The 72,089-nt window shown below is 42.6% G+C and overlaps 1 protein-coding gene across 3 annotated transcripts; it reads left to right on the forward strand.

The window, feature by feature from the left end:
- Window positions 1–31,003: 31,003 nt before the first annotated feature.
- Window positions 31,004–34,820, forward strand: LOC147882599 (pentatricopeptide repeat-containing protein At2g33680-like). Of its 3 annotated transcripts, XM_087400196.1 has the most exons (3): window positions 31,004–31,176; window positions 31,292–32,088; window positions 32,224–34,820. In XM_087400196.1, exons 1-3 carry the CDS (start codon window positions 31,073–31,075, stop codon window positions 33,534–33,536), a joined length of 2,214 nt encoding a protein of 737 aa, XP_087256322.1. In that variant the 5' UTR covers window positions 31,004–31,072; the 3' UTR covers window positions 33,537–34,820. The 3 variants fall into 3 exon arrangements, with proteins under 3 accessions (XP_087256322.1, XP_087256321.1, XP_087256323.1); XM_087400195.1 differs by having other exon boundaries at window positions 31,292–34,820; XM_087400197.1 differs by having other exon boundaries at window positions 31,618–34,820.
- Window positions 34,821–72,089: the final 37,269 nt, after the last annotated feature.

Here is a 72,089-nt window from a genome sequence, read left to right on the forward strand (position 1 = left end):
GGGGGCAGATATGAGTGGCAGTAGGAGGCAAAAAATTATGGAAGATATGTCCATATTCAAAGTAGAAGGGAGGAACTATGGGAGATATGTTCATTTTAAAAGTGTAAAATTTGAAACTTTTGACCTCATAATTGGATTTCTCGTCGAATTCCGGTCATTTTGAGTACCAACATGACCATATTCCGATAAAAATTAGAAAAATGGTGTTTTTGTCATTTTGGCCTGTTTTGGGCCTATTTTGAGTCTGCGCTAGCGTAGACTCAAAATAGGCCCAAAACAGGCCAAAATGAATTCATGACAAAAACACCATTTTTTCAATTTTTATCGGAATATGGTCATGTTGGTACTCAAAATGACCGGAATTCGAGGAGGAATCCAAATATGAGGTCAAATCTATCAAATTATACACTTTGAAAATCAACAAATTTCCCATATGCTCTCCCTTCCCCTTTACATTTAGTAGATGAACATAAATTTCACATTCGTCATCCTCTCTCTCCTCCTTGCACTTCTCTTTGCATACCTTATAAGTTCCCCCTCTAACTATGATAACGAATATATGTTCCAACTCCCCTCCCCTCCCTTCTCCATGCCACTTTACCCATGCGCCCATCCCTCCCCTTTTCCTTTATCTCCCCTCCCCCCCCTCTCTCCTCTTAACTGCAACCACAACCCAAACCTTCCACCCACCCCACTCCATGAACCCCCCCCCCCTCTCTCTCTCAGGTGAATGAAAAGCTCACAATATTCATGAAAATTGAAAAAAAGCTCATGACAAAAAGCTCACCAAAAAATCACACCCCTCTCTAACTAAGAATATATTTATTAGATAAAATGGAATCATTGCACAATGTAATATATTGTCTAACATACCTTTTAACTAGTTTTTAATACTCCCAAATTGATTTCTAAACAATCTAGAGGAATCTCTCTTTGACCTACAAGGAAAAGATGATTGCCTAGTGGAATTTAATGCAAGAGAACACGTTTTTAACTTTGGAGAAAATTTGGTCCTTTGGACAAACTCTGGAGGCCCAAGTTCATGCAATGGTGGGAAAGGATGTTTTCTTGTATTGCCTTGTATGTTGAAGTGAGATTGTTTCATCTTTGCTAGGATTGTTTTATTTGAAAGTGCAACATGAAGTTGGATCAACATAGATAAACATTAAAATAAATTGAGAGGTCATAAAAATTTTGTTGTACTCCATGACATTTTTAATATCAAAATATAGGCTTGAAATTTTAACCTACACTATGATTTCTACATCCACTGAGAGGGGCATATTTGATGGCACCATGCTAGTGTTATGTTCAGATCCATTACAATGAATCAACTTTTGTCAATCGTACACAAATTTGAATCCTTATAAAAAGCAATTAGCTTCTATTTTGCTAGCTCTTTTACTACCCCCAAAGCACTTTACTGAATGTTGATGGGAAAAAGTGCAACTTCCTTCATTGAAGGTTCTCGATGAACCTAGCCTTGCATGCAACCAAGAACTACAAACTACTACTCATAGGGATGGTCAATATTACAAACTATTTCTTGTAGGAATGGCCACTCAATGAAGGCAATCGCCATGCATGAACATCGAAGTTGTGTGTATTGCAACATGATGTAGATGTATATGATGACTCTTAAATAAAGAGAAATTTTGGGAGCTACAAAAATGGACAGACATGGAATGGAAACTTCACAGACAAAATGCCGAGTTGTACTAGAAAGGTATCATTAGCCCATAATTGTTATAAGCAGCTATGCTACATGATTAGCTATGCATAACCTCTTAAGAGGGTAGGAAACTCTCAACAATGTGCAATAATTTATAGTATAAGAAGATCTAAGGACCAAAAATCTTTAAGCATCCAAAAATATGAGCGTCTATATTCATCATATATTATTGAGTTGCAATCCCTCCTTTTATTGTCCCATTCCACACATTCAAGAATCTTTTTTCCTAGAAAAATAGGGTAGATTGGGGGGTAGGAAAGGGGTAGGACCCTCTCAAAAATGTGCAATAATGGATCTTTTAATCTAAGAGACGAGGACCAAAAATCTTAAAGTATCAGGGGGTAGGAAAGGGGTAGGACCCTCTCAAAAATGTGAAATAACGGATGTTTTAATCTAAGAGATAAGGACCAAAAATCTTAAAGTATCCAAAAAAATGAGCATCTATATTCATCATGAGTCATGCTACCTCCTTTTATTGTCCCATTCCATACATTCAAGAATCTTTTTCCCAAGAAAAATAGGGTAGATTTAAGAATCTACTCTAGTTTGCACATGTTGAAAACACTTTCCTAGCATCTCAGCCACATTTCGGCCTCTCATGGTGCTTGCATGTGAGTTCCTTGCATGTATGTGCTAAGGATTAACATTCACCTAGACTTAGACTAGATAGAGTCCTTATGGTCACAAGTGAAAAGGGAACTCAAGGTTGGTGTGGAACGAGCTGGTGGAGGAAAGAGTGGGAGGATTCCTTAACTTTAAGAAAAATAGGGAAGCTTGGTAGGTTAATAGAGAGGCTCAAGTTGAGGTTGCCATCAGGGGTGCTCTCAAGTGATAATCTTGGTAGCTAGGCTATGGGTTTTGAACCTTACATTGGTACTTGGTAGTGTGAATTGTGTGTGCTATCTAGCTACATTAGTTTGTCTCAGTTGGTTAGGATGAGATGGAAATGATGTACTCACTTTGGAGGTAAAGTAGGGCTATTAGATCAGCCTCCACCAAAGTCACCTTGGGTGGCCAGGGATAGAGCACATTGATCTCTATTGGAGCATCAAGTTATAGTCAAGACTCCTTCCTTCCACTAGTCATTAATGTCATGGACACCATCTAGGTGATGGTAACATTAGCACCATTTGAATGAGCAAACTTTAATTACATTATCCACTTTTTCTTAGCATCACTCTTGGGCTATTTCCCTTGAGGTTTTTGGCCTTGATTTCATCACTATGATGGCTACAAGTTTTCAAGCTATTAAGTAGTTTTGTAAAGTAGTTTGGTAGTGTCTACTTGTTTGGTTTTGATGATATTTGGAATCTACTTGTCATTCCACCTTCTATTTGGCCTACTCCCTCTATAAGGCCACTACCTTTTATTATCATTATTATAAATCTATGCATCTTGTCATACAATTGGCCTGTGAAGAAAGGTGATAATGCCAATTGTATGAAGGCCCTCTATTTTAGTGGCTATAGGGCAAAGGACCATATGTAAACTCTCATGATAGTGGAGATGGCTCGGTGGAAAAGATTAGACATGGAAAAGCTCTAATGGTGGGGGAAAGGGTTTTGTTCTAGTTTTGTTTCATAGAATTGGCTGGTGTGGATAGTTGGTTAGCTTTGTGTTGATTGCATGGCTTGATCATTAAACAATGACTCGATTAAAGCTAGAAGTTTTAGAGTAGACAATGACTTGGTTTCTGAGACAATGATGTGCTTGGTTGATTTATAGACCACCGAAATCTATTAAGGTAGATGGGATTTTTTAACTTGGATCTTGTTGAAGCTTGACTATGCTCCTAAGTGGTTGCCTGGAGAGATTAAGTGTTATGTGCCAAATTAATGGCCCTAGGACCCTATGGCATCCTCTAGGTCATATGGATCTTTGCAAGCAAGGGATTTTGGAGGGTTTTTCTCAAGTTTTCTAGGATTTGGCAAGCATCCTGGGCTATGCAATACCATTTTCTTATATCTTTCTCCTCTACGCTCAACATGCATCTCTATTGTTGTGCAGTTTGCGGGTGACATTCATGCCACTTCTTTAGCCTTGAGGTGATAGATCTTGTTTTTTTCACTTTGCATTTGTTGCAATAGTGGCATCACCTTGGCTTCTAGTGCCTACTTTTGAGTTTTTGGTGCTACCTCTATTGCTTTCCTTTGTGTTGTCGATGCTACTTTAAGTGCTTGCCTTTGGGTTTATAGTCTATGTTTTGCACCTAAAACTCAATCTATTAGGCTTTGTATGTATGAAACTCATCATGTAAATTAAGTAATTCTTCAGCCATCTTGGTAACTCAAACCTCGAGTCTGGCTTCCCTTTGCCCTACCCTCATCTTTCTATAGTGGGCTATCCAGGCACGTACTCGAGAAATGACTATCTTTACTACTCTGTTGGTATCTTGAGCAAGCTAGTCCCAATTGTCCTTGGATGTGGCTTTGAATTAAACCTTCTAAAGGGAAATAGAACACTTTGACCACATATGAAGATTCTTGAATGTGTCTGTCGAATGGTATCTCGATGGATATGAGGATAGGTTTGCTCAAAACTTTAGGGGTAGTTTCTTGGTGGGGGGTTGTTCATCACCAAGTTCAAGCTCTACTCTATTAAAGATTGTGAAAGGAAAAGTTGGTCATAAATTTGAAAAGTTGGTAGTTTCTTGGTGGGGGGTTGTTCATCACCAAGTTCAGGCTCTACTCTATTTAAGATTGTGAAAGAAAAAGTTGGTCATAAATTTGAAGAGTCTAATTCTACAAAAAAAACCATGAGAACCATCTAGTCAGGGGGTATAATGCCTTTACTAAAGTGCCAATGTCTCCTGACATGATGTGTACATGGCTCAAACTGTTCTTGGGCTATACTTTGAGAACTGGTTGGTGAGTCTTTAACCAATTCTAGGTTCAATTCTCTCCATGGGAACAACCATATTTCCTAGGCAACATGAGTTAGATGGTTTGCTTGATAAAGATGGATGCAGCAACAGTGGCCAACTAATTTATTGGTTCATACCCTTGAGTTATAGAGTACATATGTAGTATAAGCCCTCATTATGTATCCCCTTGGCACACCCTCAAGGCTACATCCCAAAGTTTGTGAAAAATTAGGTCACTTCTCTCAAAGCCATCAACACTACTCTCCTTACCAGTATGTCCTCCCTATTAATAGGGCTACTAGCCTTGCTAGCAAGCCATATCAAAAACCTACTATAACTAGGAATGTCAGACAAACTAACATGTTAGTTCATGTCAATGATTTACTAAGGATAGGAGTATTGGCCTTGTTAGCATATTGCACATGCATTGGGGAGACCACCTCCATATACCTACAACCATAACATGTTTCTTTCGAGTAACTTCCGCTTGTCCTAATCCTCCTCTCTCATGTAGGATGTCATCATGGACTAGTCACTTATGTCCACGAGGAGGTCTAGAATGATTGGTAGAAGGGAATAATGTCCTTGTCTCCTTGAATGTAGCCCTAGTTATAGCATGATGAGTAGGCAACAACCGATTTATGAAAGCAATAACCTACTCTCAACTCATCTTAGATGTCTATGAGAAGCTTGAGCGATTGACTAGACAATGATCCACATGGCTAAACAAATAAGGAAAATAAAGAAATTTGTAAACACAATGAATGATAGGTGGAGGGAAAAAACACAACACAAAGAAAACCTTGCTAAAAAAATTTTATTGCCTTTGGGGGAGAACTCGCATAACTAGTGAGGATGGAGGAGCTGCTCAGTGAGCTCCCCCCCCTCTGCCTGTGGCAGCCTATAGGCTGCTGCCCACGGCTTGTTTGCTCTCCTGCTACCCACCCTCCCTCCTTGCCTCGGCCTTGCCCTCGCTCCGCCTCGCCCCTCCTCCCTCTCCACTCTGCCCTGCCTCTGCCGCTCCACCTCTGCCTTGAGCCTTGCCTTCTCCCCCACCTCCCCTTGCTGTTATCTCCCACGCTCCACCTCTACCCCCTGCCTTGCTTTTTCCCCCACTCCACCTCTGTCGCCCTGCCCACTGCCTTCCGTGCTCCACCCCCCCTTGCTGCTCCCTCGCCCCCCTCCCCCCTCCTTTCACCTCCCTGCCTCCCTTGCTTGCCGCCTCGCACGTCTTCCTGCCCTTCAGCCCTCCCGTTAGCTGCCCCCGTGCCGTTCCGCCTTCTCCCACCTTCTTCTCCTCTTCTCCCACCTCGTTCCATTTCTTCATTCCTTCCTCCTTCTTCTCCCCTTGCTCCCTCCTTCCTCCTCTGCCCTCTCCTTCTCTCTCCTCCACCTCTCCGCTTCGTCCCCTTTTTCATTTGCCTCCTTGCAACAGGGGCATTCATGTTTGTGACAGTGAAAGAAAATCTTGGTGGTGACCTTTGGTCTGGCCAGAGGGGGTCTATGGCAGCACCCTCGACTGCCACAACCATTAAGGTTCTTCTTTTGCCAGCTGATAAGCAACAGGTACAGCCGGCATTCCAGTCTCTCTAGGACAAGGCGCTTGTGGGTAGAATTATGGGCCTCACGCCTACACAAAGACAAGTGCGAGAGTGGATCCAGGCAAGCTTGACATTAGAGGGCGAGCACATCAAAGAGGTCACCATCTATCAACGAGGTGTTTTCCTCATTCAATTGAGCTCCCTTAACACGACACTTGTGGAGCAGAGTCCCATTCTGCTCGGCCCGCACCTTGTCTACCTCTTTCCTTGGTATCATGGGTTCATAGTGGAGGACATGGATATGACACACCATGTTCCACGATTTTTGGTTACACTCCACTTCCCGAGGCTAAGGAGTATCGAGCCATCCTCCCTTCCATTGGCCAAGCATTTGGCATAGTGCTCGAGTCCGTCGACCGCCTCCATCCTAGCAGATGATGGAGTCCTCAGGATCAGACTGGTGGTGACACCCCTGCCATCAGGCAAGGGAATGATGATACCCCCTTCTGCTTCCTCATCATAGTAGCAGGTCCGCTCAAAGAGGGATCTTGAGGAATGAGGCTCATCTTCTCGGCCATTAGCTCCCAACTTCTAGCCTAGGCATCCCTTACTACAGAACTTCTAGAGGTTAGGACCCTAGAATTATCTAGAGATTTCGGACTCATACCCTCTACCATTGGAGGTCACGCTCAAGATCCTTCAGCCCTGAAAGCGGGGTTTGATCAGTGTAGTGGGATTTCAGACACACCCCATTTGGAGATTTTGGTTTACCTCCACAAGGTTGGAGAAGTGGTCCCCGGAGGTGTTTGATGCTATTTTGGGTAATCAGATTATGCTCATGATGGATGAGTGGATGGGATCATAGGGACTAGATCTTTGGTACACCCATGGCATGGAGGTGAACTTTCAGCTGAGCTTCACAAGCGAGGAGCCAGTGTGTTGTTTGGCGATATGAGTTATCAGATTGCCGATGGAGGAAAAGGTGGAGTAGGCACACTTATGGCCCCTTCAAATGTGCATCGAGCTGTTCGAGGTGGAAGCCTCCTTCATGATGAAGTGGGCACGGAAGATCAGTATTCAACTGGTATCCACCCTAGTATGACGCTGCATAGACATTGACCACTCGCCCTCCAAACCCCTGGCAAAATCAGACAAGGCAGTCTTTCTAGGACAGGCACCCACTCACAGGAGAGCCTTGTTCCCGACTCCCCCATCCTCATGAGCTGGACCATAGTGAGTTGGAACGTACATGGGCTCAACGATCATGTTCATAGTCGGCCACAGTACCTGATGCTCCAACAAGAGTTGGAGAGGGCAGTGGTAGGGTGGGCAGTGCACACCCTTATAATTCAAGAGCACATGTTTTTAGTAGCATGCATCAGACGATGCCATCACCTTCTCCCAGGGAGAGGTCTAGAGGATTGGTCTCCCGCAGTAGGACGTAGCGAAGGGGTCTGCATCTGAGTCTCACAGACTTTGGCTTCAAAGGTCTACGATCAAGGCGAGCTCATTCCAAGATGGGTAGTTTGGATGGGAGAGTCCAAGATTGGAATCCTAAATGTGTATGCCCCAGCGCGTAGACAGCATCGCCCGGCCTTTTGGAGGAGGCTGTCAAAGTGTCTTTCGGATGTTGACTCCTAGATTGTTGGAGGGGACTTCAACAACCTGGAGTTTGGGAAAGACAAGCAGAGCGGCACCTCGTTCTCAGAGATGCCGGTAGTAGAGCATAGCACCTGGGAGTAGTTCATTTTCATGATCAATGGCAGAAACCCATGGAGAGAGCCAGAGTTCAGCAGGACTCCTGGCAGCCTTCTCTTCTCCTTTGGTTAGAGGAGACATGATGGATTGCTCGAGAGATTAAACCGCTTCTATGTTGGGGACTGGGCATTACATAGAGGCAGTTCCACCGAGATTCTGGTAGGTACCACGATGTCCAACCACTCTCCAGTGGTACTTCACTTGGATCAGCCCCGCCAAGATCTCCCCCAAAAGGGGGTCCGCATTCCAGAGGACCTCTTGTAGGACGAGGAAGATTCAACAAGTTATGGTAGAGATCTGGTAGCACTCAGAGATGGCACTAAGTGAGGGCTGGGCTGCGTGGGTGGCCGATGCGATTCAGAGCAGCAGTGTGGAGCTGTAGGCTCACACCCTTAGGTGGAGGACGACCCTTCAAGAGCGAGAGCAGGCTTTGAGGAGAGACCTCACCTCCATCGAGAGGCTCAAGGTGCAGGACTCAGTTTCTCAATGGCTTAGTGACAGATTGGAGAGCGCTTGTCTTGAGCTTTAGGACACAGAGCTACAACGGGCTCAGTTCTCCTACCATTCTTCGATGGGTACAGCAGGGGGACAGGATGACAAAGTAGTTCTTTCAGACCATTGGGCCCCAATCGACTGGCACATAGCTACAGCGTCTTCGAGACTCATAGGGCATCATGCACACTAAGCTGCAAGAGATTCTTGACATGACCACCGAATTTTATAGCTAGCTCTTTCAGACAGAGAGGATGACTCTAGCTGGTCTTGTGGCCCGAGAGCAAGTTTGGGATCATGTTCCGATAGTAGTCTCGTAGGACTTATGCAGCGGACTTGAGGAGCCTTTCACAGATGAGGAGCTCTAGGAAGCCCTCAATGCTCTCTCGAACCAAAGGTACCTGGGGGAGGATGGCTTGACTCCGCCTTCTTCCGGAACTTCTGGAGATTATCTTTACCCCTTTTCATTTATCTTGCTAGGAGATTTTCGACACAAGCCTTCTCCCTCAGTCCTTGTGCAAGGGGTGGATCTGTTTGACCTCGAAAGGGGAAGATAGGTCAGATATTCAACAGTGGAGGCCGATCACTCTACTTGATACTACATACAAGATCCTCGCCAAGGTCTTGAGTTTACGGTTATGGCCTCATCTTACCCACATCATCCATGACACATAGACTGAGTTTTTCCAGGAGCGTAGCATCCTGGACATCCTCACGTTCTAGGAGGCAATGGATTGGCCCAGGGAGGAGTCACAGCTAGCCATCCTTCTCTTGGACTTTGAGAAGGCCTATGATAGGGTAGAGTGGTCTTTCCTGGAGGGCACTATGAGGAGATTGGGTTTCTCAAATAGATGGGTCAGAGGAGTTTCCGTGCTATATGTAGGGAGCTCTAGTCAGATGATTATCGCAGGACACATAGGCGAGGCCTTTCCTCTCTCTCACTCGGTTTGCTAGCAAGCTCCCTTCCTCTTCTTGTTTGTAGTGGAGGCTCTAGGCTACTGTTTGAGATCACAGGTGGCGGGTCTCACAGGATTCAGGCTCCCAATCAGGCAAGAGGAGGAGCTCCTTGACTCGAAGTTTTTAGATGACTTGGCCTTGTATGTTAAGGGCAGCACAATGAGTCTAGAGAGAGTCAGAGACACCTTGGCTATCTATTGTGAGGCCCTAGAGGCACAGATCAATTGGACGAAATCCATAGGCTTCTTCACGGGCTTTGAGGAGACACAGGAGATCCGTAAGTGGGGGAGTGACTTTGGTTTCAGATGGATACTGCGGGGCTAGACAGCGAGATACCTTGGATGCCAGGTGGATATTGACATTACAACAGAGCAGCAGATTGCCTTGGTCCTTGAGAGTGTTCAGTGCAAGTTCTCTATTGGAGCTCGGCCAAACTCTCCCTCACATGTCACACCTTAGTGGCAAACCGGGTACTTCTTGCCACTGCCTGGTATATTGCCTCTTGTTGGTGCTTTCATAGAGGATGCATTGGGCAGCTCCGATGGTTGGTACAAAACTCCCTCTGAGCAGGTTCAGACACATGAGGAACACTAGGGCCCGAGTAGCTTCGCAGATGGTGATCAAGTCGTAGGCATTGGGAGGCTTGTGTATCATTGATCCGAAGATGCAAAGCAGGGCCCTTCTGGGCAAGCTAGTGGTTCATGGCCTCACCCCAAGTGCCGAGCCTTGGAAGCTTCTCTTACAGAGAGGGCTTCTGAGAAACACCCCATGCACTAGGGGATAGTGGCAGCCTTCACATAGATGGATCTTCTTAGAGGCCCCCCTTATGAGGAAGGGCTCCCCCCTAATGAGGAGTCTTCATAGGGTTTGGTAAAGACTAGCAGGGGGTCTCATCCATGCCGCCCAGATGCAGAGAAGAGTTCGAGCGTCAGCCCCTTATGTGGCACCCAGAGGTCAAAGATCAGGAGGGATGTATGCTTGTGCAGCAGACTCACATTAGTTAGGCACAGTGGGACAGTGGTCTAGCAAGGTCTTTTGGTCACTAGAGTAGACTACCTATGGAGGCAGAGGCAAGGCTTGGCGCCCTAGCGCATTTGAGAGGGGCAAGGCAATGGATGGGGGCGAGATCGACTTAGCCATTCCTAAGTCCTGGTGGGAAGGACTTCACATTTGGAGAGACAGCAAATGGCTGGGATAGTTTTCCCGTACTCATGTTCCCTTGAGGATTTTGATGCAGCGCAGCAGCACGCACCCCGGCTTCTTCCATGTAGGACTTGGAGGCCTATTGTAGCCTCTCACTGGGAGTGACACTGAGATGGATGGGAGTCTTGATGGGATACACTAGGAGATGATCAGAGTGGTAGGACGCTTGGGGAAGGAGTGGCACATCGATCCTCCTAGTATCTCAGAGTAGGATGTCTCTAGATGGCACCTCTGGCTATGGGAGGGTAGACCCGGGGGAGTGGTTCTAGCCCTCCAGGGGCAGCCTAGCTAAAATGATAGATGAGGTGCCTTTCTTTTTCTACACTACATGGATTGGCAAGAGACTTTAGATGGACTCATCGAGATGGACTCCCTCGAGGGAGACACACTGGTAGACCCAGAGAGTGCCCCGAGATGTTCGCTCTAGGTTTTGGATGCGGTTGTGGTCCAGCTTACGACCGAGGAAAATTTCTTACTTCTTCTAGCTAGCAGCCCACGGAGGCTTGCCCATCGGCCCGTGGTTGGAGCAGATACGAGTGGAGGGGCAGTGCCATTGCTGCTCAGATGGTGTCCTAAAGACTATCCCACACTCCTATGGAGCTGTCGTAGCGTAGCAAGGATCTGGATGAGAGCCCTCAGGTTCATGATACGCATGTAGAGCCTTCATAGAGACTACACCTGGGGGATGGATGCTTGTTTGACAGAGGGAGGACATGTGTTCCAAATTGATGAGATCTCCCCAGCCTATCGGATACAGGGTTAGAGGATTGCACTCCATGAGGCAGCCCCCCCTAACGCCCTAGCTCCTCCTTCCCTTAGGGAAGACAGTGTTTGGGAGGTGGTAGCCAGCATCACAGCTTGGAACATTTGGGTGGCTCGCTGCAGTCTCGTGATGGGAGAGCACCCGATTCCACCCTCAGCTACCTTGGTTGCCATCTGGCAGGATATCATTTACACTCTACGATCCACCTGGGAGCATGGGACTCCAGGCTCTAGGGCGACTATTGAGAGGCGTGCTTGTTTCTGCAAGGCTTGGCCTACAGGTGTTTTCTACATCTTCACTCTACAAGGGATTGGCTGCTTGTATAGTCCCCCCACTTGGTTGTTAGCCCCAGTTCCCGAGATCCTCTAGGCAGTGAGCTGGGCTTCTTTGGAACAAGCCGGTTTTTCTTTCAGCCTTTTCTGGTTTTTCATACTTAGCACCTTCGGGGCTATTGTCTTGTATGAAATCTTTCAAGCATTAATAGAAGGTTCCTTTCTTTGAAAAAAAAAAAACCTTGCTAAAAGAAAATAGAAACTGACAAAATTTTGCTTAGAAATTGACAAAAATCCATCCTTACTATCAATATTCCTGAAAATATTGATGGTCTGAGAGTTAAAACCCTAATCAAAATCTAGACAAACCCTACTCCTAATGCATATCATCTTATGAACATATAATCACTATTGTAGGCATAACCACAATGTCGAACACATTTTGCCTATTTTTATTTTCCCTTCATTACCGCGCTGTCCCTTGCAAATCTATGTCCCTATGAGGTTCCTACCTATCCTGTCCCTTGCAAATCTATGTCCCTATGAGGTTCCTACCTATCCGACCCCCTCTACTTCTCGTATCCACATCCTCCTACTCCATCTTGACTTCAAAGGTCAATTTCTAAAGCTAAAGGAAGCCAAAGAGAGCTTCAGGAAAATAGAGACCGATCAGCTTCAATTTTTTAAATCCCCTTGTAAGGACCCGTCCCTCTCTACCTCTCTACCTCCTATCTCTATTTCATTGCATTTTCAAGTTTTCAATTGTAAGTTTGTATGTTTGAAGGGCTAAGGAAAACACTAAGACAAATACCGAGGCCTTAACTTCCTCGAATAAATGTACCGATGCCCTTGCATTAGCAAGCTAAGTACCAAAAAACATTGCAAAATAGCATCTAAAAAAGCATAATGCCTTGTAGTAAAGTGACCACATGTGGACAAATGCCCAGTCAAATAAGCACACCATTGGATTGGTCACATCCCATCAATTACCACATGGGTTTCCCATATTTCAAAACGAAATAAAGAGAACCAACAGCCAACAAGCAATACCTTTTTCCCAAGAACAAGCATGCATCCAATCAATGTAAGCCCATCATTTATAGCAATGTATGTCTACTTTATGCAAATATATAGGCGGAGAAAAATTAATGGAGTCAAATCGTATTTTTACATTTATTCCAAGCTAGGAGGCCAGTGGACAGGTGCACTCTTAAGAAACACTTATTCATGTGAAGTTGCTTAGTTTAGACGCCGGAGGAATCGACGATAAGGAGCTTGAGGTAATCACCGTCCGGGTCTAGGAACTTATAGACGCCTCCTACCTTGACCTGTCCGTTCGACTCGCTCGCACGGCAGAATAAGCTTATAAATTGTAAGAGATCAACGACTACATTGCATTTGACGCACCACGCACAGCTGCCGCAAATGATTATCCCCGCCGAGCCCAGTTTCTGCATGGTAGTGCATGAGGAGCCGTAACAGTTGTCCTGGCAGCACTCAGCGCCAGCATAGGCATGGATCCCCAGGAGCGCATTGTCCACATCCTGTGCTAGGGGGCTGCCGTCACTCGTGTCGCACTGTGGTTGCGTCCTTGCCGCTTCTGCGTTGATCAGAAGCACAATGAGCAGAAGCATGGCCTTGTACCGCATCAAATTCTGCATGTGAACACACCTTATATCAGGAGGTGCGCAGCAGTTTATTTGGCACTGCTATGTTAACCAATATGGAAACCAAGAAGACAAACATTGGCTAAGCCAAACTCGAACATTCTAGAGGTGATAAAACCAAGCTTAGCCAAACTCGAACACTCTAGAGGTGATAAAACCAAGAAGCTCTACAATGCTAAACGGAGCACTCTAGGCCTTCACTCTCCTCTAAATAAATTCTATTAATTTATCTTCCACATTAACATAAGCTCAATCCAACCTCCGCCTCACATTCACCTTCACCTGAGCTTGTACCCCTCTACCTACTCCCCTCTCAGCACCCACTCGTGCTTCCTCCTCCCACACGACTCCCCTCCACCTCCCCATCTCCCTCCCCCCTACCTTTGCTCCTCTTCTCCAGTTCTCTCTCCCCTCACCCCACTACATGTACTCCCCTTCTCTACTCTCATCCCCCTCCTTCCCCTCTATGTATTCCGAGAAGCTTTCAAATACGAAGCTTCTGCAATATATCTACCACCACCCTTCTCGATATCTCCCACTGCCATCACATTTATTTCTGCCCTTTCACCTTACCTTAATCGTGTATCATACGAAATTTCTCCCTCTGAGCTTACCTTAATCATATCTCACCCGTCCCGCCACAAATTCTAATAGCTATTTTCCAACATCATGGGCACCTATTAGGATTTACTTGTTGTTTTTGTGTGAAAGCATGATTTAGCTCAGAGTAGAGTTTTTTTCCTTGCGGGAAGAATAATATTGAAATTCAAAAAAATAAGAAAGAAAGGATTACATGGAAAAATAAGAAAGAAAGGGTTATAGCTTCCTCAAAGGGTAGACTTCCTCGCATTGTGTTTTGTCTCCTTCTATTATTTACCCGTTGCCCAATGATTTCTAGCTTAACTAGGACTGTTGGTTTTGGAGAATAGGAAGAGGTTGAGGAAAAGAAAGAGAAAAAGCTGTCTTTGGTTTTTGAAGCACTTGTCAAGATGAATGTGAGTTGTTTTTTGGTGCTTTGTGTTATAAAATCATAATAAATGTTGGTTTAGGTGATTGCTAAGGTGTTTGTGCAATCAAATCCCAAAAACACGCTATGAAATTATGATCTTGGGTGAATTTTGAGTTCTTGGGAAAACCAAAACAATCACTTCATAGAAAAGTACCCATTTTTGCTCCCAAACGTGTTTTTTGTTATTGTTTTTATTTGCAATAGGTAGAATTAGTAGTATAGGACCCTGGAAGCTCACAAAATCTGCATAAAAATCCAAAATTAGTTAAAACTTGGAAATCATCAAACTCCAGTTGGTGAACTGTGTGAAATAGAGATGTTGCATTGATCTTAACGTGACACCACATTGAATTAGTGCTAGCGCGATGCCATGTCCCATTATAATGCAGCGCCAGGTAGCATTAACTCACTAACTCTAAACTGATCTCACCAATTGTTAGTTGGCATTTAATGCACATTTTATGTTGGTAGTCACCTATCCATGCTGTAATAAAAAATTTAACCCCCGTTGCAAAAACCTTAATGCAACGCTAGTGCATTATAAGTATAATGCTATGCCTAGTGCGATATTTGTAACACGAGTGTAACACAATGTCGGGGCATTAAAGAAATGCGACAGACATAGCAATAACTATAACGTAGTGTCTTGTAGGGCATCCTTTGCATTAGCCACATTAAAGATGTTGCATTATAATGCAACACTGTTGCATTATGTGTCCTCCATAGGCTACCTATAGCAAGATGAGGGTGTGGCTTGCTCCAAAATACACCAAGGCTTTGGCATAATGTGTTTTTTGTCCACAAACCTATAACTTTTGGCAACCTGGGAGGGTCAATTGTTAGATCATCAAGGTTGTAACCAAGTTTTCTCAGGTTGCCTTATAAATGGTCATTAGGCCTTCTCTTTAAGTTTAGCATTTTGGGCTCAAGCCTCTTCTATTGCTTGCCTTTTCATGCAGGTGACCTCTCTATTGTTTTAAGCTCCTTTTCTTATGGATAGCTTAAAAGGTTTGAAGGATGAGCGGGCCATAGTATCCTTAAGCTTGCTACTGTAGATACATCCAACCATTTCCACTTAATTGAGCATAGCAATTGTACATGCTCCTTGGGGGTTTATTTCCACCACCTGATAGGGGCCCATGCCCCTATATTTAGGCTTAGGATTCATGTTTCTTACACTGTAAAAAATTGCAAGACCACTGTCCTTGTAGTCCTTGAAGTCCTTGTTTCTTACACTATATAAAATTGCAAGATTACCCTCCTTGAAGTCCTTGCTCAAGGTTGCGATCGAATCATTTCTTCTATCGCGTGTTTTCAACCTTAAGCCAATATGCAGCTTGAATTCTAGTCTTATAAAGCTTTTGCAACTTGATAAGCCTTTTGGCAATAGCCTACTTTGATAGCCTCTCTCTTACTACAATTCTCATGCTAGGCACTTATACAAACTTCATGGGCATGATTGCCTCTACCCCAAACTCTAGGCTAAAGGTGCTACAGTTGGTGGTTACTTTGTATGTAGTGTGATAGGCTCATAGTGCTACCACAAATTTGAGTTCCAAGCAGTTCAACTAGCTTCAACCGTTCGAGCCATGATTAAGCAAAATGTCTTGTTCAAGCTCTCTGCTATGCCATTGTCCACTGGCTAATATTGTTATAGAAATTGTAATTCTGATAGTTCTTTCTATGTATATTATTTGATTTTAGTCAAATGTAACTATGGCAAAGTGTTTCATAGGAGTGCACTAAATGCACGAGTAGATGCTTTGTCTAGTTTAGTTTGGGAGGCCTAACTATCCTATGATTTGTCATGCAGGATGGTCAGTATTGTGGGTGATTCCATGTTAATACTAATGTCACTAGTGTTATTGGTGTTGTGCTTGATTATTATATTTTGAGTGTGGTTATATTGGGATCGTTTGATTTGGTAAATCATTCAATTGATTGTCATAATACCTAATGTAATTGGTATCTTGAATACAAGTGATGGAACTAAAGGCGAGGATTGGAATTAGTGCAAGGTACCAATTGAGGTGTTGCACGGTGCATCTTATATGGCCATGGACCTGTTTTGTATTTCATTGATGTTGTAAAGTTTGAGTAATTTTTATGGAGAAGACATAAATCATTTTTGGGACCAAAGAGGGTATGTAAAGCAAAATCCCTATTTTTGGAAGAGAGGGTTGATTTTGGGTCCTCAAGATTTAGTGAAATATTATAAATACTATAGATGAGGAAGCATGAACCACTCATCTAGGAGGGGGGAAATGTGAAAGCGCATGGACCAAGTTCTCCTATGGATCCTAATCTACTCTAATGATAATACTAATGTAAGGTAGATGAATCCTAAGAGTGATCATGATCTATAACTCAAGTCAATTAGGTTCCAAGATAGATTAGCTTGGACTCATATAGAGAATCTTGAGATAGTGCAAAGTGCTTGATTGATATTACTTCAAATGAACCTTTTTTTTACAGGAGTGGGTACTTACATCCATATGCATGCTCACATGTGGGATATCTCCTCCATGCCATGTGGCAGTTTGCCCTTTACTCATACCTTTTCTCTACATGTGCTCATGGTGCCACAACTCTCAACACCTCCCCTTGGTGCCATGATCCTTTGGCTACTGCAAGGTGGTTAGATGTGAGCTACAAGATCAAATCCTCCCATGGGTGCTTACATGGTTACTCTCAGGTGGTCAAGTTTGATTACAAGAATATAGGCTAAAGGTGGAAAGGCTTTTTCTTCTTAATACATGTAGTTGGCCTCCTAGTTCTTCAATCTGCAATCTTCTTCCTTGTGTTCGAGCTTCTTGCAATGGTGACACTTTGGTTTGTTCTCTAGTTTGTAGTCACTTTGATAGTGACCCATCCTTCCGCAATGGTAACACTTCATTGATGTTTTAATAAACAATGCTTATTCTTCATTATATAGCTGCTGCGTGTTGATGTAGATCTGTCAATGTCGATAACGATGCCTTCAACTATCTTTCTTTTTCAAGAAGAGAGGATACACATTCCTCAAACTTTGGATCTGGCAAATTCTTTAAAGTGGTTGTTAGTGCACTGTACTCTACAAGCATGCTTTTAAGGAGAATTACAAGTGCATCTTTTTCCCCTACTTTTGCATTTATGCCTTCTAGTTGGGTCATAATGCTTTTGATTTTGTTGAAAAATTGTGCTGCACAGATTCATTGAAGCCCCATGTGCAAACCATAGAATTCAATCTTAATATGGATTTCTTGGTTTTTGGCTTTTGCACAAAACACTCTGTTCAATTCATCATATGCATCTTTGGCATGATCCTTGGAGTCTATATGATGATTTATGTTTGGACCCAAGTGCAAACCAACGAGTGATAGTGCTGCTTTGTCTTTTTCCTTCCAGGAATCATTTTGTGCACTGGGTATGTCTTCTTTTATAGCCTTCCAAAGCTTTTGATGCATTAAGAGATACCTCATTTGTGTAGAGTAGGTGTGAAATCCTTCCCCGGTGAACTTCTCAATAGTTGGGGTGTGTATTGTCATTGCAAAGGTCTTACCAAATGAAGATAATTTCAAATCTGATAGTGTCTAATTGCATACAAACAATCTAAGTTAACAGATGCGTAGAGCTCAAAAAAGTAGTTATTTTTCTTTTTTGGAGCATGTGCAAATTACTCCTGAATTACAAGGTACGACTTGTCGAAGATTCTATGGAGAAGAGGGGGCATGATGAGGTGGCATAGAGAGTCACATGATGCTTACAAACCAGTGCTTAGCAAGGTACTATGTGCTTAGGTGGCACTGTGGTGACCTTTGAACCCAGCTTAGTTAACCCAAGGTTACACAAGCTTTACCATGGTCCAACTAACCTAGGTAGCTATACTTAACCATGGTTAAATAACTCAACCCAAGTCTAACTTAACCACACCTAATGGAACCAACTGAAACATAATACACCCTTGACCTCGGCACAAATAATTACATTCTCCACACACAAATTATTATTGCACACACTAGAATTATTGATGCATACAACAGTCTTGATTTTGACAAGGTACCATACCTATCACATGTGTGAGACATTCCTCAAAGTTCGGACCTACAAACTTGGAACCTTAGAATTTTGGATCATTTATTAAACCTAGTAAGAAACTAGAAGTGAGAGAAGTACTAAAAGTTTTAGGAAATACATGAATAACATTATAATCTGCTCTGTGTTTGCCAATATTCTACTGGCATAATATATTGGATGAAACCACCCTTGAACAAATTTTTGCATTAATACTGCACCTATGGCCATATCTGAAGCATCAAAAAAAATATGAAATGGTAGCTTCTAGTTAGATGGTTTGAGAATTGGTACCACAACTAACATATTCCTCAATAAAACCAAAGTCTTCTATTGTTGCTCCTCCCATTATCAATATTATTCATAAATAATGTGGGAGATTAATCAATACTTGAGGCTCGAGTAGTAATGGTGTATGCAGTGGCTACTTACCAAACTAGAAGGGAGTTTTTCGAAGGGAGTTTTACTTACCATCTGTAGACTAATGCAAATCATAAAGTAGCTTATGCAACCAAGCTACCTCACATGGCGAATACCCGAAAAGTCTAGGTAGGAATGTTGGAGGATGTTCTGATGATCCTATTGGATTACAAAATCTTGTAGCCTGGGAGGCCCTGTTTTAGGGTGTGTGTTGACTTTTGTTATCATATCTCCTTTTTTACCACACCTTGCACCTTTTAAAACATACAAAGTTGTACTTCTAGCCATGCATATGGTATTAGATGTAAATGATATTTTTTTCCACGTGTCCTGTCAAAGGACTGCCACATGGCCTCCTTAAAAGTCTATGCCACAAGGCGAAAACTTTGTCACATCCTGTTTCCAAAGAATGGGGATACAAAGTTTCCTCCTTGTGGCAAAAACTTTGGTGGATGTGCACACACAATTACTCAGGAAATTTGCAGCAATTAGAACAAGATATCACTTGGAATTCTGCAGCAATTACAACAACATATGCAAACACAATTCCAGCTACATCACATGTTCCATTAAGTCCAACATTTAAATAAAATGTGCACAATGCACATACGCATTACAACATCACTAAGAAAATAAAGATTACATGGAAAGTGCACCATCTTTCTCTTCCTCCTCATGAACATCCCATTGCTGAGAAGGGCTAGACTTATACGATGGGTCACTCCTAGAAAGAAGCCTAAGGTTGTTGTGCACATACAAAAGATTCTCTGCCATTTTATGAGCAAGCCGATTATGTTTGAGTGAATGGATGAACCCATAGGTGGACCGATTCTGCTCTTCTGTAGAGAAACTTGATACTTATGAGAGGATCCTGATTGCCAACTTTTGCAATTGAGGGGTATCTGAACCTGATGAAACACAAAAAGGAAACACCAAGATCCAACTAATATCCCAAACAAGATCCCATAGCGCCTTAGTATACCAAGACCAACTTATTATGCATAACCACTTGTTGAAAACCCTCCACAATGTGATCTTTAACAAAATCATCAAAAATAAGTGACCAACCAGCACCATGAAAACATTGTGTATACATGCATTCAAGAATCACTCTTTCACAGTTGGAAGTATACATAACAGCTTCAAGATATTGTACTCCATCATTTGCATAGCAAAAGAAGTTGAAAGCATTGAGAATCACCACTCCATTGTTATAGTCAAAGACTCAACTCTTCTTCACACCAAGCTACTAGTGCATGAAACAATCCTCAATCTATCATTATGCTTGCTGTCGGCGGTGTTGATTCACCAACATATTCAAGAGTGCAAACATAAAGGATATGATCATAATGACCGTGCAAATAGCTTGAGCATCACCTTCGCAATCTTCTAGTTCTCTTAAATGGGCTGCAATCTCTTCTAACGGAGTTCTTCTAGGCATCACATCAGAAAACACATGCCTATACTAGGCATAACATGCAATCAAGTACACCTGAGACCATTTAGTAAGGTGGGATGAATCCAATACCAAACGTACTCGACGTCTCCACCAAAAGATATGACATGAAGTTGGGGATAATAAACTTCACGCACCTCTTCACTTCCTACTGCTTTTGAACTGAGTGACAAAGATATTTATCATTGAGAAAGGGACATTAAAAAGAAGCTTTTATGCCCAGATGCCACACCATACTTTCCTCCTTTAGATGAGAATGAAGATGTAGCATCCCAAGTGATGTTGTACTCAAGCATAGGGCCATAAAGAAAATTAATGATACCAAGCAACATCAAGCATCCACAAGTCACTTCAAGAGCTAACAAGAACCAATACTAAGTTTGAATATAGTATGGAACACCCTATGGCCATTTCCAAAGCATTTTACAAGCACAAATCCTCCAAGAGCCTGACCAAGACACAATATTCTATGTACGTGTGGATGCTTTGGCAATGGCCATAAGGTCCATGAGAAGGAAAGGATCAGCAGAGGCCATAATCTTAGCAAGTCGTTCTATGCCAAAGAGAAGAGTGATACATTGTTGAAAGAAGATCTTGTAGCTCAACATGACATGAACTGATATGTATCGAGGAGCTTGAAGGGGCTGATTGGGTCGGATGGGTAGGTTCCTAGGAAACGTTGCACCTCCTTCATAGATACCTTTACACTTAGCTCAAAACACTCTACAAACTGTCATTAGACACATAGGCCTATAACTTTTGGTACATACATAATACCAAAGATTCAAACACATATATAGATGTGCCTTGAGATGGGCTTGGCGCTGATATACATTTCGTAAGAAACAAAGAAGTAGCCAGAAAGTTATGGGCGATTTACAAGATGGGGGTAAAAACTATCATGAAAGCAAATTGTCAAACACAGAGACTCATAACTTTTTGCTGTAGTATTCGATCCAAGGTTTGATAACATAGAGACATGCATTTGAAGAAAGCTTCGCGCTGATATAAGTTTCATCAAAATCAAACTAATAAGCGGAAAGTTATGAGCAAAACAGTAACAGGGGGTCAATCTATCATAACTTTCTATTGTAGTATTTGATTCAAGGTTTGATAACACAAAGACATGCGCTTTGAAGAGAGCTTCGCGGTAATATAAGTTTCATCAAAATGGGACTAATGAGCAAAAAGTTATGGGCAAAATACTAACAGAGGGTCAAACTGAGGTCAAACTGTCATGAAAACTGCCCTCCACCCATGCTAATTGTGCCTGAGCAGGATGCTCCCTCATAGATTTTGCCTAGAATCGGGTAAATAACTCCCTTGGTGGCTCAAGAAATGGATGAACCATGTGTGCAATGAGCGACCAAATAGAAAGAACTTTTAAGGCTTTGAAAGAAAGAAAAGGGAAGAGAGACTCAAGATAGGGAATACAAAGTGATCTTCATTGTCAATAGAGTGAGACTCCACTCCAATGTAACTCAAAATACTATAAACAAAAGGGAGAAGAAGAGGTTTCATACGTACAAGAGGGAGCGAAAGCTCCAAGACTACTCATAGGGAGAATTAACTAGAGAGAGATGGACTCAAGAGTCTACATAAGATAATATCTACCAGAGGGAGATAAGGCTCATGGAAGAGGCTTGAGGAGACTAGAGCTACAGCAACATGAGGCCTAATGATGGAGAGATGATGAACAAGGGAGAGGAGGGCTCCTTTTATAGAGATTTTGTCACCCTCCACCCATTTACAATTGATGCCTGTAGATTCCTTTCCCCATGAATCACATAAGCCCGTATGTCACCATCCATGTCCTATTTGGCTACTCTTGCCATGTGTCCCATCAAAAGATGCTCAAGACTCTGAAAATATTGAGAAAGTCAAGAGTCTCCCCACATGGAGCCCATAGGGACCCTCTCTTTTCCATATGTCCACATCCTCCTTATTCCACATAGGAATTCTAGAAGGATTCCTCTTGACTCCACACTCTTCCACATGCCTTCCACATGCTTGGCATGTGGCCTCTCTTATATTATTGGAACACATGGACATGAGCCCACCTCTTTATATGACTCACTCTTCCTATTTTCTAAAAACCGCATAATATCCCATACACAAATAACTCTCACCCCATACCAAGGTATTTATAATTCATACCTATGGTATTACAATGATCCATTCCACTCATCCTCTCAATCCCATACAATATCTTAGAAAATAGAAATAAGTGAGAGCCACTAGGCTATCACTTGATACTCAAGCTCTTATCAAACATAGAAGAAAACAATACCAATGCCAAATAAAAAATATCAATTTTTGGCATCACAGTGCTCTTGTTTCCATTGTAGTGCCCTTGTGATTTCCACTCTCTCTATCTCATTACTTCCTCTTCATTATCCTCCTTCCCATCCCATTCCCCTTCTCTCTCCCCATCTCTCATTCCCCTTTCTTCTTCGTTAAATCACATTGCAATAGTCCGGAAGATGTTGGAGTGACACTAGTAGTCAAGAAGCCTCCTAGAAGCCTTTGCATTAATCCCAATTAGGAGTCAAATGGAGTTGACATCACCACAATGCATGAGTCACCATCAGGACTACACAGAGGAATAATCAACTAGCATGAGAAAGTTGCTCTCTGTGTATCAACTCCACACCTAGTCAAACTTAACATGTACGACACAGATCATGTTGAAGCACAATGGATTATGACACTTTCCTTGGGAGGAAGCATGGGATGCAATGATTGTAGAAGAGATCTTGATGTTGTATACCACCATTGATCATAGTATCCTCATGGACAAGACAAGTCATCCCAATAGTATTTGATAGGCATGATGCTCCATGGCAATTATAATAAAACAGACTATATAATAAGTACCACCTATAGAAATGACAACATCTTGTAGCATACCTTTTGGGTCAACTAGCTGTTGATCTGCCATATGTCTTGAGAAGGGAGATGGTTTGAAAGTCTTGAATTTCAACCTCTTAGCAAAATCTTTAGAAGTAATGTTTACTCTAGAACCACCATCTACTATCACACATGGTATAGTTTGCTTCTTGACTTTGATGGTGATAACTGATACTTCTTCATCAACTACTGGACTATCAATGATGGGTATAGGGACTAAAGAATCCACCCCTTTTGGCTACTCAGATGATTCTTTAATTTGCTGAGCAAAAAAGTCCTAACAATACAAAGCAATCTGCATCACCTCAGCGGATGAACAACTGATTTGCATGTTTTTGAATATTTTCCATACTCAAGCTAGCTCTGTGCTAGAATCTAATAAAGTCCTCAGTTTTGAAGTACTTGCCTTATATTTTAAAGATTCACCTTGCTCAATAACAGATGGCTAAGACTGCTCATCTAGGATCTATGCTGCTGGTGCTTTGCCCTTTATATCCTTGGCAATTTTAGTAACAAAATCTTTTGAGATTTCCAACTAGTATCTTTGTCTGAGGAACCCATATATGCAAAAGTTTCAATTGAACCTTTTGACCTGGTAATCACTTGGGCATCAACTACATCTGGTATCTCGATAACAATTGCTTGGCATTTTGGATCCACTTTTTTCCTTTCCATATTAGTTGTAAGGAATTTCAAATGTTCAGCCCAAATTGGACAATCAGAATGATGGTGGTTTTCTCCACAACAAAAGCATTTGATCTTATATGGATCTATTTTTTTCTTAACATTCTTACCCATGTCCTTTATCTTGGGGCGTGGTGGCTTACCATTTGGTGGCCAAGTGTGGGTAGTCACCTAGTTTGCTAATACTATGCAATTTTTGCCATTGAACCAACAGTTCGAGTCATCATGCCCAAACTTAGTATAGGTATTGCGATACTTTGTTTTGCATTCTTCTTCTAAGTGCCCACTTCTAGAACACTTATTACACAATTCTTCATTACTACCTAGTTTCCCTCGAATTCCCAATTCCTTCAAGGCCTTCTTCAACTCGGGCTTGAGCTTGGGGCTTGAACTTGTCTTTCTTTGCTGGTGTTTCACTTTCAACAACTTTCTACATTTTTTCGCTCTTCAAGCCTTCACTCGTTTCCAGAGAAATAGCTCATTCTAGCAACTCTTCATAAGCCTTAGTTGGCTTACAATATATGGCTTATGCAGATCTATCTGAGTGCATCCTATAATCAACCAGGCTTGCATAGACTTATCATCCTGCACAATACTCAATTGGTTGATAATAACTCACATCCTAAGTATAAAATCTTGGATGGATTCTCCTTTATTATGCTTTAGCTCACTTAGCTTTGCGCCAACATCTTCTTCATTAATCTCCTATCTGAACCTCTGAAGGAATGCTTCTAACATCACATACTAGTCAGGAAAACGGCCAATTGGAAACTGGTTGAGCCACCTCAGCATTTTTTATTAAGGTACATAAAAAATAATCCATGTATTCTTCAACTATCATGGCACCATTAATATGGCAAACTCGCAAGAAACTTTGAAGATGACTATATGGGTCTTCATCATCAATGCTTTTGAGGTCTTGAAATTTTACCTTGATGTTGAAGCTAGACTTGGGCTTCTCTGTTTGTTCCAGAGGTGCTTCCACTCTACTAGCTCCATACCTAGGGTGAACATGTCTTCCACTCAGAAGAACCATGCCACTAGTTCTCCACCTATCATATATGCCTTCATGCGTATGAGGTCGTTGTTGACCAACCCACAATTGGTCCATTACGCTATCTTCAGACCTTAGAGGTGCATATCGTTGTACATCCACATGCCGATTAGAACTTCTATCCATGGCGATAGAAACTCAAGAAAATACGTTCACTTCTTCAGGTATTAGATGGTGTCTTTCTCCATAAAAAATGTACCACTCTTCTTGTTGATTGATTATTTGGCCATCTACTATAGCTGGCCTTCTTTGTTCAATCTTCCTCAACATGATTCCTATGGATTACCAATCAAGTATTTACAAAGTTTTTGTCTTCATTTTGTGACATGGTCCTCACACTCATTTTGATGTTCTAGAGAGGAAATGGCAAACCGCTCAAAATCCAAGCGTTCTGTAAAAGAATGCTCAAACTCCACCTGCCAAGACGGGCCTTCATCTACGAATATTCTAGGATGCCTCAACCCAAGACCAACATTTCGTCCTTCTAACTCTACATAGTAATCAACTTCCACCCTTGGGGAAGCGTGGCCGAGTCTTTCTCCTCACACTCTGCACTCCTATTGGACAGTCGACGCTTCTGGTAGTCTCCTTCAGACATTGAACTCCCGTTCTAAGATTGCACCAGTTCTCATGGTAGGTGTAGCAAATTCCTTTCGCTCATGAACTCTTCGCGCACCTGTTTGTATATCTTCGTCTTCTTTCCACGAGCATGTGTCATTTATTGGCTAAGGCAAAAAGTATATGAGTGGCTATTCATAGTGGACAACATGAACCTTTCAATTGCCTCTCAACTCAAGGCTTGCCACCTTAGTCCTCTAGACTTCTCCCACTAAAAACTCGTTTCCTCGCAAATCAATTGACCCTTCCCCACTAAGATCGCCAAAATCTGAATGCTCCAATTTGCTCACCCTCAACAAACTAACTTTAAGGTGCCCATGGGGATAGTTGTTGAAAGGAAAACCTTATGGCGATGGGAGAACCAAGTATATGAAACTTAGGAATTAACAGTACACCGAGTGGACAACATCTTCAAGTATATACATCTTCAAAAAGGTCCTTAAGACTTCAAAATCACACTCTGATCTGATACGGTATCATTAACCTTAACAGTAGCAGTAAAAATCTATTTAGCTGAATCATCAGAAGCAATAGTAGAAAACAAAAAACTATCCAGCCGTGTCTTGCATTTTTTATTTGGGGACCAAGTGCGCCACCACCCATAGTACAATTGTGCCTAGGATTAAAGGGTGGGGGCATGACTTTTTGACTTTACTTTTTGGTCTTGGAGCAAGGGGCTTGAAGTCGGGTGGCATGACTTCATTACGAACTTTAAGAGTGACTCTGGCAGGATCGCTTCCTGAAACAGGTCTCTTATAAACAACCATGGGAGGGGGAACCGCAAAAGGTGTAGCATATGCCAGAGAGACTTGAGGGGCTATTGAAGCAGTAAGGGCAGACGGTACCAAAGGGGAGGCCACAAGAGAGGATGAAGAAGCTTGACCCGAAAGCATGGGGAAGGAGAAAGAAGGCACTGAGGGCACAGCGTCCTTGGCCATCGATGTTGTCTGGTCAAGTGTAAGTACCAGCTGAGGGGTGGATCTCGCGAAGGCATAGCATCTTTTCCCACCTATTGTTGCATCTATGCCAATAGGGCAGTCTCTTTCTTTGTGAATTGTTCATCCTTCTTGTAGCATTCTTGGATTTGCTACTATAGCCGAGAGATTTTCTCAAGATTTGCAGCTCTTTCGTGTGGTCATCCATAAATTCATTACTATTTCATTGATATCAACAAGCACATTGCTAAAGACCTTAGAGCATCTTTGCAACCATAGAGACCATAGAAGGGAACTACGCATGGTATTCCAGTTGTCTGATGCTCTAATTGGTATGTCTCCCAACAAAAGAGACATATAAGTAACCGTGAAAAAACCAAAGTAGTTTGTGCAGATTGTCCCAGACCTCTCTTGAGAACCTGCAGCTTAGAAACAAGTGGAGGATGTCTTCCTGAGCTCTGTTACATCTTTGGCATAGTCCATCTCCCTAACCAACTATTAGTGCCCGTTTAGCAGTCCAGACTCCTTTGTGCACGATGAACCATAAAAGACAGGCCTCCTTCTCTGGGAGATTTCTATCCCACACTTTTTCGAATCTCTTTGTCCAAGTCCTTTTCGAGTCTTTTCTATGCCATTTCCGATTCAATTGAGCTATCAGCTCTTCTTGCCCTTCCACAAAGATGGGTACAGGAGAAAGTTCTATCTAACTTGCCAATCTAAATTCTTTATTAGTTGGAGTAGACCTTCCCCAAGATGGCTTCTCTATCCCAAAGGGCCTGTCTCTTAGAGAGCATCTCTAAGTGTAATCTGTTCAGTTTAAATCTAATTCTTAATATATCATTCTCTATCCACTTCCTTTGCTATCTGTCCCACATATCTCCCAAGACTGGAATCCCTTTTTTGTTGAGGCACAAAGCATTCTCAACTTCACCATCTCATAGAGGAGCATTGGTCCAGATGGTTGAGAACCAAATTGACTCCTTGGATGAGAAAGTACCTGTTTTCCTAGAGAATCCTTTCCAAATTACAGAAGGTCTCAAAGACTCCCAAGCTAACCACATACCTTTCCATAAGTCTGACCCTTTTGCTATATAGACTTCCTTGCCATAGAGGGTTGAACCTACCGGAAGGTTCTTCCAATGCTTGCATCTGTCTACCTTGACCTTGCTAGCATTTCTGAGGATTAAGTATGCCCAAATCTTATTTGGATTTTGCACTGCCTTAAGGATCCATTGAACCATGAATATGGCCGCAGATTTCTCCACATCTACAATTCCAAGGCCTCCTGCTGCCTTTGGCATTGTGCATGTTTGCCATTTGACTTTAGGAACCTTGTGATTGATAGCATCTCCTCCCCATAGAAAGGATCTAAATAATCTGTTAATTTGTCTAAGGAATTTCTTTGTTGGGTACCATTAGGAAATGAAATAGATAATGGAGGGATAGATGTAGTGGTTGAGGACAAACTTTCTTCTTGCTAGTGTTGGTTGAAGCCCTTGCCATCTGTTCACCTTGCATTTGACCCTGTTTAGAACCCAGTCCCATCTGACCTTCATAGTACACCCGAATCCCATAGGGATTTCCTGAAGTCTAAAAACCTCTCCTTTTCTTATCTCTTTACGTCCCTTGTTATAGAGAAAAAGGGGGGGAGGGCTCATGGTGCCAAAAATCTGTGTCTTATCATGATTAACTTTGGAACTTGAGGCCATACAAAAAGTATTTAGAAACTCTAGAGTAACTCTTACTAACTCTTCATAATTTTGTGGGGTTAGATTTGTGTCGTCTGCAAATTGCTGGCACATAATCTATTTGTCCCCTTCCACCTGTATTCTCTTTACATTACATTTGTCCAATTCATCCTTTACCAACCATCCTAGAGCATCCGTAGCTATAGTAGTGAGTAGAGGAGCTAACAGGTAGCCTTGCTTGATTGATCTTTTGAGCTCAAAGGGTTGTGTCGCTCTACCGTTTACTTCGACTTTACTTCAAGCTTGACACAGAAGTATTTCAACAAAGGCGCTAAAGCCAGGACCAGCTCCCATGTCCTTGAGGGAGGACAAAATAAAGCCCCATTCCATTCTATCATATGCTTTGTCAAAGTCAATTTTGAGGAAGCATATGTCCTGTTGAGTCTCCTCAGCTAGTTCAAGTCCTTCCCACAGAGTGAGGATAGCTTCTAGGATATGTCTTCCTTGAATGAAACCTTTTTTATCCTCCCTTATCCGGCATGGCATCTTGGTTTTAAGTCTAATAGCAAGTGCCTTTACAAAGATCTTGTAGTTGCAGTTCAACATGGTCAAAGGTCTCCAGTACTTGAGTTCCTCTTTTGGGCCACCCTTAGGTCTTTATCATGCCTATGTTTATTCTTGGGTCTAAAAAACCCTTTCTTTTGGAGTCTTGCCAGAGCATCATTAGATAGGGACCTACCATTTCCCAGAAGACTTGATAGAACTTTGTAGGAAGCCCATCTTCTCCTAGTGTCTTACCCTTCCCCATTTGATCTACTGCTCCTTTCAATTCCTCTAAGGTGTGGTCTTTGTCCAGATAGATGCTATCAAATGTGGAAACTTTTCTTTCTCTTACTTTAGAGCATTTCCCTCGAGCTATAGCCTTTTATGTTGTGAAGCTGATTAAAGTGTTTTCAGATCACCTTGAGGATTTCAACCGGGTCTTGGGTAAGTCTATTTCCAACTTGAAGAGACTCTAAGGATTCTTTAGCATGCTTTTTCCTCAGGCTTTTGAACATATCATCATTGGCCTTGTCTACTCTTCCTGCCCATGATGTATATCTTGGCCTGGTTGGCTGCTATTTCTGCTTCTAATCTGAGTTTACCTTTTACAGTCCTCATCTGTCTCTATCTCTGTTCAGTGTTGTCCCTTTCAAGGAGAGCCAGTTGATCTTTGAGCTTTTGAGTCCTAAGAGACCTGGCTTTGTTAGCTCTGCATTTGACTACTTTTAAGAATACTATCTAGTTAATGATTCCTTTTTTACTGTGAGTGAAGCTTCAAAATATTTTGGATAAGATCCTTCTTGGAATTTCAAAGCTCTAAAATGTTTTGGATAAGCTTGTCATCCTCAAGAAGTAATTATTACCTTGAACAAGGATTGTTCTTACTATGTGGTAAGAGCCATTTTTGTTGGGTCCAATCCTATAGCCACTTAAACTTATTCCTAAATTGTATGATATATTAGTTGTATGAAAAAGTTGACAAGTCTGACAATACTCTCACTTAGTGCAAGGAACAATAGAATCATGCCAAGTAGATAATTGCTACTCTTCATCAAATCATAGAGAGACCACAATCTCTAACATTATTTAGACAAAACTCCCACACTTTATTCAAATCATCAAACATGATTCTATAAGCAATAGGGGCTATATATATACACACACACACACACACACCTATTAGCAAATATTTATTCCATTAGTTTTTGAATCTATGCTTGCCATCTATCTATAGTAAAGCCCCTTAATATCCACAAATGATTCCATATATAACTTGAGCTAAGAAGCAAAGGCCTTTGCTTTTTAATCTAGAAAGTCAATTGATTTCTTAGGCAAAAAGGTGTAGTAGTCCAATTAAGCTGAAGTCAAAGGCATAGCTTCAAAATTTCATGCAAAGGGGGGACCTGAACTTAAGACATCCTTCACCCAGTCATAAGGCCCTTCTGCTAGGCTACATGACTATGCTATCAAAAAGGTTTAGTAAAAGGGGTTTTAACTTCTTACCCAAGCAAATAAGAGGCTGGAGGTCCGCATAAATCACTCTTGCCGTGCCTCCCCTCCCCCCCCTGCCCCCCCCTTCTGCCCTCCCTCCTCTATTTTCCACGAATTATTATTCTTGCCAATTAGGGGCCTATTGAAGTCCCCCAAAGAAAAGAATCATGGAGACTCTAAACTCCTTAAAAATCACAATCAAACCTAGGGGCCTGAGAATATTCTGTGGCTTTCTTCCTATTTGGCATGTGGAAAGAGCTTTCTCAGCTTTAAATAGATCGGGCACATGCGTGTCGAAGATTGCAATCCGTAAGGAATGTTGCCTATTGGATGATATCGAAATTGGAGGCACATAGCTATCGGACGTTGGTTGGATCTTATTAGAGATACGGGCACATGAAGCAATGGTCATCGTGGCAGTTTTTCACTGTTTGTCAGATATTTGCCTCGCCTTACTTGCCTGTGCAGTCCGATTGCAACTGTTGGGCACGGTTTGGCCTTCCCTTTTCCATTCGTTTGTCGGGCACATGCGTGGTTCAGATTGCATTCTATCAAGAAAGTTTCCTAGCAGATGTAATCGGAATGAGGGGCCTGTGTCAGCTGGAATCTCACAGAATCCTATATCGGATTGACAGGCACATGTTAAGATTAGGCAAGAGAAGCAAGGCCTATTGGATATGCGCTTTATGTCGACCCTTTGCGTGTTTGTGTAGTCCGTTTGCATCCGTGAGCAAAAAGCAGGAGGCATCCGATTGCACGTTTTGCTTGAAGTTTGCCCAAAGTGTGGAGGCACTATCTATGTGCTTCATGTGAAAAGACCATGTGCCTACTTTTAGAAGGTGATGTCCATGCCATGGTAAGGGTAGTGGATCCATTGTGGTGATGCATAAAATCAATGGGAATAGCTTCCGCAAAGCCTTTGAGAAACGTTCACAGGGAATCATGCCTTAGTACAAATTGGCAATGCTCACAAAACGAGCTACCTTTGGATGGGCACGGCGACCTCGACCCCAATCATCCACAACTCGTCAATCAATCCCTGACTCGCCTTCACCTCCAAAACAATGGTACGACATGTTTATGTCGATATTTGCTATGCATTCAATGATCATTCCATCTTAGCCTCCCATAATTTGCGTCCTGCTCTGTTGTTGAATTGTGTGTGTTGGTGCGGGAGATTAGCCCGCTACGCTCCTTCGGGGTCTTAGGAAGTTTGAGGATTCCTGATGAGGAGCGGGAACTCGTTGAGATACCTGGGGTCTCCCAGCAAGGAAATGTTTCCACCGATACCCTTTACTCGCTTCTGCAGGAGTGCATCAATAAAAAGGATCTGGTGGCTGGTAGAAGAGTTCACAATCTCATTAAGAGAAGTGGATTTGAGTCAAATGTTTTTCTGGGAAACTGCCTGATCCGCATGTTTGCTTCGTTTGGGAATTTGGTAGAAGCAAACTCAGTCTTTAACGGTCTATCTAACTGGGACGTTTTCACATGGACTGCAATTATTTCAGCACATGCCAAGCTTGGACAGGTTGAGCAGGCACTTGATCTTTATCACCGTATGGCCCAGTCAAGTGTGAAACCGGATGGTCATGTTTTCGTTGCTGTTCTCAAAGCATGCTCCTGTGCAGCATCCCCCGTACAAGGCATGTTGATTCATGCCCACATAATTGAAAGTGGTTTTGAGTCACACGTAATCGTTTGCAACACTCTTATTGACACGTATACCAAATGTGGGAATATCGCTGATGGACGTCAGGTTTTTGACAAATTGGCAAAGCGCAGTGTTGTAACATGGACTTCAATGATTGCAGGATATGCCCTGCATGGACAAGGTCAAGAGGCTCTTCTACTTTTTCGTGCCATGCAACAAGAGGGCGTAGACACAAATAATGTAACCTTTGTCAACGTCCTGAAGGCATGCTCCAGCATAGCAGCAATATATGAGGGCAAGCGGATTCATTCTTGCATTTCTGAAAAAGGTTTTGAGTTAGACGTTGTTGTCTGCAACACCCTCATTGATATGTATGTCAAATGTGGAAGCCTCAAGGATGCATGCAAAGTCTTTAGTGAAATGGAAACTCGAAGTGTTGTGACATGGAATGTGATGATTGCAGGGTATTCCCACTGTGGCCATGGTTGGAAGGCTCTCCAACTTTTACAGGAAATGAGAGGTGAGGGCGTGTGGCCAAATGACGTCACATTTGTTAACATTCTGAGTGCATGTTCTAGCATAATGGATTTAGATCAGGGAAAATGTATTCATGCCCTTAGTGTTAAAAGTGGGCTTGAGTCAGAACTGTTTGTTGGTAACTCCATTATAGATATGTATACTAAATGTGGAAGCACTCAGGATGCATGCATTGTTTTTGACAAATTGCCAATACGAGATGCTGTGACATGGAACGTAATGGTTACTGGATATGCCCAGCATTGGGATGGACAAAAGGCCATAGAACTTTTCTATCTAATGCTGGAAAAGAACTTAGTGCCAGATGCGATTACCTTTGTGAGTACCCTGAAGGCATGTTCCACCATAGCAGCGCTAGATCAGGGCAAGCTGATTCATGGTTATATGGCTGAAAATGGATTTCAGTTAAACATTATAATTGGAAATGCCCTCATTGACATGTATGCGAGATGTGGGAGCCTTGAGGATGCATGCAAAATATTTTACAACTTGCCTGAACGAGATTTGGTGACATGGAATGCTCTGCTAGGGGGTTATGCCCTTCATAATGGTTATGAGTGGGCCATGCAAATTTTCAAGGATATGCAACTAGAGGGTTGGAAGCCAAACGAAGTGACTTTTGTGTATCTTCTCGCTGCATGCAGTCGTGGAGGCCTCGTTGACCAAGGCTGTCATCTATTCAACTTAATGACAGAAAAGCATGGAATTTTACCAATGCTAGACCATTATAATTGCATTGTTGATCTTTTTGGACGAGCAGGCTTCTTAAATGAGGCTGAAAAAGTACTTCAAAGCGTTTCATTTCAATCTAATTATCAGGGCTGGACGTCTCTGCTCACTCACTGCAGGACACATGGCAATGTAGAGCTTGGCAGATGGTGCTTTGATCGTCTTTTGACCATGAATGGTAGAGAAGCTGCTGGACATGTCCTAATGTCAAACATCTATGCTGGTGCTGATATGTGGCAGGATGCAAATGGTATAGAAGAGCTTAGAAATTGCTCGTATATACAGAAGAGACCAGGGAAAACATTTATTGAGGTCAAAAGAAAGGCATACACTTTCACTGTGGGAGACAGGAGTCACCTGCAAGTTGATGATATATATTGGAAGCTGAAGCGACTCGGCTGGAAGATGAAGGTGGAAGAGCATGTTCCAGATCTAGATTTGGTGCTGGGTCAACGTGATATGATGACGAGGAGTTTGCACACTACAGAAATTCTGAGAAAGAAGTCATAGACTCGGCCTTACTGCTGCCTCCTAGGATGCAACTATCCATGAATTTCGAGATTTGCACTATCTAAGTTGCATTTTCACTATGGTGGAACAGCAAGCAAAAATGTGTTACATCCACATTGCTATCTCAAGTATAGCATACTGTGTCTTGACATGGAGTGAGCACTGGGTACACGTGCTTGGGAAACTCGGGTATTGGATAAGTTGCTGCAGCAAGACTCTGGATCCGAAAATGCAACTACAATGATAGGTTTGGATCACAGTTGAGAAGTCTTTAATACCTTCCATTGTTGAAGCATGTCATCGCCATTCACTTGTGCCTTTATCTGCGTCAAGTGCAACTTCACTTGTGGCAAAGACCTGGATTGAATTCTGTTTTATAAAGCATTGTGGTGATGGATGGCGATTGATGAAAGGCACCTTTGAAAGTCTTTCTGCAGCAAGTTACGGTTGGTATTGCAAACGCACACCCTTCCTGGCTATCTCTTTCAATGCACCCAACTTTTCTTGTTTCATGAAGAGGGTAAAGTTTACTCCACTGTTTGGTCCTTTCCATTGTGGGCAAAGCTGGTGGAGGAGAACCGAGTACCGAAAAGCAAGGGCACTTAACTGAAAAGGACTATGTGAGTATGTGGTATTCTTTATTGTGGATGGGCTTAGTGTTGTTGCCACGAAGTAATTTGACCCACAGGTTTCCCGTTCTTTCTACGAGAATTCCTAGAGCTTGCCAATGCAAGGCACATTTGTCCAGATGGTTGAGTCAAACAACAGGAAAAGAAGCAGTGGTTCAAATATGGTATGAAGCAATGTAAGGTATGGAACGACAAGCCTCGGAGAAAAAAAAGGGAGACTCAAGGAGGTTGAAATGATAACATAGTTTGAGGAGAGAGAATGAACAACATGTCTCTTACTCAAATCTTCTCTGCTCATTCGAGAGGAGCCAAGTACATACTCGTATAGCCCCATGGGCTTCCTTGCTTTGACATCATTCCTTAGGTCATGCACTCACACTTCATCCATTACATCACCTATTTCATCTTTCTTAAGTAATCACAATCACAATCACTCAAACCTAAGTTAACTCACACCGGACGCACACAATCTCTCCCTCACACCACTCTCTACACACATACACAAATGAACACCACCAAGGTTCTCATCCAAGCAAGATCACATCTTGGAGACTCTCTCTTCATCGAGATTCTAGACCTTGCTTTCTTATGATATCTACATCTAGCTCCTGTTTTTCATGGCTATAGATACTAAGTCTACATCCATGGCTCATACATGCACATGATGGACCAACATAGGGCCTTAAGTCCATCTTGCTTCGATGGTTCAAACCTTGATGAATCACACACACCCACTTATATGGACAATGATTCACTAGAGTGGAGTATCAAAAGGAGCCTCAGTCTTCAAACATGAGGATCCAAGCAAGCAACTTTCTACTCTAGTAATTGAGACTGCAACACCTGATGTTCCCTACTTTCAATACTCATTACATGAGAAATGGAGTCTTGATCCCTACTCATTGACACAGGGACAAATTACTACAATGCTTATAGCATATGGCCAAGGTAGAGCGTCTCATGTGCACATACCTTAATTTTCATCGCTTTTGCACTTCTTGTTCGGGCATAACATCCTATCACAATGACAATTATTTCATTCTTTTGAGCTTTTCAGCGATGGCGATCTATCCTCTTTCTATCTGAAGCTATGAGCTACTTATTCTACTTTCCATTGATGGGAGGCCGTTGGGCTCCAATACAGTTGTAGCATTCTATCACAATGACAATTATTTCATTCCTTTTGATCTTTCTAACAATAAGGTGATCTGTCCTCTTTGGCTATGAGCTAGTTTCTCCTCCTCTAATTTCCATCAATGGGAGTCCATTGACATTTGGTACAGTTTGTCGTTGTTATCAAGGGATCTTTCAGCTCAACACCATTTTGTCTGGCAAGCAAGCGAGCTTTTCCATCCACACACAACAAAGAAGCAAGTGTAGGTGACTTTTGTTGTGTTGGATTTTGATCTCTCAACGATATGACATAGACCATGCGCTTCCCTATTATGTCATTTAGGATCTCCATTCCTTATGCTAATACCATCATGTCAAGCGATCATGTCATACTCCATCATTTTCTCATCATTCAGTCTCTCCCTTGTGAAAGGGAAGACAAAATAGGGCAAGAGTGAGTGAGAGAGCACACCATCCAAAACTACAATGTACAACTCTATTGAAAAATTGACGACTTACCCCTTAGGGTTAGGGTTTTCTTTTACGATCCTCTCTAGACCTTAATAATTGGTGCAATTTACACCATTCTTAATACCCCTCTTAAATTACATTGCAAAAGTAAGCAAAATGTTTTTGGATTCTAAAAGGAAAAAATGAAATTGAAAATGAAATTGAAAATGAAATATGTGACTAAGGAGAGTGAGTACATAGTGCCTGCATGAACTACAACTTAACTAGTGTTTCTCCCTCTTAAGTTGTGCCTTGTCGTTGAAAAGAGTAAAATGTAGTCTTTTGCCTTCTCCTTTATAGATGGTGCCTAAATGAAATAGCATAATACGCTTTGTGGAATAAAATTTGTGAGACTAAGAAATGTTTAGGCTAAACCTTTTGTATATGGAATTTCAATCGTTTGTTGGTTTTGTTTGTCTTCTTCGTGGATCAAATATATGCATTTGATTAAGAAGCCTTGGTTGACGTATTTTGAACTAATGTTGTAAAGTTGGGATGCTGTCCATTAAGGGTTACTAAGGTGATTTCATTATAGAAAGTTGCTATGTGATCATATGAGTGTATCACCATAGAAATAGAGTATGCAAGGGGATTGTTGATGACTTTCGATACACCATAGAAATAGAGTATGCAAGGGGATTGTTGATGACTTTCTTTGAATGATATTCTTTAACAAAGTTTATCTGATTGCATTTCTTGTCATACTGTCTATTGCAGTCAATTGCATGTGAATAACTCCACTTTGGTGCTGATGATGTACATTGATTTCTTTCATAGTTGTTTCCATGAAATGTCGATGCATCGTATCTTTAGATTGGCTTGATGAAACATTTGAAGCATATTGAATTCTGATTTTCTTTGACATTGGCATTTATGTTGGCTTCTTGAGAAGTTGATGACATACTGATCTCCTTTCACATCTACTGTCATTATTACTCCTACTTGTATCTTGTTGAAATTTTCCATTGTCTTGATTTGTAAGCACTGCCCCTAAAAGGGGCAGGCTATAGCATCAATTTCAATGGCCCTTTGAATTTGGTTTTGTTGACACGTGTTTTTGTTGTCACTTGAGTGATCTCAACGTTACTTGGCATGCATGTTGTGGACTTGTGCATGCGATAGACGTGCTTTTGCTGACCTAATTTCAATGACTTTGAATGACCTTCTCTCATTTCTTTCATTTCATTTCTGCTCTCTGCGCCCTCTCTCCTCAGATCTCTACTTTGACAAAGCTCTTGGCTATGGCTATGGCTCCCCTTGCCCTCTTCCTTCTCCCCATTCTTTTTCTTCCCATCTTGGCATCTCTCTCCTCTACCTCATCCTTGCCCGGGGACAACTCCACTGCTCACACCAAGCTCTCCCAATCTGGCTTCCCCATCGGCCTGCTCCCCAACAGTGTCATCTTTCCGACAATCAGCTGATGGGAAGTTTCCTGTCTCACTTTGCAATATAGATATAGTCACCATATCCAACAATTTCCTCACCGATCTAGATGCCCATGGTGTGGTGCCGAACGTAACCGGGAAGCTCTCTATGCTCAATCTGTCCTCAAATAACCTCTCGGGTCCCATTCCAGATTGGCTTTCACAGCAGAGCAGCTTGTTGACATTAGACCTTTCCAACAACAAATTATATGACAGTCTACCTTACTGGCTTTACACCAATCCCCTATCTATACTAGGTACTCTCAATGTTTCCCACAACGTACTATCCTCCAGCGTTCCTTTCATCCCGCATTGCAACACCATTGATTTGCACGCGAATAATTTCAAAGGAGTCTTCTCCTTCAACTACTGAAACATCAATGACGTTCCCCCTTTCCTGAGCTATCTGGACGTGTCGGAGAATTTTTTCTCAGGATCATTGCCGGACACTCTGTATCAATTCTTGGGTGCAAATAGCTGCGTCAGTATAAACTATCTGTTGCTTGCTCATAACAATTTCATGGGCGGTATTCCCAGTTTCCTGGGCGACAGGATGCAGGAACTCAACACTCTGGACTTGTGATACAATAACTTCACAGGTTCCATACCTGCAAATCTGGCACAAATACCGGGGCTACAGGAGCTGGACTTTGCGCACAGCGAGCGGAGTGGTGAGATTCCTGCACAACTGGTTGCCTCATTATCGAAAGTAATGTCTTGGGTCGTGCAAACAAATGTGGCCGGACCTCATAGCCAAAGCTAAGGAGGGTGGACTACATGTTATCCGGACACGCTTTCTGTATTATAACGTGAATGCAATGTAGAGGGTTCTCGGTATGGCTACACCACCTTCCTAGAATCGCCGTTTCGTACTGATAACGAGCCTTTTTAAGGTTTGCATCAATCTTTCATTTGAAAGTTTATCCAACCTTAATTAGCTTCTAAAATAATTATCGGGTCTCACACTTCTATTTGGGATATGCATCAGGAAGAAATGCAAAAGTTTACGACCAAAATTGTGGACATGATGAAGGAAGAACAACTTTTCTATTCCGAGGGTGGTCCCATTATCTTAGCCCAGCTAAGGCATTACGGGGCTGCTTATCTGAAATCCAATACACATTCTCAAAAGATACTCACTTCTAGAATTCCCATGTAGATGCAAATAGTGAATGCTATTTCCAGGTGCTAGTTAGCTTAGAAAAGCACATCGAAAAATGGTTTTCGAGGTAGGCTGTTGATAAGTATTCTCTGTGTTTCAAAACAGATTGAGAATGAATATGGTGTTGTGGATTACTATTATGGAGAACCCGGGAAAATTTACATGGAGTGGGCGACTGAAATGGCAGTGGGCCAGAATATAGGAGTTCCATGGATGATGTGCAAATAGTTTGATGCTCCTGAACCCATTGTGAGTTTTATAAAGCATGCTCCTTTCGATCTCACAAAACACACTATTCAAAAATTTTGGACTTTTTCTCTTGGTTTGGACTTTTTTTTGGAGCATATCCTCTCCACTCAACTTCACTTAGTGAGCTAAAAAATTGGGTTTTTTTTAGTACTAAATGGGTCACTTATATACAAATATGGCCTTATTAAGCTAAAAAGTCAAGTGGTAACCTCTAATTAAAAAAAAAAAGGCTCAGTGAAGCTATAATTCCCAAACTCGTGCATGGTGTCCCCATCCAATAACTATAATAATAATAATAGTAGTCTCCTAACTCAAGTTCAATTTTAACACTATGAAGTGAAAATATGACACCATATGAAAAGAGTTTGTTGAATTCAACATATAAGTGGTGTATAGATATACCATTTTTTTGAAAAAAAAGAGTTTGTTGAATTCAATATATAAGTGGTGTATAGATACACCCTTTTTTTGAAAAACAAACCATACAATAAACTATCTTATTGGTGGTGTATAGATACACCATTTGTATGGAAAAAAGCATACAAAACATTATCTTATGCATCTGAATCTCGTTTAGAGTCATCAGATTCATGTAATGTATTTGAGCTTGATGGGTCAAGTCTTGCCAAATGATGTTTAATATGGACACGACTTGGATCAGGGATTATGATACATTTTTCAACATTGTATCCATGCTTCTTTTTAAAACTTCGTGTCCTCAATTTCCAGCAATGAATAATGCTACTGACTTTCACCTCTGTTAATCCCTCATTATTTGGAACCCATTCACGTTTCTTTTGCAAGCATCCCTCATAGAGTTGTTTTATTGTATATCTTCTCGGGAGATTTTTCAATGGCTTTGGTTCATACCATAAAGGGGTGGTAGCAAGCTAAGGGTGTCCACTTTTTGTTCACTCCCCAATCCTAAGGAGGTGGAAAAACAAGCTTTTTAGCACACAAAAATGCAAATCTCACCTACTTCCCTATGGATCTAGTCTTTGAAGTCTTCGGACACAACATCACACTTGCTATTGTGCACACAATCGTATAGTCTGATCGAAAATTTGATGCACACACAAAAAATTTCTTTGTGTCACACGGCATGGTTCCAGGGTGGTCACACGTTTGTCACAAACAAAGAGTGTCATATTAAATTCTAAATTTCTCACTCATTTTAGATTAACTGTTATTGAAACTTTGTAAGTGGTCTCTTTGCATTATGTAGAGCTTAACTTGATTTATTGGTAATTTTTTGAATGATTTATCTAATTATAAATAATTATTTATAATAAATAAAGTCATAAAATACATGCATTTTAGTAGCACACCACATTTTTTTAGTATTTTGAATAATTAAGCAATCCAATTCGGTGGAAGGTTAGTAGGCACATAAGGGTGTGTGGTTGAATCATCAAATCCCAAATCCAACGGTTACATTTAGGAAGATTGAAGTTTAATTTTTACTTTTACTCCTTAGAGGATCAACAAAGAATATTAAAAATAAATCTAGTAATTCTCAAACATAACCAAACATTTCAAAAATGTCAATATTTTTAGTCCTCTGCATGATGAATAAGAGGAAAAAATTTTGGTTAAATTTGAGTAAGGGAAACGTACAATATGGCCTCCAACAGTTAAATCTCCCTTTTGTGGGGGAAAAAGGGCCACCCAAGCCTAATACCAAGACAAGGTAGGCTTGGTATTAGGCTTGGTGAGGTAGGCTAGGAGCATCACCGATCCTAGTGGCAAGCCTTTGGAGTCTGCATGCTGCCCATGTGGAAGGCTGAGTCATCAAAACCATGCCACGTTGTTAGACCACGTGGTGCCATCTCATCAAGCAGATGTGACATCACTCCTTGCCATGTCACCTTACATTGCCACACGTGCTGCCACATGTGCCACCTCATCATTCCACATCATCAGCCATGTGATCACACAATGCCACCTTGGCATACCTCCTCAACCTTGCCACGTCACCAATCCCTCCACCTCAATTTGCCATGTCAATCTACCACCTCATGAATGCCAACTCATCATGCCACATCACCTTTCAATGTCATCGAAGAGGCCCAGTACCACATCATGACCATGCAGGAAGAGACTATATTACCACATCATGACCATGCATGGTGCCACATCAGCCAGATGTATACACATGACGATGTGCGATGCATACAATACCTCGATCGAGGTATATAACCTGGGTGAGGCATACAATACCTCGTTCGAGGTATGTGACCGAGGACACCTAGAGATACCTCGATCGCGGTTCATACATACATGCGCAATGCACTAAATACCTCGATCGAGGTATAAGGTCTGAACAGGGCTCTGGGCATAGCAGACCTCTCCACCAAAACTAAGCCAATTAGTATCAATCTTAGCACCTCTCCACCAATAATAATGAAGAGCAATCTAAGAGCAATCTAGTGGATGAGTTGAGGCTCTCTATAAGACACCACGTTTTGGTTCATTTCACCCATTCTTAGCCATTCTTGCCTCCTCATCACTTTGTCACACCTTCCATCCTACTTTCATTGAGAATGGGTTCTCAAAACCGTAGAGCTAGTAGACGTGAAAGATGTAGGAACCCCCCCCCAAATCTCATTGACGAGGAGCGCAAGCGAAAGGCTCGTGAGCGCAAGAGAGCCTCTAGAGCTCGAGCTCGCGCTGCCACCACTGATCCACCTCCAGCTCTACCTCTACATCCCACCTCCACCCCCACCCCCACCTCCATTGTCCCCCCATGCTCATCCGCTCCCCTACCTCTAGCCTCCGCCCTTCCCCTAGCCACCTACATTTTGGCCTCCACCTCTACCTCTTCCCCCTCCACCCTCCCCCCTCCCCCTCCCCCTCCCCCTCCCCCTCCCCCCGCTCCGCTTGGCGCCTCCCTTCCCCCGTCCACCCTACCATCTCCCATTGATCCCCTTGCCCCACCTTGCAGCAGCAGTGTTGCTTCACGACGTGACTTGCCGAAGTCCACTATCCATCGTCGTACTAGCAAGATTGTGCAGTCTTTTTTTTGTGACCTCACGCCAGCTTCGCAGTCTTCTCTTCTTACGTCCCTGATTGATCACCCTGACTTGGTAGAGTGTAGGAGGCTTGCTGGTCTTGGTGCACATAGAGATAGGGTTGTATCTAGCGAGGTCCTTAGCAGTGTTCGACGTTCCTATGCTTCTATTAAGCATAGGAACTCCAGTGATGCCTTGGCAGCACGTCGTGCTATTGTGGCTGCCATTAGTAGACCTCATATGATAGGCCATGTGCATACCGCTTCATGTCTTCTTCAGATTGCACCGCGCACATTGCGAGCAGGCATCATTAGAAGGCAGAGTCTAGAGGATAGTGAGACTGATGCTCTTTGGGCTTCGAGTGGTCGTGCACCTCGCAGCGATCGATTGTTGGATGATTCCACTAGGTCCTTCATACAACAATTTTGGGAGGAGCATTGCAGAGCATCCCCGATGTTCAAGAAGGCATTGCGGAAGAGGGTGTCACGCGGTGTGTACATTGAGCATGGTGCATGTTTTTTGGAGTGTACCCAGACTGAGTTGTACACTCAGTTTGTAGAGGCGCACCCGGAGTTCAAGATTGGGCAGAGGTCATTTGAGCGATGTAGGCCATGGTTTGTGTGATGCTCTCAGGAGCGTGACACATGCTGTTGTCGCTACCATGTGGATTTTGGATTGATGTATGACGTATTCCGTTCCCTTGATGGTCATAGGGGAGTGGTTCCTACTAGCCCTTGCGACTTCATTCATTCCATATTGTGTACACGAGATGGTGATGCTTTATTCCACTCCCTTGATTGTTTGGAAGGCACGTGTACTTTGTGTGGTGACTTTGCTAGAGTGCCACGAGTTGCACTAGATACTTGTGATGTGCAGATGGTTCGTTGGCAGCAGTATGAGTACTGTACCTTGACATTAGATGGTGGTGCACAGTCGAGGAGGTTGCAGCTTGTGGGGAAGGAGACACCATGTGTTGTATTCATTGACTATTTTCAAGGGAAGCTGTACTGCTACATACGCCACTCGCACACTACGAAATGGGAGGATCGTCAGTTTCGTGCATGTTTGAGGATATTTCCTATAGGGGTGGTTGTCTCAGTGGTGGACTTTGCGGAGAATTACACCTTTGCACCACAGCATGAGGTCCAATCGGAGTATTATTTCTCCGAACAGGTGACGTGTGATTGAGTATTGATTTTTTCCCCGCCTCATTATATTGAATTATTTCAATAGTCATATTTTTTTTCAATGCCATATTGCAGGTTGCTATATTTGTGCACATTAGCTATCGTCATGCACAGGCTCATGTGGATGGCATTGATAGCACCATGGACTCACGCATCATTGTGCGAGAGTATCACTTCTACATTAGTGATGATCGATCGCATGATGCCCATTTTGTGCAGCATTGCTTCACTTTGCATGATAGTTTCTTGAGGGATCATGGTGTCACATGGCAGCGGCGCTGGATCTGGTCAGACGGTTGCGGTGGTCAGTTCAAATCCGCTAGACAGTTTTATTGGTTCTGCAGATGGCACCGTGAGACAGGCATTCCGATCACATGGAGCTACTTCGAGACAGGGCACGGTAAGGGAGAGCACGATGGTGCAGGTGCTTGCGTGAAGCGTGCTTTGCGTCGATACCAGTTGCATCACAGTGCCGATCGCTTCAAGGATGCACATGATGTGGTGCGGTGGTGCAGCCACCAGCACTTATCCACTAGTGCTACGTCCTCATTTCAGTCGCGTGACGATAGGGTGGTGAGCCGGTATTTTTGGTGCGTGGACATTGGGAGTCTTGATCGGTCGAGGCCTTTTGATTGTCGTTCTGTGCCTGGCACTCTTGATTTCCATTCCATCAGGAGCGTAGGTGAGTCTCACCCCACGATCTTTTCTCGACGGTTTGCATGTTTTTGTTCTGCATGCATTGATGATGATTGGGGAGGGTGCTCCATGATACCATGGGCCGATCCATGGGTACGGCGAGTGCTTTCTCCCTTCCAGCCTTGGGAGGAGATACATGATGATCAGGATGCGGGATTCAGTTCCTCTAGAGATTATGACCAGCTTACAGATATTTTGCGTATTGGTGATATCTTCGCGGTTATTGCTTCGGAGGGCAATGAGGAGGGTGTGGATTATTACTTGTTGCGATGCTCTATGCTGAAGAGTGTGCTGAATGAGGATACAGTGTGGATGGGCATGGGATGCACTTCAATGCTCATAGCATGATCGTAGGTGGCCACTATTTTCAGCAGATACAGAGGCGTGGTCGCTATATTGAGTTCCAGGAGTACATGGCGGATCAGGAGGCATACATGTATTCTCATCTTGTTGTTGGGATCAAGATTACTTTGAATCGTGTTCGCACTCGCAAGGCGACGTCCACTCCACGATGGCGCCTTGCAGTGGCGGATCACGAGAGCATACTTGCAACTATTGGCATGAGAGCTGATCCTGAGGAGTAGCACATTACATATCATATTTTTTGGGATCATCAGTTGATCATATTGATTTTTATTGGGTATCACTATTTGATTACACTTTTTTGTATTCGATATGTATAGGCTCACTGTGTGACCGTACCATTGTAATTTTCATGGACTCATATTTTGTATTTCACTATGATGGCTATATACACGTTCATACACATCATTGTATTAGATTCTATTTTTAACATGATGTCCGATGTCTTCTCAATGGGATTTGTTGTGTTTGTAATACAAAAAATTATTTATTAGTAGTAATGTTGTAATTTGTTTTGTGCTTTAGGACATTTTAAAAACGTGATTAAGAAAATTCGCGCACGTACTAATGAAATACACGTGTGGACTTGCTTGTTGGGGATGAAACTTCGCACGACTCTTAGGCCACCCTAGACATACATCCACGCGAGATTTGGTCTGAATTAATTTGGTATGCGCCACGTGGAAGGTACAATGCGTACATTTTTACAATCCCTACTAGCACTCGTGACTACGTATGAGCTATGGCACATGTACTAACGAAATGCGCGTGTGGACTTATCTGTTGGGAATGAAACTTCGCACGACTCTTAGGCCACCCTAGACATACATCCACGCAAGATTTGGTCTCCAACTTATTTGGTATGCGCCACGTGGAAGGTATAATGCGTACATTTTTACAATCCCTACTAGCACGACTACGTGTGAGAAATGGCGAACGTACTAACCAAATATGCATGTGGACTTATCTGTTGGAGATTAAACTTTGCACGGCTCTTAGGCTACCGTAGACGTACATCCACGTAAGATTTGGTACCCAACTGATTTGGTATGCGCCACATGGAAGGACAGCTGTGTACATTTTTACAATCCCTACTAGCACGACTACGTATGAGCTATGGCGCATGTACTAACAAAATACGCATGTGGATTTATCTGTTGGGAATGAAACTTCGCACGACTCTTAGGCCACCCTAGACATACATCCACGCAAGATTTGGTCTCCAAATTATTTGGTATGCACCACGTGGAATTTATAATGCATACATTTTTACAATCCCTACTAGCACGACTACGTGTGAGAAATGGCGCACGTACTAACCAAATATGCATGTGGACTTATCTGTTGGAGATTAAACTTTGCACGACTCTTAGGCTACCGTAGACGTACATCCATGCAAGATTTGGTCTGAATTGATTTGGTATGCGCCACATGGAAGGTACAATGTGTACATTTTTACAATCCCTACTAGCACGACTACGTATGAGCTATGGCGCATGTACTAACGAAATACGCGTGTGGACTTATCTGTTGGGAATGAAACTTCGCATGACTCTTAGGCTACCGTAGACGTACATCCACGCAAGATTTGGTGCCCAACTGATTTGGTATGCGCCACATGGAAGGACAGTTGCGTACATTTTTACAATCCCTACTAGCACGACTACGTATGAAAAATGGCGCACGTACTAATGAAATATGCATGTGGACTTATCTGTTGGGGACGAAACTTCACACGCCTCTTAGGCTACCCTAGACGTACATCCACGCAAGATTTGGTCTCCAACTGATTTGGTATGTGCCACGTGGAAGGACAAATGCATACATTTTTACAATCCCTACTAGCACGACTAAACCCTAAACCCTAAACCCTGGACCCTAAATCCTAAACCCTGTTGGGCACGAAACTTCACACGCCTCTTAGGCTACCCTAGACGTACATCCACGCAAGATTTGGTCTCCAACTGATTTTGTTTGCGCCATGTAGAAGCAATCCCTACTAGCACGGCTAAACCCTAAACCCTAAACCCTAAACCTTGGACCCTAAATCCTAAACCCTGTTGGGGACGAAACTTCACACGCCTCTTAGGCTACCCTAGACGTACATCCACGCAAGATTTGGTCTCCAACTGATTTGGTTTGCACCACGTAGAAGCAATCCCTACTAGCACGACTAAACCCTAAACCCTAAACCCTGGACCCTAAATCCTAAACCCTGTTGGGGACGAAACTTCACACGCCTCTTAGGCTACCCTAGATGTACATCCACGCAAGATTTGGTCTCCAACTGATTTGGTTTGCGCCACGTAGAAGCAATCCCTACTAGCACGACTAAACCCTAAACCCTAAACCCTAAACCCTGGACCCTAAATCCTAAACCCTGTTGGGGGCGAAACTTCACACGCCTCTTAGGATACCCTAGACGTACATCCACGCAAGATTTGGTCTCCAACTGATTTGGTTTGCGCCACGTAGAAGCAATCCCTACTAGCACGACTAAATCCTAAACCCTAAACCCTAAACCCTGGACCCTAAATCCTAAACCCTGTTGGGGACGAAACTTCACACGCCTCTTAGGCTCCCTAGATGTACATCCACGCAAGATTTGGTCTCCAACTGATTTGGTTTGCGCCATGTAGAAGCAATCCCTACTAGCACGACTAAACCCTAAACCCTAAACCCTAAACCCTGGACCCTAAATCCTAAACCCTGTTGGGGACGAAACTTCACATGCCTCTTAGGCTACCCTAGACGTACATCCACGCAAGATTTGGTCTCCAATTGATTTGTTTTGCGCCACGTAGAAGCAATCCCTACTAGCACGACTACACGTTAGCGTACCACCAAAGTCAAAAGAAAATAGTAAAATTAAATTGTGGCCTAACATGTCACACCTTCCTTGTACTCCCATACATGAGTAGAGTTTAAGAGGGAGAAGTGGGATTGTTAATATGTGTATATTTTTTTGGTGCATAGCCACAACAACCCTTTCTTTTTACATAAACCAAATACCAACACTTTTCCTTATACCAACCGCCAATCCTTTCTCTTGTACATAAACCACTAAATGCAAAAGAAAATAGTGATATAAAATGGTGGGCTAGCATGCCACACCTTCCTTGTATTCCCATATACATGCATTAATTGCCAATTGTGTTGATTTCTCTTCTTTATGTTCATTATCTTTTATACATGCATAATAATTAGATTGGTGCATTGGCAAATGTCATATTAAGGAAATTGAAATAGTCCTTAGAAACTTGGAAGGCATATGCGATTGTGATTTGGAAGGCACATGTGATTGTGGTTCGAATATGACAAATAATTAGGTCTTGTTTTCTTTGATCACCAATTAGCACAAGTATTGTTAACAATAAGAGACAAATTAAACACTGAGTCATAATAAATAACAGCAAAATCATGCAAAGGACAAGTCTAACTCCATTTTTGAAAAAAATCCCCAAAAAATTTATATTTTTTAAAAATTGTAGGGACAAAATATACGCTTCATGTCAATAATATTAAAAAACTAGAATTGTGAAAAAAGAATGCATAAAATATTACTCATATTTTATTGCAGAACCTAAAAATGTCTAGTATTATCATTTGCAAAAAGTATTCTCTCCTTTAATTTAAAAAACATGATAAATTGCAAAGGAGAAGAAACTGCTTCATTCAACTAAGAGAGTTGCTAGAGCTTTTTCTTTGAAATACCAATTGTTTTCTATGCAAGTGCCCATATCAAATCCATATACAAGAATTTCTACACCCTACAAACTAAGCATGTCCACACATTGGTGATTTCTCGAATTTTTTCCTTTTGTCATGTTGTTTAAGCATCTCTAGATCACACATTCCCTCAAGTTCATTGGTGTTGAAAGAATTTTTTATCAATTGATTTACACATAGGTAACAACATTGCCCTCGGAGTCATGGATAAGTTTTGTACCAATATACATTTCTAGAATACTTTTTGTAAATAGCATAAATTGAAAGTTGGTAAAATTGATGTTACTTTAATATCTAATTTCATTTGATGAAACAATTTTACATTGGGCTATGGCATTGTCTAAAAAAAGTAATTTTCTTTTTATACAAATTAGTTTATCAAATGGTTGAATTTCAACATATTTTGATATTAAGATCTGAAGGCTAGATTTGGAAGCATGAATATAACAATAGTTGTCTTTTTGAAAAATTGATAAAAATTTGGATTTTGAAACACACTTTATTGACAAACATGAATAGAATAAAATTTTTGTTTAAAAAATGAAAAACTTTTATCAGCAAAATAAAATTTTCATCCAAAAAAAGATGAATTTTGATATGTTTAATGTTTAATGTTTACAATTACTTCACATGGCATTCTTTTTTAAATACCTTATGTATTAAACAAACTATAAACTGAGATAAACTGAGATAAACAAAGTGTGAAGAACATCATGAAAGTACGAAAATGCTCATACATCATAAAAGTGGGAACAATATCATGAAAGTACCAAAATGAATCTGTACATCATCATCATCATGCTGCAAAAGTGCATCCCTATACAAGAAACGTGTGAAGCCTAAACAATCAATCTGAATCCGAATCTGATAACTCTACATATGATCCTCTAGTGGAACGCTGACGTGGCTCCTGTATGACCCGCTGCCCAACCGTCCGCTATGTACCCTCAGGCAAAGCCGACTCAGATGGGCCAGCCTCATCACCTGCATGAGATGGGCCAGCCTCATCCTGATGAAGAGGAGGGCATGCTGCACGTGCCACTGCTGCCATCTCTGCCTCCCTCGCCTCCTCTATGTACGCACGTCTCAGCTCCCATAGCCGTGCATCTGCGAATACTCGTGCCTCAAATCCAGCACGAGTAATCGTCTCTACATGTGAGATAGACGCTGGTCTCGGCCCGCCCTAGCTGCTGCTCCACCCACTGCTGCAATGATGTCTGCAGCTCTGCCTCTCGCTCAATCCAGCGTGCCTCCTCCGCTCGTGCCTCGTCACCTGGCATGAAATCACCGTACGAAAAGCGTCGTGGAATGCATGATGCAACCACCGATGTATCTGCACCCTCCTGCATCAGCAACACTCTCTGTGCCTCCTCCCTGTAGTGCTCTGTCAAGACTACACGGGCGAATGGATCAACAGCCTGACGATGACCAGGATATAGATCATCCATGCCCAGTCCTCTGTATGTCGCCACATCAATGTCAGCAAAGCATACAGGGCACACTGAACGTGCCACCATGTGGCGGTTCATGCAATGGAGATGTGCGATGTGGCTGCACCCTAGTGCAAACCACCCTACGGTGTCAAAGTCCTCGTGGCAGAGGACACAAGTGGCAGTAGGAAGCCTCGCTACGACTGCTGCATCTATGGGTGTCCTAGTCGGCACATCTACAGGAGGAGCAGGGTATAGGGCCACGCTGGGGTCGATCCTATGGCGTGATGGATCACGACTAATATGCCTCAACTGCAAAATATAGTGCTCTGCACGATGGTATGCTATGCGTGTCCGAATCCTCTGCTCCTCCAAATCTGTCTGCAACAGTCGTATGCGAGACTCCATCTCCTGACGCAATAGATGTGCCTGCAATGCAAACATGTCGCGTACATGGTGAGAATTAACCAAAAAACTTCAGTTCAAAACACGCTACAAAAAAATTAACTAACATAATCAAAATAACTAACCTCGTCCCTAGACTCGGCCAACAATGCCTCCAACTCTACAATCCGTGTGTCTCGAGCCTCCAACTCGTGCTGAGGCACCGTAGATGTGGGAGGTGGTGTAGATGTGGGATGCTCCATCGATGATCGAGGTGGGGGAGGTGGAATCGCAATAGATCTCGATAGGGCAGAGACCATGTGCTGCAAGGATGATGCCACTAAATGAACATCCCCCCTAATCTGTCCTCCCATCGCTCGCAATGCCGGTGCAGGGATGGTGTGCAACTCTGGTCCCTCGTGTCGATGCCGAACACCTACAATCTGACGCTCCTAACGCCCCATCCTACCACGTCCCGCTCCTGATCCTGGACGGGTACTGAGGTAGTCCACCCGATGACCAAGGACAAACTCAGCGTAAAGCTGCATGGCAAACGACCTGGCTATCTGGCGGTTGTGAGGCAATCGACCACCATTCACAGCGAGATATCTCGGATAAATGTGTGCTGCTATGATGGGGTGCCTACACCGTAAAATATGCAAGGGGAGCCCTGATCGTGGTCACATCGCCTCGGTGTGACCATCCCAAAACATATCCTCCAAGGCCTCCCTGTGATGTGACTCCCGCTCAAACAACTGTCGAATGGCTCTCCAATCGAAGCCACCACCAGTGATCTCCGCCTCAGCCTGTGCCTGAAAGCTATCCACAACGTCCTCAACTGTGTCCAATCGACTCAGAGCCTCAATAACTGAATCCAGGCTCGCAACCAAGTGAGGGGGTGCCCTAGCATCCTACAGTGCCCTCATCTCAGCTCTCAGCATCTCTATATCGTGGCAAAGTGGTTGTATTCTGGTCCATGCCATCAATGGTGATGCACATGGACTTATCGACATGTGAAATAGCTTCCTCTCTCCAAGAAGCATACAACTTTCGAGCATCCTGCACATGACATAAATGGATTGATCGCCATTTAATATATCTTCCTCACTGCTGCTCACATTTACTATGTTCAATGGCATTTTTTAATTCATCACATGTCTTACCTTTTGACATCCTTTGCTTTGATGGTGTCTTGACATGGCAAAAATCTCTACGCCAAATTTTGTACAAGGTTGATCGTGAAATCATGCTCTCACCTCTGTCTTGTAAAGTTTTATTGACAGTTTCTAGGACGACCTTCTTTGTCATTCCCAAAGGAAGATGTTGTTGGCATTCGACACGTCCATCTAGCATTGTTTGTTGAAGATGAGGCTACGGTAATGCATGGTCTTTGAGAACTTGCTTTAATGTTGCAGTTGCATTTATAGTGCTTCCATAGCATTTAAGCTTGTAGGTATTTCCATGAATTGTATGAATAACTTTTTCTTTCACCTCTACCCAGATGGTCCAGTATGTACCATGTGATAGTCCAGTTAACCATTGATATCCTCGATTTCAAATGGGTCTCCCATTAACCATGGGTTTCAATCTAGGTTTACAGTGTCTTGTGCTCAAATCTTGATTAGTGCCTTGATGAAGAAAGCATGAAAACTCTTGAAGAAGATAGTTATGTCTATTAGGTGCTGTCTTACTCCAAATACCAAGGCGTATGGCTGCACAATCATCTTTCCCAACTTTTCTAATGCAAAGTCTCTTGCAACAAACTCGCATAAGCATCCTTTCCATATTATACTCGGATAGCATCACATGTCTCTTTGGTTCTGGAATTGATGCCATGATTCTTCGCCTCTTCACACTCACATACTTTCTTTTTGTAAATAGTGTCTTGCGTTTTCTAGTTGTAAGACCATCAAACCTCGAATCCATTTCCCTTGAATCTTCATCTTTATAATCAAATGTTGTGTGGGCTTGAGAATTATTTGATACCTTATAATATCTTGGAAATGGCAATCTGGTAGACATGTTCATTGATGTCAATTTGTTGCCAATGCCTCTTGAATTTTGTGGTTGAACTGTTTCTCCTTCGTAACTCAAGATTCTCCCATCTATATTCTCTGGCATGCTAGTGTTGAGATATCAAGCTCTACCCCCGATATATCTCCTGGATGACTATCATTTATGTCACCGCCTATGTTAGTTGTACTCGTGGTGTAGTTAGACTACCACGTATGTTTTTGGTTTGGGTTCACATATGAACCACGTATTCTAGGGTTTGACATATAGGGTATTTCCCTCTTCTATTGTATTATTGTTGTTGCGTGCAAAAGTGAAGAAAGGCTTCACCCTCCAACCTTGTGTCCTCTCTCTTTTGTGTGTTGTGAAGAAAGCTGAACTTGAGTCTCCTATCTCTCTCCCTTTTTCTTTACATGGTATCAGAGCCTTGTTCGTGGTAAGGAGCTCAAGAAAGCAAGCCAAGTTTGTGGTGTCCTGGTAAGAGGACCAGTGTTGCTTTCCTATTTCGAGTTTGGGAGCAAATCTCTGCAGGTAGCACAGCCAGAAGTGCAGGAGTGCACTGTTTCAGATTGAGAGGCCCTTCGCGGTGTGGCGAGAGCGCACTTTATTTTTCTGATTTGAGGCCGTTTCGGGGCCCGTTTTGAAGGCGGAAGTTCTTCGCAGGCACTCAGAAAAAGGCCTTGTTTTTCGCTTGCGCGGCTAGTCGGTGGAAAAGTGCCACAGAAATTGCATCGTATGCTTGTGTGCAGAGATATTGGGAGTTGCAGATTCATGCCTGTTGCCTGTTGATGCAAAATCGTCACCAGGAAGTGACTGTGTGGTGAAATACCACTTTTGTCAGTGTTGCAGATCTGCCCCTGTGAGGCTTTTTGCAGAAGTTTTGCTATTTGCCCTTGTGAGGCATTTGCTGTGTTTACAGGTTGCTGTTGCAATTCGTGATTTGTAAAATGTCTGAGAATCTGTCTACCATTGTCAATGAGAAGCTTGACAAGAACAACTTCCAAGCATGGAAGTTCAGGATGACAAACTTCCTTATGGGAAAGGGAGTTTGGGATTACATCAGTGGTGAAACTGCAGAACCAGTTTTGGGTACTGCTTCCACTCCTGCTGAATTGAAGGCCTTTAAAGAATGGCATGAAAAAGCCAGAAAATGCCTGTATTGGCTGTCTGTTAGCATTTCAGATTCTATGATTGTGCATATACAGGATGTAGAGACGCCTAAGGAGGCATGGGATACATTGGTGAAGCTGTATAGCACAAATACCAAAGCACGAAAGATGCAGCTAAAGCAGGAGTTGCACAATGTGCAAAGGAAAAATCTGAATATAAATGAGTATTCCTTGAAGGTGAAAGGCCTTGCAGATTCTCTTGCCTCCATTGGAGCACCTGTTGATGATGAGGACTTAGTGTCCGTGACCTTGAATGGTCTTGGGAAAGATTATGCACAGTTTCGGACATCCATTGGAGTCCGTGAAACATTTCCTGATTTTCAGGAACTTATTGCTCTCTTGCTGAGTGAAGAGCAAAGGAATGGTGGTTCAGCCACCTCAACTTCTCAAGAGACTGCTTTCTACTCGAATACAGGTAGAGGCAGGGGTAGAGGAAGAGGCCGTTTTGGTGGCCGTGCAGGAAATCAGAACCAACAGCAACAACAGGAAAACCAGTCCTATGGAGGAGGACGTGGTAGTTCAAGAGGCAGGGGGAGCCAAAGAGGCCGTGGTTCATGGCAAAGGAACCAGCAAGTAAATAGCAGCACAGAATGCTATTATTGTGGAAAGCCTGGACACAAGGAGAATACATGCTATAAAAAGCAGAATGACATCAAAAGTGGGAAGTTGCAGCAAAGCAACTATGCATCATCAAGTGGGCATGGTGACGACAAAAATGAGCACCTTTTTGTGATGCAGCATATGGTTAACTCCATGTCAGGAGATGCTGCAGCTTGCAATGATGTTTGGTATGTTGATTCAGGTGCCTCTAACCACATGACCAGTCATGGTGAGTGGTTTCATGATGTTAGAAATTTGGATAAGCCAGGTTATGTTGAAACAGGTGATGATACTACACACCCAATTACGCAAGTTGGTAAAGTGCCATTGGCTATGCAGGATGGCAAAACGAAGTACATGGCAGATGTACTTCATGTTCCAAAAATCACTAAGAACCTGGTTTCAGTTGGCTAGATGGTTGAGCAAGGTCTGCAGGTTAGATTTAATCCTGATGGATGCTTTGTTGAGGACTTGAAAAATAAGTGCCGCTTGGTTGCGAAAGGCAACAAAAATGGTAGAATGTTCACCTTGGATGTTGATATGCCTGAGGTGAAAGCTGCTATGTTTGCGCATGGGAGAGGTGTCATTGCAGATATTGAGATATGGCACAAGCGCATTGGGCATGTGAATATACAAAGGCTGAAATCTATGCAAACGAAAAACATTGTTGCAGGTTTGCCTAAATTCAGAGTTGAGGGAATGCAAAAGGTATGTGAAGCATGCCAAATGGGTAAGCAGGCCAGACATGCATTTCCCAAAAATGCTAAGGTGAGCAGAAGACCTTTGGAAGTGATCCATTCAGATGTTTGGACAACCAAAGTTGCTTCTATTGGTGGATGCCATTATTATGTGACGTTTATTGATGACTACACTAGGAAGGTGTGGATTTATTTTATGAAGCACAAAAGTGAAGTGTTCAGCCATTTCAAGGCTTTTAAGGCCATGGTTGAAAAAGAGAAAGGTGTGCATATTAAAGTGCTAAGATCTGATGGAGGGGGAGAGTACTTTTCAGAAGAATTTTGTGAATATCTGAAAGAACAGGGAATTCAAAGGAAGTACTCATGCAGGTCTACCCCTCAGCAGAATGGGGTTGCAGAAAGGAAGAACAGGCATATTGCAGAAGTAGGACGGGCGATCCTAAATGAGAAAAACATGCCTGATTATTTTTGGGCTGAAGCAGTAGCAACTGCTGTTTATATTATGAACAAAACCCCCACTGCAGCTGTCCATGGCATGATGCCTGAAGAAATGTATACAGGCCAAAAACCAGATATTTCTCACTTGAAGGTATTTGGTTGCATAGCTTATGTTCATGTTCCTGATGAGAAGAGAACAAAGCTGGATCCAAAGGCAGAAAAATGCATCTTTATTGGATATGCTCTGCACCAGAAAGGGTATCGCTATTATAACCCTTCCACCCGCAAAATGCAAGTGAGCAGAGATGTTGTTTTTGATGAAATGAGCAGCTGGTATGCACCAACTGTTATGATAGGAGATGCAGATGCAGGAAATGGGAATGCTGCAATAAATGTAGAGCAGCAATCTCAAGCCTTGAGTGGACCCAGAGAGTCCTCTACTAGTGGATCTAATGCATGGACAGGGAGATTGAGATCTAGTGAATCGTCACATGGCAGCCCTGATAGTGTTGTGCAGGTATCACATAAGGGAAAAGAAAAAGTAGACCATGCTCTAGTGTTTGATGTGTCTGCTGGTAGCTCTCATGTTGATGGAGAGTCAAGCGGCTCTGAAATGAGCCTTGATGAGGAACTTGGGATTCCGTCTGTTGTTACACCTGGTGCAAGGAAAAGCAGGCATGATTTAAAGACTCCTGCAACTGATCCAGTTGTACGGAGGTCCACTCGTATTAAGTATCCAGTTGACAGGCTGAGATATGATGGGTATACAGCACATCACTATGCTTATATGGTCAAGGTTCTAGAGGAGCCAGAGCCCACATGTTTTGAGGATGCAGTAGGGCATAAAAATTGGGAAGCAGCTATGGATGAAGAGATGGCTACCTTGGATGCAAACCACACTTGGGATTTGATGCCTTTGCCTCATGATAAGAAGGCTATTGGCTGCAAGTGGGTTTACAAAGTAAAGCACAATGCTGATGGGTCTGTTAGCAGGTACAAGGCAAGATTGGTTGCCAAAGGTTTTGCGCAGACATATGGAATTGACTATGAGGAAACTTTCAGCCCAGTTGCAAGGATGGCAACCGTGAGAGCAGTAATTGCTATGGCTGCTGCAAAGGGATGGTCTTTCCATCAGATGGATGTGAAAAATGCCTTCTTGCATGGTGATTTGCAGGAAGAGGTTTATATGATGCAGCCAGAAGGTTATGAGGATAATTCACACCCCGATTTTGTATGCAGGTTGCGCAAAGCCTTGTATGGCTTAAAACAGGCGCCGAGGGCATGGTCAGACAAGATAGGGCAATATCTTCTCACTATTGGATTTCAGATTTCCAATTCAGATTTTTCACTTTATGTGAAAAGGACAAATAGAGGGATTGTGCTTATAGTCATCTATGTTGATGACTTGATTATTACAGGTGATAGTGATGCAGACATTAATGAAGTGAAGCTGCTGTTGAAGCAGAAATTTGAGATGAAGGATTTGGGAGAGCTGCGTTACTTCTTGGGCATTGAGGTTATTAGATCCCGGAGTGGGATATGGCTGTTGCAAAGGCAATACGATTTGGACATGCTGTCCAAATATGGGATGACAGGCTGTAAGCCTATTTCTGTTCCATTGGAGCAGAATGTGAAGCTCAATGCAGAGACAGGTGAGCTTCTTGAAGATATTACTATGTACAGGCGCATAGTAGGTAGCTTGATTTACATGACTATAACCAGACCAGATTTGAGCTATGCTGTGGGGCTGGTGAGTCAGTTTATGCAGGCACCGAGGAAGCCACATTTGGATGCGGCTAGGCGCATACTGCGGTATGTGAAGTCCATATTGCATTATGGACTGTTTTATGAAGCTGGGTGTGCATTACAGGTACATGGATACACAGATGCTGATTGGGCTGGTAGTGTCTCAGACAGGAGATCTACTAGTGGTTTTATTTTTTCCCTTGGGAGTGGTGCCATCAGTTGGAGCAGCAAGAAGCAGCCAACAGTTGCCTTGTCGAGCACAGAGGCTGAGTACAGGGGTGCAGCAATGGCTGCATGTGAGGTATCTTGGTTACGGAAGCTACTTGCAGATATGGGACAGTCAATTCATGCAGCAGTTCTCATTCATTGTGACAACATTAGCAGCATCATGCTTGCTAATAACCCAGTTTATCATGCTAGAACAAAGCACATTGAGGTGCATTATCACTTTGTGAGAGAGAAGGTTCTAGCTGGTGAGATTGATCTTGTCTATGTCAGCACTGAGGAGCAGGTGGCTGATATTTTTACGAAGGCATTGGGTACCGAGAAGCTTCGCAGATTTAGGAGCTTGCTTGGTGTACGTGAGATGGATTTGAGCTTGAGGGGGAGTGTTGAGATATCAAGCTCTACCCCCGATATATCTCCTGGATGACTATCATTTATGTCACCGCCTATGTTAGTTGTACTCGTGGTGTAGTTAGACTACCACGTATGTTTTTGGTTTGGGTTCACATATGAACCACGTATTCTAGGGTTTGACATATAGGGTATTTCCCTCTTCTATTGTATTATTGTTGTTGCGTGCAAAAGTGAAGAAAGGCTTCACCCTCCAACCTTGTGTCCTCTCTCTTTTGTGTGTTGTGAAGAAAGCTGAACTTGAGTCTCCTATCTCTCTCCCTTTTTCTTTACAGCTAGCAATAATATTACGAACAACATGACAAGTCTCAGATTCTCTGCCCCTTTTGCCTTGTATTCGAGTGGTAACATCATGATCATTGTCACTAATATCATCAATTCCTATTATTGCATCACTTATCCCATCGATCTTTGCGTGTATTTTTCTTTGTGGTCCCATCTTATTATTCTCAACACAAGACAAGTCTTTTATATCAATAAGCATGTTTGAGTCACTTGCAGCACAAGACAAGTCTTCTATACCAGTGAGCTTGTTCGAGTCACTTGCAACACAGGACAAGTCTTCTATACCAGTGAGCCTGTTCGAGTCACTTGCAACACATGACAAGTCTTCTATACCAGTGAGCCTGTTCGAGTCACTTGCAACACAAGACAAGTCTTCTATACCAGTGAGCCTGTTCGAGTCACTTGCAACACAAGACAAGTCTTCAAGAAACCTTTTCTACATCAACATCTGTTACTATAATGTCCTCAATATCTGTGAACATGCCACTATGATACTCTTGATTACTACTATAGCTTCTTATCAATTTGGATCCCATTTGTGTTATAGTCTTTTTCTTATGATAATATTCCGTTGTGTCTTCCATGACATTGAAGGAAATTGTCTTGGGCAAACTTGATTTCAAGAAAGCTAACCCCCATTTACAAGTACTATGAACTTGTAGTTGAGACGTAGTATTATGGACGTCTAATTGTGAAGTACTATCCATTGCATTTTGAATGACACCTGCACTAGTCAACTTAATTATCTCCACTATATAGAGAAAACTCTGAGCATAGCCCTTAAAGTTGCCAATTGCTAAAACTTTTCCGGAGCAAGATAACATCTTTACTTTTTCCCCTTGAAAATAAGTTTTCTCGATATCTTGAAAGTATGTCTTTGGAACAATTTCGTGCTTGCATATCAAATATGTCACATTGTAAGATATCTCCCAATGTTTCAAAGTCTCCATGTGGATATTTTAAATGTACTTCAGGATTTATAACGTTGGTGATTATCACTACACATCTTCTCTCACCACAACGTTGGAAATGACACACATTCATAGGATCAAGACTATGAATTTGTCCAAAAGCCACCACTTCATTCTTCTTATATAACACCACATCCATACCCTCTGTTAGGGTGAATACCTATTTTATGTATAAAAGTGGATTAGCAACTCAAAATGAACATAATAAATAACCATTGAGCTTATTATTACTTAATAACTTCTATATCAAAACTAGTAGAGAAGGCATTAAACCTAAACCCTACATCCTAAACTTTAAATAATTAATACCAAAACATCTTAACCACCGTAAATCCTAAACTTTAAACATCTAATTCCTAAACCCTAAATCCTAAACTCCTAAACAATAAATCCTTAACCTTAAACCCTAAACTCTAAATCCTAAACCCTAAATCTTAAATCCTAAACCCTAAATCTTAAATCTTAAACCCTAAACCTTAACGCTAAAATACAACCAAAATTTAATGAATTTTTTTAATATGTGCAATAGGTTGGATATATCCCCCAACCTGTTGCTTGAGCAACAGGTTAGATATATCAAGCAACAGGTTGGGGGATATATGTTGAAATGTGCAATGTCCAATTGTTGGGATATTGTGTTGGTACCCTAGAGGGGTATGTTTGTGGGAATTATGGTAGCCACACAAGAGGATGTGGACTACATGAATGGATGTGGGACATTGGTCACCACAAGTTGGATGTGGATCAGAGGATGCCACACAGTAGGCTTATGCCTTGAGACTCTCTATATAAGAGGTCTATCATTGTATTGTTTATCAAGCATTGGAATACATTGTTGAGTGTTGCCTACGTTGTTGTCTCTCCGTTATGGATTTTCTTGTATGGTTCAATCCTCCATGATTGTTTACACTAATCTCATGTAGCCCTAGGCTTAGTGGCAGTCTCATTCAGTTTCTCATCATGGTATCAGAGCTGGTAGTCCACAAGCTTAGGTAGATTAGTGTGTTTTCTTTCATGTCTTTTGTATAGATAAAAATATGGCAACACTCTTTATCATTTGATTTCGGAGAGATTATGTGAGACCTTGTGCAAGAACAGAGAATCAAGCTGCTGCCCGAGAAAGAGTTCAAGTTGCTGCTCAAGAGGATGGTTGTTGTGATGTTGTGGCTGCTCAGTTACTTCTCAAGAAAGCCAAAGACTTGTTGCTGCAGAAAAGAAGCAAGCTATTGCTATGGAAGATGCTGCCGAAGAGAAGAAGATGTTGTGGAAGACATACCGCTGCTGCAAAGAAGGACCTATTGCTGTGAGGAGATATTGCTGCTCCAAAGAAAAGAACACTGTTTGCTGGGATGATGAAGATTGTTGAAGGCCGTTGCTCCTACTGATGCTGGTGTAAAAAATGTAAGATTGCTCAAAAGAATTAAGTCTCTGATGTAGAAGTGATAGATATTCAATAGGGTATGATTACTAGATGATGCAAATTCTAGTGCGTGTTGCGTTTTGGTTTGCTATGAGGTAGACTAGAGAGTGCTACCGCAATTTTTCTATTGGTTAAGATTCAAAGCACATGGATGTTAGTTTGTGCTCAAGAAAGTTGAGCAAGTGGTGTTGAAAGGCACAGTTTAGGTGCGCATATGGGTGTATGTTTGGAAGCTTTGACAGCAAACTCAAGACAATAGACAGATCAGTGAAGGACACATTGGCCTTATGAGCTTTGTGTGCTCATAAAAATTAGTGCCTCAATAAGAAGGATATGACTGGTGTAGCCACAAAGCAATGAGCATGCCTGAAAACTGTTTCGAGACTGAAATAATTGATAGAGAACAGGGAAGATGTTGTTAAAGAAGATAATGGTGCAGCAAGAAGAAAAGCTTAGAGGTTGCACCAGCTTGCAAATTCAAGAAGAAATGTCAAGCAGCAATGACGGCATCATGGGGTGCTCTGCAGGCAAAGAAATAATCAATGAATTGGTTGTGACCACAAGGAGCTAGGAGTTGCATCAAATCTTTCTCGACATGGCTGTGCTTGTAGAAGCTCACGTAGAGAGTAGCTGAACGACATTCAAAGAACAAGCGACAATCTGCAAGAAAGAGAACAAAGGTAGCAGGCAAATACAATACGATCTGCAGAAATGAAGAACGGTGGCAGGGGTAGATTTACGAGCTACTTACGCTTACAGGGAGCTTTATCATATGGATTTTCTGGCAGTTTATTTGGTGCAAGCCATCGATGCAGCAAGGAAGCATTGAGAGAAGCAGCCGGTGGTTTTCTCTTCGAGTGGTAGTTTGTCTTTTGGGATATCTTTATTGCACGCACAAATGAGAGACATTCTGAGGTGGCTGCCTCCTATATAGAAAATCAGCAATCGAAAAGCCTGAGCAGCGAACAACGAAATCGAATGAGGTGAAGAGGAGTGACGGCTACTTGAATGTCATGGAGAAGATGACATTCGATATCTTCTCTTCTTGATGTCACTAGAAACCCTAAGGGTCACAAACCCTTTTTTTTTTTTTTTTTTTTGGATTGAGTGGTGCAAATGTAATTATGTAAACCCCCCTCATGGTATCCATAATTTTTTTCTTATGCCTTGAAAAAATGGATCAGCATTGGCTTGTCTGGCAAGCTATGGATACATTTAATTGTGACCATATGATTTACGGGTGCCTTGCCCTTGCATTGACATAAAATGGATGTAATTTTCTCTCACCCATGTTTATGAGGGTCCTCTGCCCGAGCCCACGGGTGCTCAAAAAGATATTTGATTGTGGTGTGCAAGAGTAGTGTACATTGATGATGTACTACTTGGGTTGGTTCCTTCTCCCTGACACATGGGGTGTCTAAAAAGCACTTGGGTGTCCTGCCCGCACAGCATGGTGTGTAAAGTGGATGTTAGGTGTCTAGATTGGTAGACACATGCACACACATTTGTTGAACACTCCAATTTGTCATTGAGGGGGAGTGTTGAGAGAGTGAGTTTGGCAATGCCAAATCATTGGGGATGAGAGGTGAGATGGTCACATATGATTGTACATTGAGGAGGGGTGTTGAAATGTGCAATGTCCAATTGTTGGGATATTGTGTTGGTACCCTAGAGGGGTATGTTTGTGGGAATTATGGTAGCCACACAAGAGGATGTGGACTACATGAATGGATGTGGGACATTGGTCACCACAAGTTGGATGTGGATTAGAGGATGCCACACAGTAGGCTTATGCCTTGAGACTCTCTATATAAGAGGTCTATCATTGTATTGTTTATCAAGCATTGGAATACATTGTTGAGTGTTGCCTACGTTGTTGTCTCTCCGTTATGGATTTTCTTGTATGGTTCAATCCTCCATGATTGTTACACTAATCTCATGTAGCCCTAGGCTTAGTGGCGGTCTCATTCAGTTTCTTAACAATATATCCAACTTGTTGCACAAATCAAGAATTTTTCTTATTTGTGCAACAATTTGATATACAATTGGGGAATATATCCAACCTACAACTGAAAAATTTTCTTGATTTGTGCAAGGTTGAGCAACAGTTGGATATATCCCCCAAGCAACAGGTTCTCAAGCAACAGGTTGGGAGGCCTGTTGTTGGATATATCTCCCAAGGTTGGGGGGTATATCCAATCTGTTGCACAAATCAAGAAAATTCTCAATTTGTGCAACAGGTTGGATATACCCCCCAACCTAGAGGCCTGTTGTTGGATATATCCCCCAAGCAACAGGTTGGAGGCCTATTGTTGGATATATCTCCCAACCTGTTGCTTGAGCAATAGGTTGGGGGGTATATCCAATCTGTTGCACAAATCAAGAAAATTCTCGATTTGTGCAACAGGTTGGGGGTATATCCAACCTGTTGCACAAATCGAGAATTTTCTTGATTTGTGCAACAGATTGGATATACCCCCCAACCTGTTGCTTGATTGCACAAATGAAGAAAATTCTCGATTTGTACAACATGTTGGATATACCCCCCAACCTGTTGCTTGAGCAACAGGTTGGGGAGTATATCCAATCTACTGTACAAATTAAGAAAATTCTCGATTTGTGCAACATGTTGGATATACCCCGCAATCCAATCTATTGCACAAATCAAGAAAATTCTCGATTTGTGCAACAGGTTGGATATACCCCCAACCTGTTGCTTGAGCAACAGGTTGGGGGTATATCCAACCTGTTGCACAAATCGAGAAAATTCCTTGATATTTACAATAGGTTGAGTGCACCATTAACCTATTCGACTTGCAATAGTTTGGAGGATATATCAAACCTATTGCACAAATTGAAAAAAATCATAAAATTTTGATTGTATTTTAGGGTTAGGGTTTAGGGTTTAGTATTTAGGGTTAAGGATTTAGGGCTTAGGATTTAAGATTTAGTCTTTAGGGTTTCGTGTTTATGATTATATTTTTAGGGTTTAGGGTTAAAAATCTAGGGTTTAGGGTTTAAAATCTAGGGTTTAGGGTTTATGATTATTGTTTTAGGGTTTAGGATTTAGGTTTTAGGGTTTAGTATATAAGATCATGAGCTTAGAGTATAGAATCTAGGGTTTAGAATTGAAAATTAGGTTTTAGAATTTAAGTTATAGGGGTTAGGGTTTAAGATTTAGGGATTATAACTATTATATAAGTTTAAGAGCTTAGATTGTATAACCTAAGATTTATGGAACTTTAGGATTTAAGATTTAGGGTGTAAGATTTAAGATATATAGACTATATAAAATATGCATTCAAAAGTATTTAGTTTAGATGTATATAGACTATATGTAATATGCTTTCTGTGGGTTAGGAGAGCACACACAAAGGGATAGGGAGACACCAAAAGTGGTGGAGCAAAAGCTACTCCAACTTATTCCTCTTTCATATATATATATAAGTATACATGGGCACTGTATAGTGGGTGGGCACACTGCCCTTTACCCCAACAACCTCCCACTTAAAGGCAATGTGCCTTTAAGGGAGTATAGTACACATATAATACAATCAGCCATAGGCTGAAAAACAAGATGACCAGACCATCATCCTATGCCCATCGGCACTTTACAATGTGCAAAGTGCATAGAGGATAAGCTGCTAGCAGACATCAGGTTTGCAGGATAGAAAATGACAAGTTGTAGATGCCTGTCAACCAAGATCTCATGCCAGATCTCATTGGGAGAGTGAACTCTCACCATCACGTGCTCCTGTGCTAAGTCCATAGCACCCGAACTGTCACTGTGCAAAGAAAATGTCTCTGTACCACCTGTGACCATAAGCACGTGCCCTACAATAGACCTCTGCTGGTCTACCCAACCTGCATCACCTGCATGCTGCTCTTGGAAGCATAAGGACCTGATGTCCACAACCGCTTCCCTACTACCAAAATCTGCCATAATCATGCTACCAACTCCCACTGCAATAGAAGCAAGAACCAGAAGTGTAGCCCCAATGGCAAACATGTGAGAACCAAGTCTCAACACAGTCATGGATGCATGACGTACTATGGCTGCCATATCAACCATAACTTGCTGCTCAACTGATCTATGATCGTCAAACTTGCTGTGTTTCAAGTATGGAGCCAACATAGGCAATGGAGTACTCAGTAACTTCCCCCTCTCCATACTGAAACAACCAAGTATCTGACAAACATCATCAAGACCATGCAGCTCCCACTGTAAAGCATCCCTGTCCATAAGGAACCATATGGCAAGTAACCTCAGAAGGATAGCAACCTCCTGAATACTGAGACCATAACCTGTCTCACTGCGCATCAAATCTTGAGCTCTCATAACGGTATCAAACCTATCAAGCCAAGCTCGAGGGGATTGCTTCTGGCCATGGAGGCACTTACGAAGCAAACACATCAATGATTTCTGCCCATGCACAATATGACCCGAGTCAATAACTGCAGAAACCGCATCTGTCCTGGTATAACCGGCCAATGGATCATACCGGTCATCATTAGCCAAGGTATCCTCCTCACCATGCATAGCCTCATCCTCATCTGCAAGAGGCACTCCACATGCTGGGAGTAAACTGTAACTGTCCATAGAAGATGCATCAACAATCTCCATAGGAGTATAAACCTGTGGAATACTCGAGACATCTCACCGTCTCTGACCAAAATCAGGAAGTAATCGTGGCTGTCCCAACTTTATAACCTACTCACCGTGGGAAAAACCTCCCACTCCAAGGGATATGGGCTGCCCCTGCAAAGAATTCGGAGGTATCAGTGCACTTACACCCTCCTGGAACACCACTTTCCTGCTATCCACAGTCCTGGGCTGTTTAAACATAGCATCCTCTCTGAAATAGACATTATGGTTGCATATCAACTCTCTAGTTGAAGAATCCCATAACCTATAGTCCCTACTGGACTCACTGTATCCAAGGAAGATACACCTCCTCGATCGGGAGCCATGAGCATAAGCCTCGTAGCCAAACACATGTAAATGCTCATAACATGGTGCCTTGCCTGTCAAGAAGTCAAATGGCACTCTAGCCAACCTGCATTTTTGTGTCAAGTATTGGTCTCCTTTTTTGATGGTTGCTAGCCTTCTTCTTGTTTGGGTGTGAGGTCTCGTGGATAGTTTCTCTCATTTGTCTTATTTCTCTTTCATTTGGTGGTTGCATCATCTATCGCACTTGAATCACACACACACTACTATATTCTCTAGCTATGGGATTTATGTTCCCCAGTAGGGTCACCAAATGTTACCATGTATAAAGTGTTCTAAAGCAATAGGGAGAAGATTTGTGTGTGTGTGGAATGCAACCAATTGTAATATAGCCAATCTGAGTTCTAAAGACAATGGGTAGTACCTGCTACCTCTGTTAGACAAATGTAAGGTCCACGCCATTTATAAAAAGGTCATAGAGTTGTAGGAGTTAGGGTCCACTATTTTGGGAAAAGATTAGCACGTAGCCATGGGCTCTTGTAATCTAGCCATTTGGCGATGTAATAGAGAACTCACCATTCCAATCCTTTCTTGCATTCATATTGCTCTCTTGTTCAAGAGCTCATTTCATCGTGTGTCACACTTTGAATTCTCTACACTTGATCCACAATCACTTGATGAAGGGTGCCACTCATTGGTCATATGGAAATGGAAATTGCCCCACTAGCCAGACCAAATGAAGGGGCAAAGACATGATACACCAAACTAGTTCTTGCATCTACACATTTAGCATAAACATTTGGCGACCCTACTGGGGAAGGTAAATCCCATAGCTAGAGAATCCAATAGAGTGTGTGTGATTCAAGTGCGATAGATGATGCAACCACCAAATGAAAGAGGAATATGACAAATGAGAGAAACGATTCACAAATCTTCACACCCAAACAAGAAGAAGGCGAGCAACCATCAACAAAGGAGACAAATACTTGACATAGAAATGCAAGTTGGCTAGCTCACCATCACCAACACCAACTCTAAGAGGTTGAAGGGTGTGACTAAGATTGTCAAGGAGCCCTAGCTCTATTGAATTTGGGTGAATTTGGCAAGGACAAGGAAGTAGATCCTCATCACCCTCGCAAGGGAGATCAAAGCAAGTAGATAGAGCTAAAATAGAGATGAAAAAAGAGAAGAACAAAGACAATGCTAAAAATACAAGAGAAGGGAGGAAAGATGCTATGAAGGAACATCAACTATAGAGATGCACAAGTTGGTGTTACTCCGCTAGGAAGCACAAACCATGCGGACCAAGAATAGAAATGAAGTTCCAAAACTACAAATAGAGTGAGAGATAAATTTCCTAATTCCATGTTTAAATGTTTTTGAGGATATTGATGATCCTACATATTGCTGGTGAGGAAGAGTACTTGATGCACTTTCCCACTATATTTGCCAAGAAAGGCATCGAATGGTACGACCAATATCCCAAAGGGAATTCATAATGTGGGATGACTTGAATGCCCCATTCCTAGAAAGGTTCTAGCATGAAGGCAAGGTTTACATACCGAGTTGACTAAATGGATTTATTATTTCATTTATTATCATGCCAAAGAAGAATGGCAAACTATGAGTTAGTGTCAATTACTAGAAGTAGAATGAGTAGATTATCAAAGACCCATTTCCACTACCATTCACAGACACCATCCTTAGACAAGGTAATGTACTTGTTCATGGATTAATATAGTGGGTACAATCAAATCACTCAAGCCAAAGAGGACTAAAAGAAGAAGACCTTCATCACCGAATGGTGGGATACTCCAACAAAGTCATACCATTTGGGTTGAATAATGCACCGGCAACATTTTAGCACTTCATGGTCGAGACATTCCAGGAGTAAATTGATGAATTTGTTGCAATATTCTTGGATGAATTCTCAGCCTATGGCATGAAGAGAGCACACTTAAAATTCCTCTAAAAGGTATTTAAAAAAGTAGGGAGACAAGATTTCCCTTGACTCATATAAGTGTGTTTTTTGTGTGTTCTCAAGTGTGTTGGATCACACAATTTGTGGTGAAGGCTTCATGACCAAAAATTCAAAAATAGATGTACCGACGACGATTCATCAAGAGGCTCGTAGGTGTCACCGAACCACTTCACCAACCAACCAAGGGCCAACACAAAGTTTGAATGGAGCAACAAACAATATTCAATCCCTACAAGTGATGGTGGTCAAGGCGTTGATCCTATGCAATCCTAATTGGAACATGATTTTCCATGTGCATGTTAATGCATCAAGGATGGCATTTCAGCTCCAACCAAAGGGAACTTGAATTTCCCAAACTACTATAGGAGACAAATGTTCTTTTCTGCCAGAATGAACTACTCAAAGACCAAATGTGAAGCCTTTGGAATGGTGTATATTGTACAAATGTTTTGGCATTATCTCCTCTAAATCCCCTTTGTATTCTACGTGGATTATCAAGTGCAGTTGTATCTCATCCATGAGACAATCATGAAGCCCCATGACTAATTCAGTGGATGCTATAGCTCCAAGAGTTCAAATTCAAGATTGTCCACAATCCAAGTTTGTCATATTGCAGAGCCAATTTCTTGTCATGCACAAAAAATGAGAGATCCAGTAGCAAAGAGATCGATGATAGTATTCCCATTGTTGCAAATCTTTTCATGGTATCCATGTATGAAGACAAGCACAAGGATATCATTTGGTATCTCTAGACTAGTGAGCTCCCCGAAACAAGGATGAACGTAAGTGAATAGCACTAAAATCGTGGAAGTATTTGCTCATTGGTGGATGCTTGTATAGGAAGGGGGGAACATGGTCCTCCGGCAATGTTTCGGTAAAAGAGGCCAAATGTCATGGAGGAATTCCATCAAGGGGTAGCAAATGGACACTTCTACATCGAAGTAATAGAGTGAAACATTGTCATTGTAGGACTATTGTGGAACACTATTTATGCCAATGTAGTTTCACTACAACCAATTTGATGTTTGCTAAAATATTGGGAGGACAACCTTCCAAGATCAAATTCCCTACACCAATCTATTTTTGGGAGCCTTTCCAAAAGTGGGTATTAGACTTTATGGGTCCATTCCACAGGGCAACACATCTAATAAAGAACTAGTACATAGTAGGGAGGTCTAACATTTTTCGTAATAGAGGCAACATGTACTACCCACCACTGCCTTTACAACATTTTGGTGCTGGGTGTTAGGATATTTACCCATTTATACTGGTCTTGGATTTGGTGGTGTTATGGATAAAATTGCCTAAGGAAAAAGGCATTAATATGTATGTGTGTTTGTATATGTGGCAATAGTATAATCAAATATGGTTTACATAGGGCCCAAGGTTGAGGTGGCAAGGCATGACCATGTGCCACCCTTCCATGTAAGAGGACCCATAAGGTGTGTTGTACATAATCCATAATAGTAATATTATAAAATGCAAGGTGGCATAGCTCCTCCATGTGCCACCCCTCCACCTAGGATGCAATAATTGAGATATGGCTCAAAGTCCATGGGAGAAGCAATATAAAATGGGTGGAGATGGCTATTATATTGAGTTATTCCCTCCATATGGGATAGGCCCATGTGGGGGAGGTATAGAAGGACAAAGAGAGCTAGTTAAATAATGGGGAAAGTAGGATGAGGTGGCAAGATTCCTTGTGCCAACCCTCCACTTGTCCTCCTAGAGGTTTGAACCTATTATAAAATTGGAAAGAGACCAAGGGAGTATCATAGACTTGAGATATGGGGCTTGATTTATGTGGAAAATTGAGGCAAAGGGTTGTCGCATACAATTGAGAGTGCGTACCCACCTAGCCCACATGGGAGACTTTTCCACACACACCATGCATGTGGGAGGATACATTAATGTGGAGAGACCCCCTCTTTTGGCTATAAAAGGAAGGGGCAATTCCTTGATAGGACACACTCATTCTTGTCAAGCCACCTAGCTAGTATTTTGATATTTCCCTCTCATCCCTCCTTTCCAATAAAGTATGGTTCACTTCCCTTGATGTCTACATCTCAACATTCCTCTTCCTATCATGTACTTGCTTCTCTTCCCACTCTCCCTTTCCCCTTGTGTCATCGTCTCCCTTTTCCTTCACTCCACTTCTAATTCCTTATTCACCCCTATGACATCCCTTCGCCCTCGTGATCTCCTTTTCTCTATGGCCTTTATGCGTCGCCGTACTTAGTCTCTAGCCTTTGATCTCAGTTTCTTTTCCGGCTCAAAGTTTTGGTGTGGCTGCTGGGATACGAATCTCCATGGCTGGTGGTGAATCTTCTATTCGTACGAGTTACATCAACAAAACTATACCATCTGTGCTCTTTCTAAGCTACTGCACGTGCATTCGCTTCGTGCGTCTCCTGCACTTCAGTTCTCTGTACTGCTGCGACTTCTGGTTGCGGACAGTTTTCTGCGCTTCAGTTCTCTGGACTACTGCGATTTCTGGTTGCGAACAGTTCTCTGGACTGCCGCGACTTCTGGTTGCGGACAGTTTTCTGCGCGACAATTCTCTGGACTGCTCTGGTCGCGGACTGTTTCCTGAGCCCCTGCAAAAGAGAAACAGCAGATCCCGCGCCCCCCCTATCTCTTCTCTTCTTCTTCTCCTTCTCCTTCTCTTTCTCTTTCTCTTCTCCTTGTCCTCTCCTCTTCTCTCTTTTTATTAAAGAGTAGGATTGGAACCCAAGACCTCCCCCTTCACAAAAGAAAGTCTTATCATTGGGCCAACAAGTTGGAAGTGGTAAAAATGTAATGATTTTTGTTCATATATTGAAATTGCGGGAGCTGTAACTCTCTAACCATAAGGAGTTTGCTCTTGTTGTAAAAAGCAAAAATATTTCATTTTATGTTCTCTATCCACTTCTCTTGCTAGATCGCCAATTCAGAACTTCTCCAAGCCCACTTCACGGACGCACGCCTCACGAGAAGGGTGGACATTTATGTCACTTCTCGACGCGTTTAAGGAATTGGTGCCTATTCCTCTGCACCTTACGGCTACCAATGCACGAGATGTATTCCTTGATCTTCATGTCGACCTTCAACGGCTGATTGTCCAGTGCATTATTGATGGTGATGACGGGTGGAATGACACACCGTGGATGATTCAGGGTGATGAACTACTGATATGCTGGGAGGATTTTGACTTTACTTCTACTCATTGTGCGGTGATCGAACTACTTGCTGCTTCAGAGGTAATCAAAACGGTTTCCTTCTTCGAAGGGTGGGATGCTCCCCAAGCTTGGGGGGAGATTTGGCGCATCTGCTTGTTGATTCCTATGGAAAAGCTCATCCTGAATGGTTTATTCACAATCTCATTACAAAGGTTTCTAGGCCTTGGCTATGGTTGGTAATGTTTCGACCAAGGAATCCATTTGTACCTAATCAGCCTTTTGTGCCTCATTTTGAGCTTCAAATTGTAATTCTTTTTGGGCTTAAGATAAACTATCAACAAAGAATTGCAAGTTTATTTGGTGCTGAACGTTTGGCTCAAGTGTTGAATTCTCCCCACCCTCTCCTCCTACCTATCTTGGACTACCGAGAAACTTGGGATGTCTGAATTCTCGTCTTGGTGTGATGACATCTTGGATTCTTCAATTTGATGGAGCTTACAAACCTTCGACCAAGGCGGCTGGCGTGGGTGTGAAGCTCACTTCACCGGGTGGTGAGGAGTTTTGTTACAGCAAGTCTTCGCCCGCAAGTACTTGCAATCAAGCTGAGTACTCGGCGCTCATTTTTGGGCTACAAAAGGCACAAGAACATCATGCCAAGCAATTGGAGGTGCAAGGAGATTCTCAACTAGTGTGTGAACAAGTTAGTGGAAGGTGGAAGGTGCGGAGCAAAGGCTTGGTTCCACGACATCAACAAGCCTTGGAACTTTGCAACCAATTTGAAGAGGTAAAAATTCAGCATATCCCTCGAGCTCGAAATCTTGTTGCTGATTTCTTGGCACGTGAAGCTTGTATTTCAATCACGCATGACGCGAGTGGAAGCGCCACCCCAACCAAGCCGCAAGCCACGAAGGAGGGTGATCATTTGTAAGGAATGCAAAGGTTGTGGTCATCATGAAACTAAGTGTTGGGCCTACTTGATACGAGTTCACCGACTTCGACAGACCATCAGCAGGAGGGTTCTCAAGGACATTGCTCAAAAGAAGGATGCCAGACCGCACACCGCTTGAAGAAATAGAATGGCGACTACAAGAACTGGAAGAAGCTGAAGGTGATGTGCAAGCTCTCCAACTGTTGACATTTGTCATGGCATTCTTGTTTGCCTTGATGAACAACCTCATGCGACGCCGCACCTCTAACCCTCGCGTGTAATGATCAAAGTGATATCATGAGGATTGGTCCTTTTAAGATTGTCTATGTGCTATTCTATGCTGAAGATTCTTCTTGTGTAATATTTCACACTACACCAGTCACACCTTACCCTGCCTATGTGTGCTTTTTGGATGTATCTTCACCCGATTTTCAGTTCAAGCTTCCTCTTACTATTGTTCGTCCATAGATAAGCCCCTCTTTCCCATCTTCCAAGCATGGCTGACATTCCCGTGTTTTGTGGATGGGTAGAAGAAAATCCAAATGAGTATCTTGTGGCTTTCAAACGCCGTTGTGTCTCTCTCAACTTTCTTACTGAAGACAGATGGCTATTGGTTCTCCCCACATTTCTAGAAGGTTTGGCTCAAGTGTGGTATGAGAAGCAAACCGAAGATGTTCGCCAAAGCTGGCCAAGGTTGACAGCAGCAATGATTGAGTATTTCAGCAAAGAAGAGGAGCCGGAGAATGTGTACCTGCAGGTGGCAAATTTGAAGCAGTCAGAAGGTGAGACGGCGCGTCGATATGTGGATCGAGCGGCCGTGCTCCTGGACCGTTTGATTGCCACACAGGAGGACAATGCCGGATTTCGAGCTGGAATGACTCAGCATGTGCTGGGCTACCTTGTAGCAGGAGCGAGTGATGAATTCCGCCTCAAGCTTAAATGGGAGAATCCAGAAACTATGGTGCTAGCACATGAGATTGCTCAAAAGTTTGACAAAGTTCAGTCTGACCCCGCTTCAAAGAAGACGATTGTCCCTCCGCATCCCCCTCCATTCCTGCAACAACAACCTGGGGGGTCTAACTCAGGGGCATACCCCCACCCCTCAGGGATGTATCCACCGCCTCCACCTCAGATGTATGGTCCTCCCTTAGCTGCTTACCCTCAACAAGGTGGATATCCTCATCCTCCGCCTCGAAGATTTCCCCAGCCTCGCCCACGAGCCCCCCTCCTCTCTACTCCCGTGGCCCCTCCAACTAAAGAGGCCCCCCTGCAACAGAACCTGGAGTCAATGACCTAGGCAAGGCCCTGAACGGCTTGAGACGGTGGGCATCAGAAATCAAGCCAACCGCCCTCCAAGAGATCGTGCTAATGTTGTATGCTACGAGTGCCACCAGAAGGGTCATTATCGCACAGAATGCCCCAATATTCCAAGGGTGAATCTTCTAAGTGAGTCAGGCACTGAGGATTCTGATGTGGAGATCCTTGATCTCGGGAAAAGAACTCGTGCTACCTCGGACCCCTCTCCAAACCGTGCCGGGCCGCCCCAAGAAGAAGGTGTCCTTCTCAGAGCCCTCAGACACTGAGATGGCAGACCCACCAATAGAGAAGACTAAAAGATCTCGCAGGAGTAAGTGGTCACCCTTGGATTTCCCATCGGCTCAGGGCAAGAGGACTA

This window comes from Dipteris shenzhenensis, chromosome 29 (assembly GCF_047967505.1).
Source record: "Dipteris shenzhenensis isolate YYH24624 ecotype China chromosome 29, Dip_SZ_1.0, whole genome shotgun sequence".
NCBI classification, from domain to species: domain Eukaryota; kingdom Viridiplantae; phylum Streptophyta; class Polypodiopsida; order Gleicheniales; family Dipteridaceae; genus Dipteris; species Dipteris shenzhenensis.

Coding starts and splice junctions, on each gene's coding strand:
- LOC147882599 (XM_087400195.1), top strand. CDS start 31,073: ATGCTCACAAAACGAGCTACCTTTGGATGGGCACGGCGACCTCGACCC. Junction 31,177..31,291: donor CCTTCACCTCCAAAACAATG/GTACGACATGTT, acceptor GCGGGAGATTAG/CCCGCTACGCTCCTTCGGGG.